The following is a 72089-nucleotide window of genomic DNA, read 5'->3' on the forward strand; positions in this document are numbered from 1 at the left end:
GAACAGTTACTACCCATCAACAGTCAGACTTTTGATCAAAAGGTGATAATGTACACTCACGTGCCCATCTATTGAATATACCGACAACCAATCATTTCACTTTAGAAACTATATTGATCAGCTGAGTATGCCAGGAGGAGCTCAGCAGTCCAGGCAGCATCTGTGGACAAGCGTAAACAGTTGGCTTTTCAGGACGAAATAATTCACCGTGAAATTGTTTCTGAATAAATCACTTACCCAGAATTTGGTGTACGGTGATCTGTTGTAATGCGATGAACAGTGTCAAAAACATAATCTTATCTTCCAACCGGTTTTTTAATCCACCTCAACAACCCAGGGTTTGTTTGCAAAAGGGGTAACATCACCTCTATTGAATGCTTAAAGGCAAATTATGTCAGGAGTGGGATTCGAACGCACGACCCCAGATGGAGACCAGAACCCTCCCGTTTGTCAGAAGAACTTTCATTGCTTGAGTCTGGTGCCTTGGACCACTCAGCCATCCTGACAATTTTTGAGTTGTGTTTGAGAAGGGAATGAATGCTTGATTTGGAAGCAAAGTTATAGACACACAAACACGCATATCGTCCTGCCAATCGGAAATGAAGCGAGAGTGTTACAATTTTCTCAGGTTAGGCAACTTCTGTGGAACGTGAAGCTATAACATCGAAGACTTGTGAGACGCGTCTCGGCAAGAATTTGGGAAGGACTTTTGTTCAGATGGATGAGAACGCTTGGAAGACTCATTGTTTTCACATTTAGGGAAGCAGAGAAATAAACGTTTATGAACAGGACTGAATCTGAAAGCTGGGTGGGAGTTGATCTTGACAAAGTCAACAGAAACTGAATGCAGGAGCTTTAATGATACCGGGCAGCGCTGCTTTACAGATGGATGTTGGTAAGTAGACTACAAGGCCCAATAATCTGATGATTGTGGAAGAAAGCGAAGATGTGACAAGGTTCACAAGAACATAAGACATCATGCAGAAAGGCCGTTCCGTCTCCTGTGTTTATTTCATCATTCCGTCATGGATGAGTTATTACAGTCAGAATGTTGTGCAGGCTTGTCGGCCAATGTTTAATCTGATAGAGAGGAAACAGAAGCAGGGTGTTTTGAACGGTAGAGCAGATGCCTTTCTGAGAGATGAGACGCTTAACAGAACGTAATTCGCTCAGGTTGTCTGATCCAGTGTTAAAGGCACAGAACACATTAAAGTAAGACATGGACAAGCGGGGCAGCCATCGTCTAAGTAAAAGGCTCCTCGCGGGATGTGGAAGGCGAGGAGACGTTCAGAGTTCCTGATAACGACACCTGCGGGAAGTGCACACAGCTGCAGCTTGTACCAATTCGCCTTAAGTTGTTGGAGTTGAATTTGGATGAACTCCGGTTCATTCAGGGTCACGGGCGTGATGGACCAGAACATATAGAGTGGTAGGACAGCCAGGGTGCAGTACATAGAAAACTGGGTGGCGATCAGGAAGAAAAAGGGTTTGAAGAGCAAGTGCAGACTATCTCCATGGCCATCACCCTCAGCAAGACCTGGATGCCGTTTGTGGTTGGATGACCCAGCAGGGGAAAGACATAGAGGTCGGATCTCTGGCACTGAGTATGGTCTGTGACTCAGAAGGGTAAGGGAAGAACAGATTCCTGGATGGGTATATTGCCAACTTGGTGCCAGGGTCCGGGACTACTTGGAATAATTCTCGAACATTCTTCAGTAGGTGCTTGAACAGGCAGCGGTTAGCTCCATCTCGCTGCCAATGACATCGGTAGGAAGAGTGACGGATTTCAGCAATGGAAATTCAGAGATTTAGGTGCTGAGGTGGAGGGCAGGTTCTTAGGCGATGTGACAGCGACACGTGTCGCGTCATAATCACGGGAGAGATGGAAATATGATACAGATCAACACGTAGCTAAGTATCTGGTGTAGGAGAGAGGCCATAGGATTTTTTTTATCATTGATCTCTCTTCCAGGGAACCTGAGACCTATTGATAAAGAAGATTTGTACGTGAACCAGAAGTGTACTAATATCCTGCTGGAAGGTTAGCTAGCGCTGCATGATTAGGTTTAAACTGCATTTGCAGAGGGATGGTAACTAAAGTGTCAGAACAGTTAGTGCAGAGCTTGTGCAGACATGTTGGTAAGATCTCACACAACGTCAGGAAGGTACGACTAGTGTCCTGCGCTGCGTGTACTTCAGTAGTAGAAGTATCGGAGAATAAGCCGATGAACACTGGGCTTGGATCAAAAACTGGAATCGTGGTAACTTAGCCGTTAATGAGACTTGGTTACAGAAGCGTCTGGTCTGGCATTTCAGTATCCCTGAGTTCCTTTGTTTCAGAGTGATAGAGCGGGATGGACTAAAGAAGGAGGAGCTGTCACGGCTGACTTCAGTCAGGACAGATGCAGGATTAATCTATTGAGGCTTTATGGGTGAAACTGAAAAAGAGGAAAGGTATGAGCACGTTAATGAGGATTGTTTACTGACCACCCAATAGTCTGTATTATTTAGATGGCCAATGTTGAGGAGATATCGCTGTCTATTGCCTATCATTACGGTTGTTAGAATAGGTGTTTTTAACATTCCGCACGTTGACTGTTAATTCCACACTTTGAAAGGACTATATGGGTAGGTGATCGTCAAATGTGTTCAGGATTTTTTTATTTTTATTTGTGCGTTTACGAACTGCCGAGAGCGTGTGCGATACTTGATGTACTATTATGAAATTAATGAGTCAGGGCAAGAGATAAAAGCTTATTTTTCCGAACTCTCTGTAACTTGTGATCACAATGCCATTGGTTTCAATGTAAATATGGAAAAATTCGTTCTCGTCCATGCGTTGAGATTTTTCGTTGGAGAAGTCAAGTAGAGCAGCTATTTAGCAATCTGACTGCCTGTGGGAGGAAGCTGTTTAGTAGCCTTGTGGTTTTAGTTTTGATGCTCCTGTAACGTTTACCTGATGGCAGAAGAACAAACAGTTCATGGAGAGGGTGTGAGGGGTCTTTAATGATGTACCGTGTCTTCTGGAAGCATCGACTCTAAAAGAGGTCTTGGACAGAAGGTAGGGAGACCCCAATAACCTTTGTCGGCAGCACTGCAGCTAGAGTACCAGGTTGTGATGCAAAAGGTCAGCACACTCTCAAGCACACCTCTCTAGAATGTAGTTAAGATGTTAGTGGGGAGTGATGCTTGTTTAAGTTTCCTCAGAAAGTGCAATCTCTGCTGTGCCCGTTTTACAATCCCAGTGGTGTTCCTGGACCAGGTGAGATCATGCCATTTAGACTTATGAACGCGCCAGCAGTTATCCAAGCATTTATAAACGGCATGTTCTTCATCATGGGCTTTAGTTCAGCCTGATGACTTCTGAATTTCCGGTAAACACGATGTCCTTTTTTGGGGCTGCATCATCTCTAATGGTAGTCGCAAGAGAAACTCTAGTAAGATACATCCACTGTGAGTTTGCCAACTTTTATACAAAGTTTAAGAACAACTTCAGTTCAGTGGTGGCTCCGCTGACGGCTCTAAACAAGAAATCTTTTGTCTTTTTGTTTGGACTACTGAGACAGAGGCTACTTCACTCAAGGAGTTTTCAGGCTGTTGCAGATTTCAGTGATATGTTTACATGTACTCTGTGAATGAACACTCTCCTTCGGCTTGCACTGTTTTAAATCGGCAATCCTTTACAAACACTAATACACAACATGAATGCAGAGAACATACAATAGTTTTATTTGAGAAACAGCCCAATTGGTGTACATTATGGATCTCGGTCCACATACCATAATTTTGAAAAATGGGGTTCTGTACATTTGATAAATGAATACAAATATTGAATAAAACATGAAAGTTGCAAATGATAACCAGGCTGAAGTAGTGACTAATACCTTGCGACTGTTAGCTCATTACTTTAACAATTATTCCTTTTGACCTTCCTAAACACGGGTCTTAGTGTTGACTTATAATTGGTAATCACATTCTTTGCCAAGACGCTCGCTGATGGGCTGAAGATCAGAGTGAGGATTCACAGTCGGTATCACCAGAAGTAGAGGGCAGTGCAAAACTTCCGGAACTCCCAAGCAGAAAATTTCTGGCACAGTGACTGATGTGACCAGTGGAATTTGTTCTCAGTTTGAGTCCCTATTGACATCAATTGATCTGGTGTTGAGAGGGTGAACAACTTTAAATTCCTCGGCATAAACATCACCGGGGATCTCAACAAGTCTGTACACGCCAGCTATGTGGTGAAAAATGCACAACAGCGCCTCCTTTAACTAAGACGTTTGAAAAAGTTTGGTATGGGTTCCCAAACTCTAAGATCTTTCCATAGTGGCACAATTGAGAGCATCCTGACTGGTTGCATCCTGCAACCAGTCAGGATGCTCCCAATTGTGGATGCACACTGTACTTCGCTCCATCGCAGGACTCCAACATCCAGGCGCATCTGTAGATACGAAATTCCCACCATTCAGGACGGATATAAAGTCAAGTGTGTAAAAAGGGTCCGAAGGATCATAGGAGACCCGAGTCACGCTAACCACAAACTGTTCCAGCTGTTACCATACGGGAAACTGTTCCACATCACAAATGCCTCGACCAACAGGCTCTGGGATATCTTCCACCAGGCCATCAGGTGGTTTAATTCATGCTGACGCAACTGTATTTTTATGTTATAAAGACTGTCCTAGTGTACATAATACTGTTTAGAAATTACAACAATTGCAAATTGCTCATTTAGACCGAGACGTATCGTAAAGATTTTTACTCCTCGTGTCACGAGTGAACGATGTCATTAATAAGGCCAATTTAATTCAAATAAACAATGCAAAATTACAAGGGAATTAAAATAAAAGTGGACGTAATATTAATCATGTACTCTGGCATCTGATGGGATTTGCCTGAAGCTAGAGAGGCAGAGATGAGGTTTCTGGATCATAACCAATGTATCAATACCCCGGATTGCCAAGGACTCTGTGGGACAGGGGAATAGCTATGTTGCTCCATCTTGCCGAACGGAAATCAGGATAAAGCGAGTAACTACAGAGTGTGCGTTAATCGGCAGAGCTACGGAAGTCATAGGATTTTTCTATTGTTCCAACAAAACCACCATTTCCATCGCTAAATGACTGACATATAACGCAAAAATAATAGATCCCAACACAGACCCCTGTGAAACACTACTGGACACGGCCTACCAGTCAGAAAACGCTCTATGTATTACTCCATTTTACTCCCAGCCAATCAGCCACTGCTCCGTCCATGCTAGAACCTATAGTGTATTATCATGAGCGCGTAGCTCGTCAAGCAGCCTCGTGTGGCACCTTCTCAAATGCTTTCGGAAGATCTAAGTGAACAACTCCAAATGATTCTCATTTGTCCGGCTTGTTCTCCCTTGAAAGAATTCCATTAGATTTCTCAGGCAAGATTTTCCCTGGATGAAGCCATGCTGACTCCGGCCTAGTTTATCATGTGTCTCCAAGTACACTGAGACATCATCAGTAATAATTAACTCGGACATCTTCCAAACCCCTGTGGTCAGACAAACTGGCTTAGATTTTCCTTTCTTCTGTCTCTCCCTGTTTGAAGAGTGAAGTGACGTTTACAATTTTCCAGTCTTCCGGAAACATTGCAGACCGAGTGGTTGTTGCAAGATCATTTATAATACCTCAACCATGTCTTCAGCCAACTCTTTCACAACTATGGCGTGTACACCGTATGGTCCATCTGATCTACTTTCAGATATTTGAGTTACTCACTAACCTTCTGTCCCGTCATGGTAACTTCACACACTTCATAACCATGACACCTGAAATTTCCAACACACTGCTAGTGTCTTCCACAGCGAAGGCTGATGCAAAATATTTATTTAGTTCGTCCGGTATTTGATGGTCCCACATTGCTACATCTCCAGCATCGTTCTTCAGCGATCTGATGTCCAGTCTTGCTATTTTTCTTACTTTATATATATGAAGAATATTTTGATATCCTTGCTAATATTATTTGCTAACTTACTTTCGTACTCGATCTTTCCATTCATAATCACTTTCCGGTGCTCCAACTTCCCAGTAATCTGGCTCAATTGTTCACTCTTTCATTTGTTTTTTTTTCGTCTTGAAATCCCGTATTAAGACCATAAAACCATAACATATAGGCGAAAGTAGGCCGTTCGGCCTGTTGAATCTGCTACACCAGTCAATCATGGGTTGATCCAAATATTCCAGTCATCCTCACTCCGCTGTCTCTTCACCCAAGACTCTTTGATGCTCTAACTAAGCAAGAACCTATCTATCCCTGTCTTAAATACATCCACTGACCTGGCCTCCACAGCCGCTCGTGGAAACAAATTCCACTGATTTACCACCCTCTGACTAAACTAATTTGTCCTCATCTCAATTCTAAATGGACATTCTTCAATCCTGAAGTCGTGCCCTCTTGTCCAACCTATGCTTCCCTGGCTTCAGCAACTTCCCTGTAATTCCATGGGCTCGTAACTTGTCAAGCAGCCTCACGTGTAGCACCTTGTCAAAGGCTTTCTGAAAATCCAAGTACACCACTTCTACTGCATCTCCTTTGTCCCCTCCCCTCCTGATGAAGGGTTTCGGACCGAAACGTCGCCACTACCTCCTCCCATAGATGCTGTTTGGCCTGCTGAGTTCTGTCTGCATTTTGTGTTTTTATTTATTTCCAGCATCTGCAGATTCACTCGCGTTGACAATGCGAGAATTCATCGATTCTTGAAAGATCATCGTTAATGCTTCCGCAATCTCTCCAGCTGCTCCCTTCAGATCCCGATGGTGCTTTCCATCAGTTCAGATGATTTATCCACCAACAGACGAGGAAGCTTCCTGAGCACCTTCGCAGTCGTAGTTTTCCCTGCACAAATTTCACTTCCAGGACACTCTTGAATGTCCAGTTTACTGCAGACGTCTTCCACTGTGAAGACTGATACAAAATGCGCATTCAGATCCTCTGCCGTGGTTGTGTCATCTTTTCTTTAAAATATTTTTTCCTGTATGTATATATCTTGTGCCTTCCGGATTGTTTCCCCGTACTCCAGACATTGCAGTTCAGCTGTCATCCCCGCCAGTGTTTTATTTTCTCAATCAGTTCTGGCCAACTCATCACTCATGCCTCTGTAATTCTGTTTACTTCTGATATACTGATACATTTGGCTCTAGCTTCTTCTCAAATTTCAGGGGGAATTCGATCATGTTATGATCACTTTCTCCTAAGGATTCTGATAGCTGGAGCTCTCTTATCAATTTTGGTTCATTGCTCATCCCCCATCCAGAAGAGCCGATCCATTGAGCTCAAACACGAGGGGCTCTGATAAGCCATCTAGTAGATATTCTAGAAATTATGGATCCCGCAAATAAAGCACCCACCTGATATCCACCAATCTACATGCATATTGAAGTCCTCCAGGACAGTTTGTAACATTGGCCCTTCCGGAATGCATCTTCTCCCTCCCTTGTAATTTGTAGGCCACATCATTTCTATTGTTTGGGTGTCTGTATACAACTCCCAACAGTGTTTTATAACCGTTGCAGTTTCCTTCGCCCTATCAAAAATAATTCAACACCATCGAACCCTATGCCACCTCTTTCTAATGATACCATGTTGAACCAATCTTAACGTCCGCTTATTGATCAGTAACACAATATATTGTCATTCATGGTTTCCTCGGGTACCGACAGGCTTGCAGTAATCTTCCAGTAACATCTACTGGAAGGGGGAATTTGAACAAGTCCGGAAACACAAACTATCCGGAAAGCTGCCTCAAATATGCAGCTGTTCTTGTCCAATCCTGAAATGCAATCTGTCGATGTGATTTTGGGGTACTCACTGTGCGGATAGGTTTCTACTCGCCTCCCGATATCTCGCGGACTGGTCACTAATTTTTTTAATGGATTTATCCTTCAGTTAAAGACACTGTGGGTTGTAGAGCTCAGGGAGTTCGTGGGAATGTGCGAAGAATAAATGGTTTCCGTGCAAATAGATGCTGGACTGTCGATGTCCACTCGGTGAACCGACTGTCCTTTTTCCACGTTGAATGGCTATGAATGGCCGACCAACATTGACTTCGCTGGTTGTACATATCAACCTGCTAGCTGACAAATCTATTTCGGGTGAGCATTCTAGAGTTGTTCGAATACTCTCCTTGAGTTAATCAATAACTCCTACAGTCGATTAGGTGCAGAATATCCTTTCCTGTTTTATGAATCAGATTGACTGACACCGATCTTTGCCCCACGTTATCTCCCGAATTTATTGCAAAGAATCAACTGATACACCACTCACAGTAAAAACTGACAGCTGAGATCCAAAGCTCACGTAGCCACAAGCAGGAATTCCTAGTTGGAAGTGAAGTTGCACCGATTGATGAACCGTGGGTAATATAACCGCAATATAACCAGTGTGACAAGTAACTAATCTTTAATATTCGGTTGGAATGATAATGTGCGTGGTTCAGTGCATAAAGGACGGGGCGCGGTTGCAGCAGAGAGTCTATAGGTCGGGTTTATGATAGTGATGTGCAATTTATCTTCACCCTGGCAGCGTTCACTCAAAGTGCTGACTCTAATCGCTAGTCTCCTCAAACTCTGTGCCTCAAGCTAGAAGACGCAACAGAAGGTAAGGAACGTTAAATAAACTCGACAAAATAAAATATACTGGAAACATTGGGTAGTTTTAGAAAATTAAGCAATCATTCCACCGGCGTTGTTTTGTATGCTCTACAAAAAATTATAGCAAATATAAGAAAATATATTGTTTTAAAGAAATTGAATGATCGAATCAGACACCAATCATGTCAGACTCACTCCTGAATTCACTTTGTAGAAATGTTTGCATACTTTAGCCGCAAAGTAGATCAATAGGCTCTAGAAGTAAACTTTCATTTTCTTGCATTCTAGTGACAATACAGGCGGAGCAGGAGAAAATATAATTGTAGAAAATGTGCAACAGGGTACATCAGCCATAGTGAGTCTGTGCCAGTAGGGAAAAAGTATTCACCCTATTGATCCCAACGTTCGCCCTATTAAACCCACCGTTGCCATTCCCTTCAAACAACTTTCCTTCTATCTGTTTTCTCGACAGGCTTTGCTGACCAACTATTGATCCGAGCAGGAATGTTTCACACGGCCAGAAAGCCAGCGCGGCACATTATATAAATGTAAAATTCCAGCTGCGAGACAGCAAAGGCTATGTGCACGGAAGGGACTCACTTTCTCGTAAACTCCAAAATACTCTTTAACTCTGAAGGAAGTCCGATCTCTCTCATTGAGTTAACATGCAAGTATTTCTAAACTTCTGTCAACCCCTGACTGAAACCCCTTTCTCACCTTCTCCCTCCGCTTCTTCTACTAATTATGCTGAATATCCCTGCTGTGGAAGCGAAATTCTCCTAAACCCGTCACAGTTACTTTGGATAAATCATAAGCGTTGTTAATTTAAGTGAACATGATTTGAACGTTCAAACAATGTCAACAGCCAAATCAGATTCCTTTGGTCCCCCCCCTCCCCCACAAAGAACAAGGTTTCATGCAACAGATACAGAGGAATCAACTAATAGAAATGCGGCTACAGACAGGGAATTCCATGAAATTCCACGGCATCTCTTAACCTCGTAACATCCTAGTCCAGTTATGGATCTTAATACATTATATGGAATTGGTTGATTTGTAAACACAGGTGCATCATCTATTCTGTCTTTTTGGGATAGCAACTACTGTAGAGAAGACCATGTCCTCCCAATGACAATATCCACCCGCCCACCTAATTCGAAACCCGGTCAATTTGCAAAAGTACATATCTCTTCACTGCAACTCGATCTACTAAGGGAGTCCTTACAGGAGAAAGTCAATGGAGACTCATCAGTAACGCACACAAAATCGACAGTTAAATTGGGATCTATGGAGAGGCAGAAGATGTCTGATGCAGGGGTTCAACCCCAGGACTCGACTGCTTACCGTCTCCATAATCTTTCAAACTGCTTATTTCGAGCATTTTGTGCATGTTACTCTGGGATTTCCAAAATCCACTTTTGTTTTCGAGACTGAAGTCCCTCAACTCACACTCGCGTCAAGTTGTCTGACCAGAGTGGAGAACATATCATTCACTCATACTGTATGCAACAATTTGACTTTTAGGATTAAGAAGAGAGAGAGAGGAGAGAGGAGAGAGAGAGAGAGGAGAGAGAGAGGAGAGAGAGAGAGAGGAGAGAGAGAGAGAGAGAGAGAGAGAGAGAGAGAGGAGAGAGAGAGAGACAGACAGAGAGAGAGAGAGAGGAGTTGTGATATCTTATGCAAGCAGAAACAGAGGAAATTGGTGTGATTATGTACAATTAATCATTATCTGAGAGTCGAGGCTATGAAGGACAAACAGGACTGAAAATAAATATATAAATGTAGTCAGCAAGATCTCATAATATCACTGCATGTAAAGAGCAAAAGGATTCATATCAATTATATAGTTATTCGTGCTGTTTATGCATTTAAATCGTATTAAGTAGAGAATGCATAATCTTCGAAAAGGCTAAAATGCACGAACCTGTCAAGGCAAGCAAGTTAACCTGTAATGGTCACGTGAGCACTGCGTGAGAAACTGTAAGTCCAGTTTAGGATTAGTTAATCATTAGGGACAGTTACCTGTTCTGCTGTCCAATATTCTCTATTTGCGAACGTTCCGGAGCATACTGGTGTGGACGATGTGGGTGATTCCTCTTGGTAAGGAGTCTCAGCAGGAATAAAAGTGACAGAGGAGGGTCGCAAGCTCGATGCCTTAAAGGCAAAATGATGCTTATCACCGAACTTTGAAACAAAAAAAAAACAGAAAATGATGACAACGTTCTGCAGATACCAAGGAATAGAGTTGATGTTTTGTATCAGTGGTACAGCTCTGTCCTTGTGACGATAAAACGGCCAACAATCCCAATTCTATGAGTGGTCCGGTAACGAGAGGGACTTAAATTTACAAAGACACGTTCATATTGAATATTAAATGTTTATTGCAGAGAATCTAACTCTGAGAGTACCCGCAGTCATCATGTCTGACGTTCCAATCGTGGGCATATATCCCCGGAAAAAGGCGAAAGGTAGGATTTCAGGAAATTTTAAAAAAAAAGTATCCCTGTCGTTGAAACGAAAAGCAAAGGATGTCAATCCGAAATTTGGAATTGCCAGCGACTGAGGAAGCAATGCATGCTGCTTTGGGATTGTGATGGGTTGCTTGAGACGAAATATAATGCGGAAAGGGGATGGAAGAATTAAATTATCCGACGAATGAGAACGGAATTGAAACTAAATACAGTGAACGAGAGATTGCGACGGAAAGGGAAGGAGGGATTTGTGCGAGGCGTGAGGGAGGGAGGGAAGGAGAAAGAGAGAGGGAGGCAGAGAAAGTGAGAGAGAGGGGAGAGAGAGAGAGAGAGAGAGAGAGAGAGAGAGAGAGAGAGAGAGAGAGAGAGAGAGGAGAGAGAGAGAGAGAGAGAGAGAGAGAGAGAGAGAGAGAGAGAGAGACAGACAGACAGACAGACAGACAGACAGACAGACAGACAGAGATTGTGGCTCACCATTGCTGGGGAGAATTGAAATGTCCACCAGGTGCTAAAGTCAGTGAAAGTTGGGGAAGACCAGTTAGACATGGGAGAGGACGTAGAGCTCCTCCAGTTTCGCTGGACTGTCACCCTGATGTGAAAGGAACCAGAAATAAGATACCTTCTAATTGAAGTGAGTTCTGGTGCGTAACAATTAAACAAAGTGTCTGTGACGTGTTGTCGCCATTACCGATAAATTATAACAGGGATAAGCTGGAGCACAAAATAACTACGATGAGCGTTTTGATAACGGTGACGATAAGGTGGCGACAAACGGGAAGGGAACTATCAGTTGCAATCTCCACAGTCAGGGACTAGACAGGCCCCTCTGCAGCCACAACCTCAGTGCATCTAACAGGTAATTGAAGTTCCAGGCGAGCAGCATAGCTTAGGAATTGGTTGGGATTCTGGGTACAAAATGTTTCGGAAATCATCATCATATTATCCAATTACATACATCTACCCTTCTGGAGGAGGATGGTTTATTGTGGTTTCAGGGCCAACTCCAGATTGGCCTTCATTCGCAGGTTTAGGAAGGATATAGGGACTCCTTACGCCGGCAGTGCACGAAAAGAAGAGATGAGCACGAGGTTGTGACACAAGACGGATTGCAAGGAGGAGGAAATGCCTGTATTTATTATATCAACCAGCAAATGTTCTTCAGAGAAAACGGAAATGTGTTGCTTCGACAGGAAGCTGGAAAGTGCTGAGTGCTGTGACCTAAGAATGATATTTAATAAAATAACACTTTGGAAGAGTGTTAGGATTAGGGTTAGTCCACCACGGCCCCCTGGACATGGGCACCAGCCCCCGGCGGAAAATGAACTCTCCAGCTCGGGACTCGAACCACAGATTTGACGACCTGCGGGCTATAAGCTCCAGAGGCCCCAGCTCCGGGTCTGGCTCAGACCGGGATCCTATGGCCGGGACTCTCGGTGCTGCCGTGGTTCTAACACCCGTCCTATTCCCCTGCTACCTCCTATTCTCGTTGTGACTCCCAGCCTTTCCTTCATCCCCTATCCCCTCTCCATCCTTCCGATCCCTCATCCTCCCCTCTGCCCGCTCTCCCTGAACATTCCAATACCCCTCCTCCTCCTGAGGCTTCCCACTCCTTATCCTCCCTTAACCCCAGTCCCAACCCTTGCCGTGTCTTCACCACCCACCCCCCGACCTTCCCCTATCTGAGGTAGAACGCTCTGTCCTCAGTAAGGGCCTCAGTTTTGTCCCCCTCCGCCCCCACCTCAGTGGGTTCCGTGCCCGCCATGATGCTGAACACTTCTTCCGCCGCCTATGTCTCCAAGCCTATTACTTCAACAAGTATTCCCCCTCCCCCCCAGCGATGATCCATTATCTCGGCTTCTATGCTCCTCCTCCTCCTGGACAACCCCATCGCGCCTTCTACCTGCTCTCGACCTTTTCATCTCTAACTGTCGCCGAGACATCAACTGTCTCAACTTCACCACCCCTCTCTCCTATTCTAACAACACTCCCTCTGAACGCACAGCCCTCCACTCTCTCCGCACTAACCATCAAACCTGCAGACGAAGGTGGTGCTGAGTAGTCTGGCGGACGGACCTCTACCTCACTGAGGTCAAACGGAAGCTCTCCGACACCTCCTCGTACTTACTCCTGCCACGGGACCCCACCAAAAAACATCAATCCACTGTCTCACGCACCATCTCCACCCTGATCAACTCCGGACACCTTCCTCCCTCAGCCAAAAAACTCATAATTCCCACAACCCGCACAACTCGGTTTTACCTCCTCCCCAAGATCCACAAGCCTGACTTTCCCGGCAGACTCATAGTTTCAGCCTGCTCCTGCCCCACCGAACTTGTGTCTGCCTACCTGGACTCCATTTTATCCCCCATAATTCAGACTCTCCCCACCTACATCCAGGATACATCCCATGTCCTTCACCTCTTCAATAACTTCCAATTGCCCGGCCCCGACTGCTTCATTTTTACTATGGATGCTCAATCCTTATACACCTCCATCCCACATCAAGAAGGCCTCAAAGCCCGCCACTACTTTTTGGATAACAGACCCCACCAGTTCCCCAGCCCCACCACACTTCTCCGGTTGGCGGAGCTTGTTCTAACTCTCAATAACTTCTCCTTTGGTTTTTACCACTTTCTCCAGATCGAGGGTGTTGCCATGGGCACTCGCATGGGCCCCAGTTATGCCTGCCTCTTTGTGGGTCTATGCTCCAAATCTATACTGGCAGCAATCCCCAACTTTTCCTCAGCTACATCGACGACTACATTGGTGCTGTTTCCTGCACCCATGCTGATCTCGTCAACTTCATCAACTTTGCTTCTAACTTTCACCCAGCCCTTAAATTCACTTGGTCCATCTCGGACACTTCTCTCCCCTTTCTTGATCTCTCGGTCTCCATCTCCGGAGACAGACTATCCACTGACATCTTCTAAAAACCCACAGACTCCCATAACTATCTTGACTATACCTCTTCCCACCCTGCCCAATACAAAAATGCCATTTACTATTCCCAGTTCCTCCGTCTCAGCCGCAACTGCTCCCAGGATGACGTTTTCCGTTCCAGGACTTCTCAAATGTCCTCTTTCTTTCAGGATCGCGGTTTCCCTTCTGGCGTCATCAAAGATGCCCTCACCCGCATCTCCTCAACTTCCCGCACTTCGGCCTTCAACCCATCCTCCCGTCACCACAACAGGGACAAGGTCCCCCTTGTCCTCACCTACCACCCCACCAGCCTCCGGATCCAACACATTATCCTCCGCAACTTCCGTCACCTTCAACAGGACCCCACCACCCAACACATCTTTCCCTCCCTCTCCCTCTTAGCTTTTCGCAGGGATCGTTCCCTCCGCGACTACCTGGTCCACACGTCCCTCCCCACAGAACTCCCACCCGGCACTTATCCCTGCAAGCGCAAATGCTACACAAGTCCCCACACCTCCCCCCTTACCACCATTCCGGGCCCCAGACAGTCCTTCCAGGTGAGGCAACACTTCACCTGCGAGTCTGCTGGAGTTGTCTATTGCATCCGGTGTTCCCGGTGCGGCCTCCTCTACATCGGCGAGACCCGACGCAGATTGGGGGACCGCTTCGTCCGTCACAATAGGCAGGTCCTCCAGGTTGCCACCCCCGTTCAACTCTGCCTCTCATTCCCATCTAGATATGTCCATACATGGCCTCCTCTACTGCCATGATGAGGCCAAACTCAGGTTGGAGGAGCAACATCTCATCTACCGTCTGTGTAGCCTCCAGCCTGAGGGCATGAACAAGGAATTCTCCAATTTCCGGTAATTCCCTCCCCCTCCCCCTATCCCAGTTCTCTCTCTGCCTCGCTCCCCTTTCAGTTTTCTGCTCCTTTATCTCTACAGTTCTTTCATGCTTATCCCCTCTCCCCTTTATCTTTCCTCTGATTGGTTCTCCACCTGGCGCCTCTAGCCCTACCACCTCCCTTATCTCTATTACTGGGCTTCGGCCCTCTCCCCCCCCCCATTCCTGATGAAGGGTCTCGGCCCGAAACGTTGGCTGCTCTTTTCTCACGGATGCTGTGTTCTTCCAGCGTTGTGTACGTATCCTTTGATCCACAACATCTGCAGTTGTATTTTTGAGTATTTGAGACGTATGTCGATGAAAATCTGAATCTCTGAGGCATTTATCGCTGTGGGCGAAGTGATGGGGACAGGGTTTATAAGGAAAGGTACCCACAACTGGACAAAGCGTTGCTAAATTGTGAGAGATAAATGAGCGTTCTGGGGCAAGATTGCTTACTACCTCAACGATAACTTCCAGATGCCGCTGAAGAATTAGGCAGATGGCCTGCGCATGTTGTAGGATTCTCTAAGAACGTGTTTTAATGTGTGAGCAATAGGATATTTGCGTTTACATGAATAAAAGAATGGCAAGATTTAACTTCCGTAGTTTGATTTGAAGAACAAAACTATAATACTCAAGATCAGCTGGGCTAGAGTTGTGAGAACAACGTGTGAGCTGCAGTTCCTTTCCTATCGAATTGGACGACGAATTTTAGAGGAACGTGACTGCGCTTGATGCAGCCAGGGACAATATGTTCAGAAGAGAGAGTATTCCCATTCTGCACACGGGAAGCATTTGGATTTCAGATATTTTTCGGCGCAATGTAGGTTGGTGTATGTTCGCCGAGTTTTCCCTTTCGTCTGTCAAAAATCAGCTGCTTTGTTCTACTGACGTTGAGTGGAAGTTATCGTTGAGGTAGTAAGCAATCTTGCCCCAGAACGCTCATTTATCTCTCACAATTTAGCAACGCTTTGTCCAGTTGTGTGTAATTTATGTTCTTCTTGTCAGTGCCACATGTCTGGTTCTACGTGCACGAGATGAGTCCGCAGCTTTATATCTGGGGTTGACACTTCGAAATATATGGAGAGTGGTGAGGCATGTTTTCAGATTCTGGATGCTTTGTTTACAGATCCGAACTCCAAAATCACGTGTTTCTTGTCAAATTGTGACGATCACCAGTTGCTGCAGTTGACGAGATTCTACCGAGACCGACTGGAGCAGGCGATTGAAGAGGGGGTGGAGGGCATCAGTCTCATGTTAACAGGCGCAGACCAATTCACCGGCCAAGAGAATCACGTAAGTAGGAGAAATGTAGACAGAGTTTATGCCAATGGAGGCAGAATTTCAAAGACAGGAAGTTACCTTTCCGGCACCAGCGCTCATGACAGATTTTCATACTGCATTTGGACAATAGCCATTTATTCATGGTAACTCCTAAGGTAATCTTTATGGCAGGTCCCCGCCACCTTTGTCTTCATTTAATTCATTATAACGGTTGTCCACGTGGATACATTGCGTCTGGGTATTCAAGCAACTAAAGCCCACTCTTTCGTAAGAGCATGTAAACCAAACTCATACATTTAGTAACATATTACCAGCTAATATCCATAAGCTGCCCAAGATTCCTGAAAATGTAATTTTGGTTGCACACTTGAGAGACATTTCATAGATCTGGCGAGATAATGTGAGTCCGGTGTCAGGATCTAAGTATTTCCAACATGCATTCTTTTTAATTCTATTTTCTCTATACTATGAATTGTAATTCTAAAGGCGTCAAAAGTTCTAGAACACATACTTCTGCACCGCTTTAATAGTTAAGGAGGTCATGTAGGAGGAGAGAAATAAGTTTAACCAAGGTACTTTCATCATATTTGTACATGTCCATGGCTCGCTTTCTGTTCGGAAAAAAAAATGAATCAGAAGATGACACATTCATGAACGGAGGATCATATGTTATATGTATTTATATATTTTTTTATCACTTATTGCAGAAGGTTACTCAACTCGCTGAAAAAGGTAGCAGGAAGAACGGTTCCAAACTACTTCTGAACCTAGTAATGGAGAAAGGGTCTCGGGCTCGGAGGGTGATGTGGAAGTCTTTCATAGAAATGCGCCAGACCTTACCGAAGCTGAAGAAAATAGTGCAAGAAATCGAGGAGCACGGTACGGCAACTTTAGACAGTGTAGTCAAGTTCAGATTTAAACGCAACCTGTTTTCCTACATTTATTCAAGCTCGTTTACTGGAAAATGCCTTTCCTTCATTAGGTTCAGGTCTGTTCGCCTATATGGACACTGAGCGGGGTTTATCCAGAGTGCTCTGTCATATGCAAGGTAGGACAAGAACTACTCTAGATTTCATAGTTTACAAACAACTGAGATTTTAGAATCAGCACGTGGCAAATTAGGAATTATAGTCCGCTGAAATTTACATCAGTGGCAAAACTTACGCGGAAAGATTTAATGGCACCAGGTTTTCTCACATTTGCGGCAGCACAAACTTATTTGGGATAGACGATTAAGATTTCTTCGGGATTGTGTAAACTCCTAAAAACCTGACTGAGATTTTATGAGGAGATGGTAAAGATGACTGATGGAGAAAAGGCTTCAGATGTGATATACATCAATCTAGGTAAAGTTTGTGAAATCGTTCCTCGTGGAAAGCTTAAAAATCCCCTTGAGACTCATGATGATTTAGGGGTTTGGATTTGAAAATGACTTAGCAATGAAAGACACTGCGTGTGTTGGGAAATTTTCTCCTAACTGGAAGTCAGACACTAGCTTTGTTCAGTGAAGATTAGTGACAAAAATGTGCGTGGAATAGCTGCAGGTTTGCGGAAGACGCAATAAAGTGGGGGAATTATGGACAGCGAGCAATATTGTCAATGGATTCCTCAGCAGGAAACAGAACAGTTGAACTGTGGGAGGAGAAGAAACACGTTACTCTGAATCCAGATATGTGTTGTGTCCTGCACTTAGACCACTGGACGATACAATATAGGAGCAGAATTAGACCCACCTACCACATTTCGTCATGGCTAACTGATCATCCCTCTCAGCCACAAACTCCTGCCTTCTTCCTGTATCCCTTCATGCTGTGACCAATCAAGAATCAAACAACCTCTGCCTTACATATGCATAAATCTTGGCTTCAGCAGATGCCCAAGGCAACGAATTCCTCAGATACACCACTGAATATAAAAGGTCGTCATCTCAGTTCTGAAGGGACCCCCGTTAGGGCCACAGATAAGCTTCTTTTTCTTTTTAATAGTCACCATTCTATTTCTTTACTAAAATGCGTGCCTATACATTTCGGGACACTGAGTTCCATCTGCCACTTCTCTCATTCTCCTAAACTACCTTCTGACATCTCTCGACTTCCTCAAAACTATCAACCCTTACTTCTAGCTTTGTATAGTCCGCAAATTTTGTAACAAAACCATCAATTCTGTCATCCAAGTCATTTACATGTCACTTAAAAAGAAGCGGACCAAACATAGACCCTTGTGGAACACCACTAGTCACCGCAGGTCAACGGAAAATTTTCCTTTGTTCCAAGGTTCTGGCTCCCGCCAATTAACCATAGTTTTATCGATGCTAATATCGTTCCTGCATTACCATGGATTCAGAACTTGTTCAGAAGCCTCATGTGCAGCACCTTGACAAAGTTATTCTGGTAATCCAAGTGCAAATCATCAGCCGATTCTTCTTTGTCTATCCTGATTGTTATGTCTTCAAAGAATTCTAACAGAATTGTCAGGCAATATTTTGCCTTGTAAACCCCATGCTGACTGCAGCCTACTTTATCATGTGTTTCCAAGTATCGTGGAACCACATCCTTATCGATCGATTCCAACATCTTCCCAACTGCTGAGGTCAGGCTAACTGTCCTATAATTTTCTTTCATTTGCCTCTCTCAATTCCTTAAGATTGGAGAGACATTTGCAAATATCCTGTCTTCCGGAAACGTTCCAGACTACACAGAATATTGAAAGATCATTACTAATGCCTCTACAATTTCTTCGGCCACCTCTTTTAGATCCCTGGGGCGTACACCATTTGATCCATCTGATTTATCTACGGTGAGATCATTCAGCTATCTACGGTGAGACATTCTACCTAACAATGGCAACATCACACATTTCTAACCGCTTACACACTTGAACTTAAATCGTACTCTGTGTGTTCTGCAGCAAAGACTGATAAAAAGTTCGTCCGCCAATTTTTTGCCCCCAGTACTACCTCTGCAGCTTCGTTTCCAGCGGCTAGACATCCATTCCTGCTCCTATTTGACACTTTACCTATCCGAAAAAACTTCTGGCATCCTGTTTAATGTTATTTGCTCTCCTACTCTCATATTCCACCATTTCCTTCTAAATGACCATTCCATTGCCTTCTGTTGGATTTTAAAGGCTTTAGAATCCTCTAACTTCCGAAAACATTTCTCTATCATATGCCATATCTTTGTCTTTTATATTGGTTTTGACTTCTCTTGTAAGCCACAGTTGTGTCATCTGCCCTTAGAAAGCTTATTTCTCTTTCGGATCTACATGTAGTGGGCCTTCCAAATAGCTTCCATAAACTCAAGCTACTGCTACTATGCCGTCATCCCTGCCGGTGTTCTTTCCCAATCAATATCGGCCAATTCTCTTCTCATGTCCCTGTAAATCCCTTTACTATCCCGTAATACTGAACCGTCTGCCTTTAGCTTCTCCTTGACAAATTTTATTGTAATATCCATCATATTATGATCACTTGCCCTCAGGGTTCTGATAACTCATGTTCTCTAATAAATTCTGGTTCATTACACAACAAACAATCCAGGGCACAACCACGAACTGCTCTGAAAAGCCCTCTCGGAGATAATCTGGAAATTTCGCCTCCTGGGATCCAACACCAACCTGATTTTCCCAATACATCTGTATATTTAAATCCCGCATATCTATTGTAACATTGTCACTTCGGCATGCATTTTCTGTCGCCCTTGGTGATTTATACATCACATCCTCACTACTGTTTAGGTGTCTGGATATAACTCCCACCAGGGCCTTTTTATCCTTTTTAGTGATTTAGCACCTTCGTACAAAAAAGAGAGAAACTTGACAATACTTTACCTGTCCCAAGTCCGATCTCAGCTAAGCAACGCAAACCAACACCGGCGCATTTAATAGAGCGGCCGTTCCGTTTACACTTGCATTATTATCATTCGCCCTTTCAATTGCATCCCACTCGATGATTAGTCGCAGGCCGTTTCAGAGAAACTGCCCTGAAGCTCTGCCTTTTGAATCTTAACTGCGAACTGGTTGAAAATTAGCTCCATTTGCGCAACTCACTCTTGTGATTCGTCACAGCCGAACTCATCTTGTGAGATCTAATTGAAGAGCCGACTGCACAGGTAATGGCAAGGTCCATGCATTCTTGGAGTGGCAGCACAACATATATGGCCATAAATGATGTTTGAATTTGTGGGCCTGGATGTTAAGTATAAAAGTCGGGAGGTTAAACTGCAACTCCTCAGTACTGTGGTGAAATTGTATTTCACGTATTCTGGTGACCGCATTACAGGAAGGCTGACGGTTTTGGAGCATGTGCAGAAAAGTCTCGTTAGGATGTCGTCACTTTAGAGAGTATTAGATCTAAGTAGAGAAAGGACATACCTGGATTGTTTATTTGGAGTTTGGAGAATGAGAAACCACTCGATTGAGAGAGGAACAGAAGGAACAGACAATGAAAGAATATTCTTCGAGGGTGGAAAAGACTAATGGTAGGGGAAGGGTATACAGGTGACCATAGCGGGAGGGGTGTTTTAATAAACGTTTCTAAACAGGTTTTAGCCCACAGGGTGCTCGGTACCCGAGCAGTCCCATTAGAAATGGTAGAAACAAAAACAATGATAACATTTAAGGCGTGTTTAAAATAATAATGCACAGACAACGAGTTTACACAGGTAGCAATATCAAATCAAATACGAGAGGATACGATACTTTAACTTACTCAAACATCAATCTAACCCTGCTGTCCCATATAGGCCTTCACTTTCCTTTACTCCATGTGCCTCTCTGAGAGCCCTCGGAATGTCCTGAATGTATCTAACTCTACTACTTATCTCGGTACTGTGTTCATTGCCCCTGCTGCTCTCAGTTCAAAACGAAACCTTGGACGCCTCCCATACCTTCCTACAATCACTTTTGAAATATACCAAATATACTCAAATATACCTTTGTGTGTGTGTGTGTGTGTGTGTGTGTGTGTGTGTGTGTGTGTGTGTGTGTGTGTGTGTGTGTGTGTGTGTGTGTGTGTGTGTGTGTGTGTGGTCGTGGCTTCGTTCGGGTGTATTCATGTATGGTTGAATGATAATGAAACTTGAATTTTATTTGATTATATTTGAAATCCTTCGCAAGGTCCCGATGCTGAGCAATCTCATATTCTTCAGGTAGCTTTTGCAAGCTGCTGAGGAATACCGTGATAGACATAGGAAAACCCCAAAGCATTCCACAGGTATGAGAAGAGCAGGAGAAAGAGACGTGAGAGAATAGGACCTATCAAGTGTGACAGTGGGGAAGTGTGTATGGAACCGGCGGAAATAGCAGAGGTACTTAATGCATACTTTACCTCAGTATTCACTATGGAAAAAGGATCTCAGTGATTGTAGTGATGACCCGCAGCGGACTGAAAAGTTTAAACATGTAGATATTAAGAAAGAGGATGTGCTGGAACTTTTAGAAAGCATCAAGATAGATAAGTCGCCGGGACCGGATGTAATGTACCCCAGGGTACTGTGGAAGTCGATGGAGGAGATTGCTCCGCTTCTGGCGATGATCATCAATGAGGATGGGTGAGGTTCCGGAGGATTGGAGGTTTGCGGATGTTGTTCCTTTATTCAGGAAAGGAAGAAGAGATAGCCCAGGAAACTGCAGACCAGAGATTGGTACGTTGATGGAGAAGATCCTGAGAGGCGGGATTTATTAACATTTAGAGCAGCATTATATGATTAGGAATAGTCAGCATGGCTTTGTCAAGGCCAAGTCCTGCCTTACGAGCCTGATTGCATTTCTTGAGGTTGTGACTAAGCACATTGATGAAGGTAGAGCAGTAGATGTCATGTATATGGATCTCAGCAAGGCATTTGATAAGCTACCCCATGCAAGGCTTATTGAGAAAGTAAGGAGGCCTAGGGTCCAAGGGGATATTGCTTTGTACATCCAGAATTGGATGCCACAGAAGGGCAAGTGGTAGTAGACGGGTCATAATCTGTAGGGGTCGGTGACCAGTGGTGTGCCTCAGGGATCCGTTTTGGGTCCCCCTTCTCTTCGTGATTTTCATAAATGACCTGGATGAGGAAGTGGAGGGATGGGATAGTAAGTATTCTGATGACACAAAGTTTGGAGGTGTTGTGGATAGTGTGGAGGGCTGTCAGAGGTTACAGCGGGACATTAATAGGATGCAAAACTGGGCTGAGAAGTGGAAGTTGGAGTTCGACCCAGATAACTGTGAAGTGGTTCATTTTGGTAGATCAAATATGATGGCAGAATATAGTGTTAATGGTATGACTCTTGGCACTGTGGCGGATCAGAGGGATCTAGGGGTCTGAGTCCATAGGACGCTCAAAGCAGCTGCGCAGGTTGACTCTGTGGTTATGAAGGTGTACGGTGTATTGGCCTTCAGCAATCGTGGAATTTAATTTAGAAGTCGAGAGGTAATGTTGCAGCTATATAAGACCCGGTCAGACCCCACTTGGAGTACTGTACTCAGTTCTGGTCGCTTCACTACAGGAAGAATGTGGAAGCCATAGAAAGGGTGCAGAGGAGATTTACAAAGACGTTGCCTGGATTGGGGAGCATGCCTTATGAGAATAGTTTGAGTGAACTCGGCCTTTACTCCTTGGAGCGACGGAGGATGACAAGTGATCTGATAGAGGTTTATAAGATGATGAGAGGCATTGGTCGTGTGGATAGTCAGAGGCTTTTTCCAGGGCTGAAATGTTTGCCAAAGAGGACATAGGTTTAAGGTGCTGGGGAGTAGGTACAGAGGAGATGTCGGGGTAAGTTTTTTTTACTGAGAGAGTGGTGAGTGCGTGGAATGGGCTGCCGGCAGCAGTGGTGGAGGCGGATACGATAGGGTCTTTTAAGAGACTTTTGGATAGGTACATGGAGCTTAGAAAATTGGAAGGCTATGTGTAAGCCTACTAATTTCTAAGGCAGGTACATGATCGGCACAGCTTTCTGGGCAGAAGGGCATTATTGTGTTTTCTATGTTTGTATTTAATCTCAGGTCAGAATTCAAAGTATCCCAAAGCATTATGATACCAACTGCAATTTGAAATGATCCGGGAAAAGTAGAAATCCTTTAAACCCTTGACTGATGAATTTTGAAACTCCATACACTCCTCTCTAGGTCGGAAAACATGACAAATACAATAAAATCTCATAATTATGTTTACAATTCTTGAGACGTTGTCGCTGACTGGGGACTTCAAATACATTTGAAAATTTGTTCACTACTTGTTTACGATTTGGCTCCAATTCATTTAATTCCTTGTAGAGCAGATGAAAACCTGTAAGGATGTTGCTATAAAGAGAAAGAACATGAACTCTGTAACTGAATGGGTCCTGGTAGACCATCAGTGAAAAAAAACAAACAATTCTCATTCATTTCGAAACCCATATATACCTAAAACGACTACTGTGGTAAAGGGAAGCGATTGTTGGGCCGTTGAGTGTGATGATAAATAGTTACTGGACACGACTGTGATACCAGATGGAGCAGAACAGTGACTGTCGTCACGTTTCTTTACCAAGAAATAACACATATTCTAGAAAGATAAAAACATTAAAAAATACAGTACAATGCAGGCTCTTCGGCCCACAAAGTGGTGCCGAACATCTCCCTACCTTAGAAATTGCTAGGCTTACCTATAGACTTTATTTTTCTAACCTCCATGTACCTATCCAAAAGTCTCTTAAAAGAGCCTATAGAATCCGCCTCTACTTATTCTGCAGAGGTAGAGACGAGCATTGTCACCAGCCAAATAATAGGCAATAATAGTTTAAGCAATAATGAAATGGGGAAGGTCTCATTTAATGTCTGGCGACAAGTCTCTAACTGCTCACATTCAGAATATCTGAAAACTTGCCACAGTTTACGAGCTATAGACAGATCCTCAGAACGAATCAATAAACTTCAAAACCTCGATCTTCGTAGTTCACTTTCCATCTGTATCTCTGAGCTCTCACAGGTATAAGGGAATCTGTACAAAACAGCTCTTTCTCGATGGCAATCATCAAAGACATCGTATACGTTTTCTAATTAATGACGTTGTGACCAGGCGTAGTGCAAACACGATATCTGAATTCGCTGGAAATGCTGTCTGCACAATCTCAGACAGTGACGAGGAGGCGCATAGATCACTAAGATGAATGGTATCTTTGAAGCAGCCTTGCACACCAGGTCTAAGGAATTCATTGTGGCCAAGAAGCAATGTCAAGGGAACACAGACTAGGTCGGACTGAGAGGCAGCAGTGGATAGGGTGAGCAGTTTCAGTTCCTGGGCGTCAATAACTCTGAAGCTCTGCCGTCGGCCCAGCATACTGATGTAATTCCGACGAAGGAAGCCAGCGGCTGCATTTCAGTCGGAATTTGAGATAGTCTGGTATGTCACCAAATCCTCCAGCAAATTTCAGCAGATGTACTATGGATGGAGTTCTAAATGGTGTTCAGTGGTTAATGCAAAAGATTAAAAGGAAATAAACATGCGGAGAGCTTCATTATGGGTCTTCCACGCATCGAGGTTATTGTAAATAAGTGATCTCCCAGAAAGGCGTCATCCAGCAATCAGGTGTATCAGATGATGTGAGGCAATGGTCGTGTCGATAGTCAGAGGCTTTTTCCCCAGGGCTGAAACGGTTAACACGAGAGGGCACAGTGTTAAGGTGCTTGGAAGTGGACATGTCAGCGGTAGGTATTTTTTTTATGCAGAGAGTCGTGAGTGCGTGGAATGGGCTGCTGGCGAGTGTAGTGGGGCGGATACAATATGGTCCTTTAAGAGACTCCTGGATAGCCACAAGGAGCTTAGAAAAGTAGGGAGCTAGAGGTAACCCGAGGTAATTTCTAAAATGAGTACATATTAGGCACGGCATTGTGGGCCGAAGGGCTTGTATTGTGCTGTAGGTTTTCTATCTTTCTATTTTCTTACCATCCAGAACATGTCCTCTTTCTCGCTACTACTGTCAGGCGGAAAGGTACAGGAGAATGAAGACATATACAATATTTTCTTCTCTTTTGATAGAACATTACTGAAAGGTCCATGCACACATGAACAGCAGCTTATGAGTTATGAGTCAGTAAATTTTGTATTGACAATTTATTATATATTCTTATTATATCTTACAGTATCCTTATGTATTACACACCACTGCTGCCGCAAAATAACTTTTCGCATGTGACAGTGCGAGCAAACGTGGTTCTGATTCTGATTCTGATTATTCTTACATTAAAGAACATATTTGAATAAACGCCTTAATTTCTTATATTTGAAGCGGCTCAAGATAAACACAAGGAGACTTTGCGGGTGCAAACTGAAACTCTGAGAGTGAGCACCATATTGATGAAGGAGAAGGTGAAGGTTTTCCAGCTGGTTGATCGATACGCTGAGCTCACGGTCATTTCAACTGTTCGAGATCGGAGGCTGGTGGAACATGAGCTGCTGGCAAGAGGCAGAGACCATGAAGAGTGGAGAGAGAAACATCTCCGGAGGGAGCTGGATAAAATCCCGACCGAACACTTGTTCCACAAAAGTTACTCACGTCGATTTCTACGTGAAATAAAGAAATACTTCAAGAAATGTCCTACTGGGAGTTCTGCTGTTGTCGCCGGCGTCCCGGGCATCGGGAAAACAACAATGATACAAAAGATTGTTTATGATTGGGCCACAGGGCAAATATACCATGAATTCCAGTTTGTATTCAGTTTCAACTTCCGGGATTTAAACTCAATTAACTGTAGAATAAACCTGAGAGACTTGATTCTGGATCAGTATCCTTACTTGGGGAATATTGTGGCAGAGCTCTGGAAGAACCCAGAGGGACTACTTTTTATTTTCGATGGTTTGGATGAATTCAAGTACAGAATCGACTTTGGCAACAATTCAGGAGACACGGAACCTTTGTACATGTGCACAGATCCAGAACGTGTGTGTGAAGTATCTGACATCGTGTACAGTTTAATCCAGAACAAGCTGCTCCCAGGGTGTTCAGTGCTGGTGACCACCCGCCCCACGGCGTTACATTTATTAGAAAAGGCAGATATCAGGGTCTGGTCGGAAATCCTGGGATTTGTTGGTGAGCAAAGGAAGGAATATTTCAACAAGTTTTTCAAAGACCAGGCAGTGGCAGCAGATGTTTTTAAATACGTTGAGGAGAACGGGATTCTGTACACCATGAGCTACAACCCCTCCTACTGCTGGATCCTCGCCCTGGCCCTGGGCCCCTTCTTCACAAAAAGAGACAGGGAGCTCCAGCGTGTTCCCAAGACCATCACCCAACTGTATTCCTACTATATATACAACATTCTGGAAAACCACGGCCGTGAGATTGACAACCCCCGTGATGTGTTACTGCGGGTTGGTCAGATGGCCTTCAGAGGAGTGTCTGAGAGGAAGATTGTGTTTACAGATGGAGATTTGATCAAGTACAATCTACAGTCTTCCCAGTTCCTGTCCGGGTTCCTGATGGAGCTTTTGGAGAGAGAGGATTCTGCCCGGAGCGTGGTGTACACATTCCCACACCTGACCATCCAGGAGTTTGTAGCCGCCCTTGCACAATTCCTGACTCCAGAACGTAGAGACATTGTGAGGCTCCTGAGTGAAGTCCAAAGTACGACGGATGGGCGATTTGAGGTATTCCTCCGTTTTGTTGCGGGTCTCTCTTCCCCAGGGTCAGCATGGCGCTTGGAAGAGTTTCTTGGCCCATTTCCACATCAAACAATCTGCCGGGTGATTGATTGGGTGAAGGAGGAAGTTGCACGTCAAGCTCGAAACACATGGAGCGAAGCCGGAAAACGGAATCTCATTAATACGTTGCACTACCTGTTTGAGTCGCAGAATAGTGGACTGGCTCAGGCCATACTGGGATCTATGGAAACACTCTCATTTAGTGGACTGCGATTCACTCCGATTGACTGCGCCGTCCTGTCTTACGCCATTGAGTTCTGCGATTCAGTCAAACATCTCGATCTATGGGGTTGCCGCATCGAGAGTGAAGGCCTCCAGCGTCTGGTTCTCGTGCTGCACAAATGCCAGCAATTAGGGTAAATATATTCATTTCTAAACTGTAAATAGTTTGCGCTTTCTTTTGTTTCTGTGCCTGTGCCTCCTGCCCTGTGTTTGAAGGATGGCTCCCTGTTCCACCGATGAATGAATGATAAATTCACCAACTCTGACAACGTTATCTCTTTCGCCCCCTACCGTTCCCATGCGGAAAATTTTGCAATCGACGGAATGAGGCTAAATTAGGCGAAAAACTGAGAGAATTGTATTAAATAAATTACTGACGTTCCGTAAATGACTGAGCGGCGGGCAGTGCGGGAAATAATTACGTTTATTTATTAATCTCCTGAAGTGTTTCCTGCAACATGAAAGTTATATCCTGTAATACCGGACATGGAGTTTCAATCCTATCGTTTTCCTTTCTGTCCTGTTGTGTTTAGACTAGGCAGTAATGACCTGGGAGATTCGGGAGCGAAACTGGTGTCTATGGCTCTAAGAAACCCGGAGTGTAAAATCCAGAATCTGGGGTAAGTTCCAAAATACTGGAGAATTTGTTTCAGGTTGAAGATTGTTATGACCATTAATTGTGTTACTGATAAACATTGGGGATTTTCACCCTGTCACGTTTCTCTGCGTGTCTTTCATCTCTCTCATCTTCAGTCTGTACAAGACAGGTCTCACTGATTCTTGCACCGAGGATCTCGCCTCCGCTCTCAGTGAAAACACTTCTCTGAATGTATTGGATCTGGGATCGAACTCATTCACAGATCGATCTGTCCCCGCTCTCCGTCGCTTCATACTGACCGCCGCAAGCCTTCAGTGGATCGAGTGAGTCTTTGTGCTTCTGTTCAGTAGATAAAATCACTGGTGTTACTGTTTCCTCTAATAATATTTTTCGATAACATCGTGTTGAAATATTAGCGCAGATCGCTGTTGTTCACACAGTGTAATCCGTTCATTTCTTCCTTATTATTCCATCTTCTTCAGGCTGAGGGACAATGCATTCAGTCGGACCGGGGAGAAGGAATTTAGATCTTTGCAGGAACCCAGACCAGGACTGGCAGTAATCCTGTGATCGGCTCTCTATGTGAACAGCATGACCAGCGGAATAGAAACACTTTGGGCTGATTATCCGTACTTCCTTTTAACGGGCAAGTTTGAGATTTCTATCAAAGATTCCAGTAGATCCCGGTTCGAGCTGAGCATATGGCGGCTGGATACGCGATCCTGCTACCAGGTGGCACAGTTGGCTGTTCATCCGACGCTGATTTTCCCAGGTGCAAGGTACTCGCCCCATAGTGGGGTCATGTGCATTTGGACTAGAGAAATCATGGGTGTGTCCCAGCCTGGGAACACATTCGCTGCCCAGGGTTAGATGATCGGGGAAGAAAATCACTCGTCGCTTTTCTGCAGATGGTGCAGCGGGAAATTTTACTGTAATTCACACAGTAGTCTGACGACATAATAATGTCAAACTGTCAATTAAGTCCCTTCTTGTCACCAGATTTGTCACGATAATGAATGCTATCGCGAATTGTGATTTCACAATCAGCTGTTCCCCATGCAACGAAACGGAGAAAAGCACGACTGATTGTTCAGTCTGTCATGCATTGTTTTCCCTCGTTCACTATCGATTTTTAAATCTCAAGGTATAGGAGAAGTCGCTGATCCCAAAAAGTGGAATATGTGTTTTCGGGTTCCTCTCCCTTCTTCTTGATGTCAGAAATTAGAAGAAGGCATGTCCTGTGTGATGAGAGTCCTTTATGATCGATGCCGTGTTTTTGAAACATCGCTTTTTGAAGATATCTTCGATGCTGGGGAGTTTATTGTCCATGATAGAAGCTTAGTCCTCAATGTCCCGTAGCTTTATTGAATACTGAGCAGACGGAGATTTAACCAGTTAGAATGCAATCAAACGCACATCTTCAGACATTTGTGAGAGTCTTTAACTTCACACCGTGTCCACAAACTCCTAATCAAACAGAGCTCCTCTTGTGCCTTCTTTGTAATTTCATTAACACCTTGGGCCCAGGACAGCTCTTCTGAGATGTTGATACCAAGCAAATTGAAACCGTTTACGCTTTCTCCTGCTGATCCATCGACCAGGGCTGGTACGTGTTCAATTGACTACACCTTCCTGAAATCCACAATGAATTTACTGATCTTACTGACGCTGGGTATAAGGTTGTTGTTGCGACAACACTCAACCAGCAGATCTACCTTGCCCCCGCACCCCTCCTCTTCACCATCTGAAATTCTACCAACAGTATTTGTATAATTGACAAATTTATACAGTTTTGTACAAACGTTTTACGCACATATATAGCTATACTATAGTACTTAGAGTATGAAGTAACTACAGCACTCTGATAACGGCATAGTACTGTGGTAGAGTTATGCATGCACTGTACTGCTACCACAATAATAATTTAAAGCATTTAATTTCATGACACAATTTCATGAGTGAAGATAAACTTGATTCTGACAAGGGTCCCTATGGAAGTCTGATTGCGGAAAGGGAAGAGGGAGAGGGGAATCATGGATGGAAAAATGGAGAAGAAGCGGGAATCACCAGAGAGGCATTCTGTAATAATCAATAAACCAATTATTTGGAATCAAAAAGCATCGTCTATTTTCAGGGCTGGATGTGTCTGCACCTACACTACAAATCCCCACCCCTGACCGTGGCTCTGCTTCTCGGCCACATGTCCCATGATCTTTCTACGGCGCTCCCCACGAGCCTTTCCAAACATTCTTTGCTCCCGATAGATATACAAACTCGTTCTCCACTCCACGTTGACAATTCTAGTACAATGCAAAAGTTTTAGGCATCCTCGCTAGTTGCAGAGCGAAGCACGGAGACCGAGGTTTTGGAGTTTGTTCATTCGTAATGAGCTTATAATGGGTTGCATCAACAACTAGCAGCCTGACGTGTTATTGATTTTGTCCATGTGATCCAAAGCCAAGAGGAGAGCCAATGAGATTGCATCGGCCGTAGACTTCTTATGACGTCCCGCAATTTACAATAGGTCCCGGTCCCTGTTTAGCTATAATCAATCACTAGTCTAAGTACTCCATCACAGTAAATGTAAATGTAACTGGGCGACAGCCGTTGAAGCTTCTTGCGCACTGGTATGATTGCAGCTCATTAGAAGCAGATGGGAACTTACTCCTCGCGCGAAAAATGATTGAAGGTGTCTCTGAAAACTGCAGCCAGCTGTTTGGCGAAGGGTTTCAGATCGTCATCAGGACCTGACGCCAGATTTCACCCTCTCAAACGATGTTCCAGCTTAGGCCTCCGAGAGAAAGATCACAGGGTCAAGAGATGCTCCAGCTACTCCAACAGACTTAATTCTTTCCTCCCTTAAACTTGCCTTAAAGGAGTTGATATTATCTGAGAGTGAATCATGGTAGACCATCATTGGTAGAGGATTCGTCGATACAGGATTTACATGTCTTTGGAGAAGCATAGCCTGATTAGGGATATTCAGTATAGCTAGTCAATATGTGGGGGTGTGGGTGGGGGATAAGCCATGCCTCTCTAGCCTAATTGAATTTTTTGATGCTGCGAGGACCCACATTTATGAAAGTAAACCAGAGGTTGTAGTGTATATGGATTACAAAAAGGTGCATAATAAGGCTTCCCATAGTAGTTCGGTGTATGAATGATTAGGGAAATTGAAATGCCATTATTGGAAGCTGATGATGACTGGTGTTGATCAGACTTACCAATTCCCGTAAACAATCACCAAGTGTACGCTAGATCTCGCTGATGTAGAGGTGGCACATCAAGAGAGTGCATGCAGTCGGCGAGTTTCGAGGAGCTAGTCCAGAATCTGTGCCTCATCTGAAGGGTATTTTATGTCTCCATCTGCTGACAAGAACGCCTGTAGTGACAAATGTTGCACCGCTTCCTATTGGAGGAGAAATTGCCCGTGAGTGATGAGGGCTGGTTGGGGAAGATTCATAGAATTATTCTCAGATATGAAAAGGAATATCCTTCGATTCGTTGAGTAAAAAAGTATGTATTTAAATGAAATACAGAACAAATTAGAATTCACCAATACCTCTTCAGTACCATAAAACTGCTTATGAGATCCTAATACTTATGGAGTATAGAAATCACCTGTTTTTTTTTCCGATTGACCTTTAAAAAGGACAATATCTGCGCAGAAATCTGGTGCAGATAATTGACTGCCTTAGGGCAATTCTTTAGAGAATTGCATTCTCCAAATATTCATTTGTATTTTCACATTCAAGTTAATAGTCGATTCTCTTTGTTCGTAACTTGTTGAGCTTATGAAATTGGTATATTTTCGCCCCCAGCTGTTTCTGGTATCATAATGCCTAAATGCTTGAAACTGCGGTGATCAAAACTGTTCCAAATTATCAATCTGCTTATTTCTTGCCAGCTATCGGTTACAAAAACCTTGCTATTGAATTCAAAAGCTCGTAACTGACTCTATGTATAAACCGTTGTCTCCAGACCCAGTGTAGTGTCTAACAGCCACACATGTGCCTACGACTAATGCCAGTTAGGAAGTTTCGGCATCAATCTCCTACCTCCAATTAAATGGTATAGTGTCGCAAATAAACGAAGGGAGTTTCGTCTATGTTCCTGGTTTATCCCTTGTTCTTTTAGAGTTCATCCTAATAGGGAAATGCCAAATGAACAGATGCCCAATTAAACGGAGTCCACCGTATTCTCTTTCCTGCAAAGCTGATTACAATCGTTTAATAAGAGTGCATTCAGTGCTGCTGGAGGGGGGTTGGACCTGCCTGTTTGCAGTGACCACGTAAAAAGTAACAATAAAACCTCCATTATCAATCGCAGACTGCTATCGTCAGAGAGACTATACCCTCATTATCACTGTGCTGGCAAAGTCTGTTCTCACAGTTCAAAGTAAACTTTATTATCGGAGTACGCAAATGTCACCACATACAACCTTGAAGTTATTTTCCCTGCCTGCATATTCAAGAATTAATGGAATTTTATCTGTAATGGGATTAATACAAAATCAAGTACAGAATAGAAAACAACAAACTGTCCAAATGCAAATATACAGAAATAGCAATAAGTAACGAGGGTACGAAATAACAAAGTGAGTTCACTGCATGTGAGAACATCTCAATGGATGGGCAAGTGAGTGTGGTTATTCCTGTTTGTTCAAGAGCCTGATTGCTGAGCGGCAATAACTCTGCTTGCACCTGTTTGCTGAGAGTCTTTCGGGTCGTGCACCTTCTATCTGATGGCAGCAGTGAGAAACAAGCCTGAATGAGGTGGTGAGGATCTTTGATGGTATATGCTGCCTTCCTAAGACAACGTTTCATGTAGATGGTCCCAATGATTGGGTGGGCTTTACCCATGGATGTAATAGACCGTAACCACTGCCTTTTGTAGGATGTTCCGTTCAAAGGGATTCGTATTCCCATACTAAACAGTGATGCATCCCGTCGGTCTTTTTGTTTGTGTGAAGGTATATATTTTGGAAAGTGTCGGCAATTAGATGTTAGGCTTGGACCACCAGCCTCGATGATGATGATGATGATGATAATAATAACAACAACAACAACAACAATAACAACAATAATAATAATAATAATAATAATAATAATAATAATAATAATAATAATAATAATAATAATAATAATAATAATAATAATAATAATATTTTATTGATCGCGAGTGGGGAAAACACCATTCGTTAGAGTAGCAACAGTTATAAACAGACTGAGCGGTGTGAAGATTAACCTGATAATAAAGTACAGAATAATAATGCACACGGTATAATTTGCCAATGTGCAATGATTTGCAGTAGTGAGCAATAATAATTTATCAAATATTAAGATAGAGGCTATTTTACTCCTATGTGTGTTCTCCTATCGCAAAGAGACGTGCTGTTATATATGCTTATTGCATTAATTCGGAATGATTTTCTGTCACGATCCTTGTGACACACGTTAGATCCCCACAGGAGATGGAAGAATGAAGTGTTCACTGAAGCACCGAGAATTGAAAAGGAAGTATGTTCTCTGCAGGACCACTGAACGACCGCTGACGTCACTTCCTCTGGGGGTATGATGCGTTGCGGAATGTGAATTATTCAGATTTTAGGTTGAGCTGCTCTATCGACCTGTTGCAGACCAGGCTGTGCAAGAGCGGAACTCCTTTTTTGTTGATTAAGTGGCTGTAACTAACATCAATTTTGCACAACGTTTTTGTTTTTACCTGACCGGGAAATCGGACTGTTGATAAATCGTTTAGGATTCCAGAACTTAGTTATACTCTGAGGCGAACTATAAGACAGAATCAAAATCAAATATGATTCCAACACGAGTTGAGCCACGATCCAATGTACGAAAGATGCTGATTATCCTATTCCAACGGTCTGTACTTGGCCCGATAAATTAAAGTAACGCATGGTCTAACATATTTTAACCATTTCGCGCATCATTGTGGTTTTGCTTAATTATGTTGTGATTATGATGGCAATGTAGTGCGTGTAAAGTTGTAAAATAATCTCAAATAGGTGGTCAGTTCAGCACCATCCGTCTGGGCACAGCATGGGTTTGTGAAACGATGAGTGTCGTCACCCCCGAATTCCGACAACAGAGCTTCCTTCTGAAAGAGAGCTTCTGTGCATGGCCGTCAAACCTTTAGCCGATTTCTTTTTGGACCTTGTTATTCACTCGGAATCTGGATGCAGAAATGTATCCAGTCTGATCAGTGACATTGGGGGATTGTGTGTGTACGAGCCCGATGATATGATTGTTTAACAAATAGCTTCGGATAAATTGGGCCGGGGGTATCCGAGGAAATCAGTTCCTTTCACGCCTGACCGATATTATAAAAGCTCCCTTCCTGATAGGTCAGGCTCGCGTTAACCTCCCCGTTACTGATATTACCTGTTTCTATTCTTAAAAGTAATAACAAAGAAATTCAGGGAAGACATAAACAACTCGCTGATTTGCGATGGTATAATCTGTCCCGTCACTTTTCTCCCCTGAGATCTCCCTGAGAATCGGTAACGCAATCTCAGACACCGAAAGAGAGAGAGAACGCGCAGTTTACCGAGGAGAGTACAGAGCCCCCGATAGCCGATCAGCTGTTCCCGATGTTCCCTTTTCTCCCGCGTCGTTTCAGTCGGCTCTTCCACAGGGCTGCAAGGCCTCGGAAACCCAAAGGCGCGCTTAGCTTCTAGGCCGCGTCCTTGCGATATCAAAAAGCGGCCTGTCCCCTGTAAAACAGCAGGCAATATCAGTTAATAGTTGATATACACTGAAATAATCGATGGAACGGGTCAAATCCCTTCGGATCCTGACGATGGAGCAGCCCTTTGACAAGTACAGGGGTAATGGAAAATGAGTATTATTGCTCCTGTAGTTCGTGGGAATATGTATGAATAATTTCATGTATCTTGAATAATTTTATGTAATTCTACATAACCTGTTTTATATTACGGTCGGTAACCTTCTGGAATCTGTCATGTGACCATCAGTTGGATTTGATAGGAAATTCAGGCCTGAACGTGCCTGTCTGTTTAGGACGCACGCGAGATCACCGGACAAACATCTGACGTTGAACAATCTCTGTCCTTCTGTCCACATGAGAACGAGTCAACTGGCAAAAGGAGATGCCAACCACTGATCTACATTCCCTACAAAGCGACTTAACCTGATTCTTTTCCTCGGAAGTCAGTTCAATCCCAGTACGCATTAAAGAGTTTGAAGAATAAAGAAGTGTACAGATTGTACAGCAGCATCAATAACAATGGATGCGTTATGTTCCAAAACTTGCACAAACGTGAATCACGATGCCCTATAAAGCTTCAGCATCACATCCTTGTTCTGGCATGCTAGACCACTTAAAATGAATGCTAACTAAGGGAATCCACTTCGACTTCATCCCCAAGGCATTAATGACTATAGTTCCCGATTGGAGGTCTATGTGACAAAGTTCCCAGTATAGTCCAAATCTGTTACTTCAACGCTGGTAATGGCCATTGTTAAGCTTGATACGATGCAACAAATCGATTACTTAGTCTTAATCCTTTCTTTGGTCAGTGATTGGAGATAAGAGCACATTTATGTCGTTGGAGATTTCGTCGTGTGGTGACGTCATGATTTTAATATGTTGAATATTAACCCACATCTGGATTCTCACAACCTCATCAACTGGAGGGAACAATTTAACTTACTGACTGGCAACAAACTTATCACCAGTATCTAACGCTAGACCCCTTTGCTGCAATCTCTCTATCTTCTCGAGCTGGAAGTCCCGCTGTTTTTCTGCTTCTTCAGCCTCGAATTGTTTTTGTTGCAGCTCCATGTCGAGCTCTTTTCGTTTTAACCCAGCCTCGAGCTACTGCTGTCTTGGCCTTTCCCAGCCTCCGCCTTTAGTCTTCCTAACTTGTACTGGACGAAGTAAACAAAAATTAACCGTGTGTCTGTGTAAGTATCAAGCTTAGGAATACTAATTAAAGTCTGAAGGTGGCAAATTTGCACATTAATCCACAGAATAAATAATGGGAGAAAGATTTTGTAATTCAGAGTGGAATGTAGAGAGAGCGCGTTTCAGGTCGAATTCCCCAGGTTCCACGCTGGTAAAACTAAATAACAGTCGTCGAATATCTTGTCCGTCGAGTCGTACCGAATCCAGTTAAAATATCACCAGGGGACAACCACAGCAAATCGTCATCAATTGATTACCAAATAGCACCCCGTTTGTAAGCAAGGGCCGACAAAAGTGGTACCACAGGATACCCCAACGAATCCGCACACATAGATTATACAAAGTGATAGACACATTTATATTGTGCACTGCGTGCCGATGATGAACCCAACCTTCTGGGCGGAGAATAGTTCCAAACCCCCCACCTCTCTCTCTCTCTCTCTCTCTCTTTCTCTCATTCTCTCTCTGTATATACTCTCTGTGTGTGTGTGTGTGTGTGTGTGTGTGTGTGTGTGTGTGTGTGTGTGTGTGTGTGTGTGTGTGTGTGTGTGTGTGTGTGTGTGTACACACACATTAATTTAAGCCTGAGACCCAAGTATAGTTCCAACTCACACAGACGCTCTTAAAGTAATACTCACAGTACAAGACCGCGGACTCGTAACACATGAAAGTTTGAATTTATGACGTATTTGCCAAATCTACTCATTTTAAAACCGTTTTATTCGAAACCACCGCTGAATTGCAATTGGACACAGGCGTCATCTACAGAGGCGATCATTTAATGTAAACACATATTTCATTCTATTCTTCAATTCTTTTCTGAATTTCCTCTGTGTCAGTGTATAGATACAAGTATTGGTGCACATACTTAGAATTTGTAACATAAACCCAATTTGTTGCAGTATATACACAGGGGAACTCAAATATTTGTCCTGATAAAAATAGTTTTCCGCTTGCCATTTCAGGGAATGGGCTACATAGGGCATCCAAAATAAAATGAAATTTGCTGATATTGCAAACAACAAAATCATTGACTTTCTGCGGTTCTCCGCCTCGGTATCTTTCTGATTATCGCTGCTCTTCCGAAGCCCTCTGCGGACTCTACTTGCCGCAATGATATGTCTTACTGTTAACCCATTGAACACTAGAATTAAGCCGATTGGTAGCAACGGCGTTAAAATGCTATCCAGTAATTCAACTACTTTCCACACAGGTAAAGTAGCGTATTCAACCGTGCTGGCGCAACGCCACGGTATGTTGTCAATAATGACGTAAGGTTCAATGGCAAAGTAAAACGGGGCACTTTTCCCACAGCTCACTATAACCACAGTCACCATAACCACCGTTGCTGTTCTCTCAGTGCTGTATCGCTCCCCGAGCTTTCGACAACATATTGCGATGAAACGATCGAAGGTAAAGCTGACCGTAAACCAAACAGAACAGTCCATCGTTACAACCCTAAATACAAGTGTCAGAGCGCATACAGGAGTGATGAGCAGGGATCTGGAATAAATGTAGATATTGTTGGTCTGTTGCACTAAAGCAACAAGTATAACCACCATCAGATCCGCTGTTGCCATTCCAACCAGGTAACGGGTGATGCATTTGGAGAGTCTGCACTTTCGTCGACATAGAATCACAATTGCCGCTAAATTAACTACAAGAGATTAGAAGCAAAACAGGATTATCATTTGCTGCAGCAACCTGAATGTCCACCATTCTTCCAATACTATGCATGGTATGACGTTTGGAAGTGAAAAGCAGAAATTCAATGTGTGCCGTCTCCATTGTTAGACTCCTGCTGGAGGACCACAATAGACTGACGACATTCCGATAGTTCAGAGCAAGGCATCTGATTTCCGCTTCTCACCTATCGGTGAGCGTCCAATGGCTCCTGCAAACATCACCATGAGCAACACCATTTCCATTTACTGGAGGTGAAACAGCTGAAGGGATTATTGGAAGAGAAATTCAGGAAATTTAAAACATAATTTATTATTTCGTTACTTCTGGAAGAACAGACCTGCGTGTCGATATTTGACTGGCCAGTCATTCGAAACAGCCGATCTGTAGAAGCGATCTCTGCCGTTTCAGAAAGCCGAGAATGACCAGCTATGAAACTAACGGCAACATAGTATTTGACAAAAGAGAAGGAAAACAACCACATCGACAAAATGTGGAAACTGAATTTCTAAGAAAATCAAATGAGTGAGTCTTCAGTTCTGGAAACACATTTCAGTCACATTTGTGCTGAGTAAAAGTCCGAACAGTGCGGTGGAACGAAAGCAAGACGACGGAACCATACATAGAGTGGCCAGATCCAGTATCTTACCAGGGATACCGATCGCTACAATTGCAGGATAGAAAACGCCCACGATATAATAAATCGCTGGATATCCCATATTCCGACAGAAGCCCCGTTCTGGTGTACAGAACGTTCCAAAGGTTCGTATGGACGGGTGATCGGTTTTACAGAGTTATATGCAATTAAGAGTAATTCCACTGAGGCAATTAGGGTGGTTATCAGGTCAGTCGAATTAGCGACAACCAGCCACACAAACACTTACGTTAAATTGTTTTTCTCACTCCTTCATCTTGCCATGACTTCGTATCCCAATGGGATGTTACAAGTTACTAACTTTTAAACGAAAGATAATATGAACGTTGCCAATTTAATTTCTGGCTTCAGCTGCTGAAATGGGATATTTTATGATGTGTTGTTTCTAACATAGACAATCATCTTGAACAATTAACACGGAGAATCACCTTCCATCAGGTTTATTTTGTCACATCGGCGGAGCACATTCGCTTCTCACATTGAGATCAGTACATTAGCTCAGCAGGTGAAATGGAGTGCACTTTATTGAAGGGGAAGATAAGATGTATTTTTCTATCGCTCCTTCTCGTCATTTCGAGTTATTTGACTGATGCAAGTCACAGCAATAGCTGATGACATGTTTCGCAATAAAAGACGCTCCTCTAAGGATATAAACGAGATCGAGAGCAATATTACAGGGACATTTCATAATAAAAAGTTAAAGGCTCATATGACTTGATGTGCGGATTGTGAACGGATTGATAAACGTTCTTTTCTGGATTAAAAGAGAGTGAATGGTTGAATCTTTGACTCTGACAAGCCTACCGCAGGTATTTGTGTCAGGCAATTCGGTATTTATCATGTATTTTAATGATTTAGATGTAGTAAACAGAATCAGAAAAAATTCGGACGAATCGTAGGTTGTGGGTGTTGTTACAGCCAGGAACTCTATCCAAGCTTGTAGCTTGATGTTGACTGGCTGGGAATTGGGTTTAAAAATGGCAGAATGAATTTAATAGAGACAAGTATCTGTTTGTCTGCATTGTGAGGGTAGATACAATAGGTTAGGATGCACATTGGATAGGTGGAATTTAGTGTGCAGAAGGAGACCTGGGAATAAAGATTGATAATTCCAGGAAAGCAGCGTCACGGGAAGATCGGCTCGTATTGAGTTCCAACCACATTGACCTTCACATTCAGTTCACTGAGTATAGGAGTGGGGACGTTACGTTGAAGCTGTATAACACGTTGTTACTGCCGTAGGTAGGATATGGTGGGCCGCTCTAACCAGCTGCCTACCATTTTACAATGTCAATCAGCTTCAAAGTGTGTAGCGAATATTTGAAAGCAGGAGCTCGGAAACTGAGGACAAGTGTTAGAAGGAACTGTTAAATTGGAAATCATTCCCTTGACAGCAGGACAATGAATGGAGATCTTACAGAAGTAACTCATTTGTGAGAGTTACGGACAGGGTGATTGTTCGCAGATTTTCCCTATCCGCTGAGTGAATATAAAACTACTTCATAGGTGTGGAGTGGAAGTTGAAATTTGCAGGAGGGGTATGTGCTAAAGCTGACCGTCCAGGATGGTCGAGGAGTGTGGAAGGATCTGTCAGCGTATTATCTGCTGCATTATTGTGGAAGATCACAGAGGAATGATCCAGATGGACGGAAGAGCCTATTTCTCTGTAGTAATAATCTGTGACATCATGACTATCTCTGTCCTATTTCCCCATTCAGCATCTTCTGATTTTTCACTTCGTCACCAATCTAAGTATGTGCGGAACTGGGGATGTGTTCAAATTCACATTTCAACCACACTTACTTCTGCTCCCGCAGTACATCTCTCTGTACCTATTGAGGAACTCGTACCGATGAGCGGCTCTCGGCTTATTGGAAATAAAGTCTCACCACTCTGTATCCATTGTGGAACTGGCATCGCTGTGCGGCCTATGATCACTCTGGGATTTCCCACCTCTCCCTATCCACTGTGGTGCTGTTATCGAGGAGCGGCCGTCGGCCACCATGCATCGATTGTGACCCTCGTACTGCTGCGTGGCCCTCGGCTCATTTGAGAATATCTCAGCGCTGATACACGCTTTCCGCTCTCACACTTTGAATACCATTTGTGAGGCTGACTGCACCAGACTCACCATTTTACTCACTTTTTCTTGTGAATTATTTTCACCACTAACTCGTGAACAGCCGCCCTGTATTGCGACAGCTGTTCGCACAAATCCTACTCCGCTATTTTATAGCCAACGGAGCCATTAATCAATACATCGGATTAACTGATTAATACATTCACGCCGGCATTGGTTTTGTTTACTTCTCCGATATATGCGTTGTTACCAAAACATCATTTATTTTTTTTTGTTTCCGATTGTTCCTCAGATGGATCTGAATAACTTCTGTTCTGTCCGATTGCAGACTTTCAAGCAGTGAATGGAAAGAGTTAGACTGAAGAACAGTGACGGATGGAGATTTATTTCTGGCAAAGCGGGAGTCTGACTCGCACGGGATCTCTGAGGTGGCGAGGTTTCCCTGTAACTGTGGTCGTTGCTCCAGACGCTGGAGATGCTGCCTGGACGATCACTGCACCCAGTACTAATGAAATATGATCAAGTGGAGTTCCTTTTCTGGATGGTTTTCATCACCTTGCGACTTGTTGAAGACCCATTTCCCTGTTCAGCGGGCAATATTCCATCATTACTCTTGTTACGTGCAGTGTGTGGACAGAAAGTAGAATAACTTAAGAAGGGACTCACAAATCAGGTCTCCACCATAAGTCTGTGCCTTCTGTTGCAACGCAGTCTGAAACTCAATTTACCAACCAACCTGGGAATCACTGGATTCCATGCTTATAGACCAACCGCATATCCATTTGGATAGGGATACTGAGAATTGTTCACAAGTCCATTCGCTAATGCAAAGACCGTGGATTGCAGAGAGTGACTGCAAACGATCGTGTTCCACAATGCCTCACCCCATCTACAATGGGTCTCACCAATGTAGGGCTGCCATACTGGCAGAACCCGATATAAAGGTCTGACTTGGAAGGACAGATTTCCGTGAATGGTGGGTGGTGATGGAGGAAGTGTAGATGCTGATGTGGCCAGGAGCTCCATGTCGATGACTACCCCTTGTCAACTTTAGGGTGATCCTTAGCCCGAGAGCTTCAAACGGACGTTACTAAACGTGGTAGGAACTTTGGAGATCAGTTGGAAGAACAGGTGGATTCAACATATTGGGCATCTGGACACCTGCTATAAATGGGCTGCGAGTGAAGCTACCAGGTACTCGCAATTGTACCAGATGTTTGGACGCGAGGCGAGGCTGCACGTCTGTTTTGGGACTGGAGGGTAGGGTTTTCACACAAAGTTTGTGTCTGATATCTGGAAGGAACTGAAAAGGACCCATGAACTAGCGGAGGTCGCGGCTACCAAGCAATATTGAGGGAATAAGAAGAGGTACGATCAGAAGTTTAGGTTTTCCCAGCTCACGCCTGGAGACCGAGTCCTCCTGGGTAACCTGGGATGCATAAGTTGGTTGATCGCTGCACGGATGCGTCCTGTGCAGTGGAGAGTCGGATTCCAAACTTACTAGTTTTCCAGGTGAAACCACAGAATAGGAATGGGCCTGTTAAGATTCTCTATCGGAAACGCCTTCAACCTCTGGGACAAGAGGTACGTGTTGCGCCAGAGACTGACATGGTCCCAACACTCAATAATAGGACTCTTCGGCGACGTGGGAGAACTGAAGGACAAGCAGCAAAAAGATCTGGGCAGGACTTAACAACTGAATGTGTTACCGACTCAGAAGATGGACAAATGGGGTGTGTTGCCTTTTGCAAACTCCCTAAGTACAGAGGACGAGATTCCCAAATCCACCAACTTTAATACAGGTGAAATGGGGGGATCTAGCAGTGGCAGATAGGTTTTCGGTTCGAAAATTATGGGAGACTGGACTTATTAATAACTGGAGCTGAAATAGAGATTAGCCAAACGACAGGGGGGCCTGAGTTGTCGGGAGGCGATAGTAATAGACAAATAGACCCATTCCCGTGTAGACAAAACAAAACTAGGATGTGACCGAAAGAGTAGATGATGAGTCTGGAGTTCCCCAAAGAGTTTGGACAATTTCGCACCGGAAAGCTGTGTGTTGTGCTAATCTTCATATTGAGATATGTCACTGCCATTTTCACCTGGATCAGAACGACTGACACAGCGAAACTCCTTTCAAAATCGGGCTTATTCATGAAGGGGGATCAATTATCTCAAAGTCAAGGGAAAACGACTATGTTTAGTTTGGGGAGAGTGTAACTCCCTCGTAAGGGTTTCACTGCTAACGTTGTAGGATAACCCATGTAATGGTCTTTCTGTAGAAACAGTGTTTGGGTTGTCAGGGATGAATGGTGCTGAGGAATGTGAGCTATCCAATCGGGAGAGAAGGCGGGGGAAGCTTTTTTAAATTTTTACTTTTATTTTATTTTGTGTCTGACACCGGTGTAAGCCTTTGGCTTTGATCGTCGTGAGATCAAGAGGGAACAGCGGGTCGTAGATTCGATTCAGTGAAGACCATGGTCGATGGAGCAAGGTGCAAGAGACTACTCACAATCGACGAATGTGACTTATGGAAGAGTTGATCTCCAACGTGTGCATATTTGTCTGTTTAATTATAATTAGTCTTTTGTTTCGCTTTTATCTGATTTAGAAATTCTTTATTTAAGTTGATATTCGTTTTTATACATCCTTTAATTAGTTACAGTATGCGGTCTGTAACATCCTGGCAACGAGCTCTAAGTGACACAGGATTTACAAAATCCAGAACTTGGGTGGGAGAGACATCTTAATCTCAACCGATTTGGCGGGAACAAAGTGTGTAATCCTCAGACGTACGCGGCTGGAGAACAGCAATTATTTCGGTGCTGTGTTGGGTTCCTGCCATCGAGGACTAGTGACCATGTTTTAGAGACGCCCGGGAAGAAAAGGGAGTCCGTACGGGTTCTCTAGTTAAGGCTGAATCATGTCAAATACCCTCTGCACCATCTAAAAAGTTACCACATGCTTCCGATAATCAGGCGACAGGAAGGGAACACAATATTCTTGGTTGGTGCAACTGTACGAAACCCAATTTCCCTCGGGGTCAATAAAGTATGTCTGTCTGTCTGTATTCAGTGTGGTGAATCAGAGTTTTGCAGATTTGTAATAATGTCACGCGGCTCTTCAACTTAATGCTCGGAATAATGAAGGCCAACACATCAAAAGCTTTCATAACCAGCCAATTAACATACGAGGAAAGCTTAAGGGATCTGTGGGCTTCCAAAGCACGAAGATCAAATGCCGCCATTTTTTTTTCATATTGTGACTGAATTCTGCCACCTGTACTCTGTAATCCAGTTTCACTTTTCATTCCGTAGTGCCTCACATTTTTCCGGATGGAACTCCATTTTCCATTTCTCAGCTCAGCTCTGCAACGTGTCGGTGTCCCGTTATAACCTATGAACACGTTCTACACTATTTACAACACCACCAACCTTCCTATTATTTATTGATTTATTATTTGTTTATTTAAAACATACAGCGGTAACAGCTCTTTAAGGCACAATGAGTCACGGCACCCAGCAACCCTACCGGGACAGTAGCTGAGACAGTACCAGTCACGGACCTACCTGGACATTACCTGAGGAGGAAGGTAAAACTGCGCAGGCGCTGGTGACGTCAGCGGCGAGCGCGGGCTGAGGAGCGGTCAGCGGAGTGCGTGGGAGCAGATTGCTGGGCTTTGGCTCAGCGGGCTTCAGCGCAAGGGGACTTCGGTGAGAGGAAATCAGTGAGCCTGAGTACGTGCTTGCTGAGGTAAAAAGGTAAGGTCGGTAGGTACTTTTTTCATTTATTCTGACTAATCTGGGATCAGGTAATGGGGGAGACAGTTAGAGCAGTGGTGTGCTCCGTATGCAGTATGCGGGAGGTCAGAGTCAACACAGTTGTCCCTGATGACCACACCTGCAAAAGGTGAATCCAGCTGCAGCTCCTATCGGACCGAGTTAGGGAATTGGAGCAGGAGCTGGATGAACTACGGATCATTCGGGAGGCAGACGGAGAGATAGATAAGAGTTATCGGGTGGTAGTCACACCGAAAAGACAGGAGGTAGGCAAATGGGTGACAGTCAAGAGAGGCAGGGGAGTCCCCCGGAGAAGAAAGGATTCAAGGGGGGGGGGGGGAGGGGCCACAGTGGTTGACAAAGGAAGTCAGAGATTGCATAGCATTAAAAAAAGGATGACAGAGCTAAGGTGAGTGGGAGGACAGATGATTGAGAAATTTTTAAGGGACAACAGAACTTAAGTGAAAAGGCAATACGAGCAGAAAAAATGAGGTACGAACGGAAGCTAGCCAGGAATATAAAGGAGGATAGCAAAAGCCTTTTAAGGTATATGAAGAGAAAGAAGATAGTTACGAACAATGTAGGGCCCTTGAAGAATGAACTGGGTGAAATTGTTATGGGAAACAGAGAAATGGCAGAAGAAGTTAATAAGTACTTTAGATCTGATTTCAATTTGGAAGACACAAGCAATATCCCAGTTGTATGGATGGGCCAAGGACATAGGGTAACATAGGAAATGAAACGGATTGACATTAGGAAGGAAACGGTGATGAGTAGACTGATGGGACTGAAGGCTGACAAATCCCCAGGTCCAGATGGTCTGCATCCTAGGATACTAAAGGAGGTGGCGCTGGAAATTGCGGATGCATTGGTAATCATTTTTCAATGTTCCTTAGATTCAGGATCAGTTCCTGAGGATTGGAGTATGGCTACTGTTATCCCACTTTTTAAGAAAGGAGGGAGGGAGAAAACACAGAACTATCGTCCTGTCAGCCTAACATCAGTAGTGGGGAAGATGCTAGAGTCCATTATTAAAGCTGAAATAGTGGCATATCTAGATAGCAGTGATAGGATTGGGCCGAGCCAGCATGGATTTACCATGGGTAAATCATGCTTACTAATCTATTGGAGTTTTTCGAGGATGTAACCAGGAAATTGGACAAGGGAGATCCAGTGGATGTAGTGTACCTCGATTTTCAGAATGCATTTGATAAGGTCCCACATAGGATATTGGTGGGTAAAATCAGAGCTCATTGCATCGGGGGGAAGATATTGACATGGATAGAAAACTGGTTGGCAGATAAAAAGCAAAGGGTAGCGGTGAATGGGTGCAGAATTTCCACGATCATTCCGAGTTCATGCTAGGATTTTACCCGCTCCAGATGAACTGGATTGACTCTACAGAACAACAAATCAGGAGCAAACCCTTGAATGAAGGACCTCAGTTGAGCTTCATCTCCAGCAGGTAACGTCTGAATACAAATCATTGCATGTCTCAGGCTTCATTTCAAGATCAATATAATCGTGCGAATGGTGCAAAACCGATGTCTCTCGGCTTCAGATGCCAGTGAAGCCGTCGGCATCAGCTATGAACTGCTTTTTAGTAACACCATGCAGTATGCTGGAGGAGCTCAGCAGAACCTTTGAAAACAATAATCAGTCGTTTTGGGTCGAACCCGTAATCGGGACTCTGATTTTGTGTGTGTTGTTTTGTATTACGAGCATCAGCAGATATTTTCGTGTTTGATTTGTAACCCTGTTGATCACATTGTTTCCATTCACCCAAGTATAAACAGAAAATAGAGGCAACTGAATGGTAATAACTTACAGGAATTATTTTTAACGTTTCATGAGTTTCAAAATCCGATTGAATGGGTACTTCACCGCATTCTTTAGTTCGTCTCGGAATTTGCTCTGAGTCAGGGTGTAAATGCACGAATTGGTGCAGGAACTGAGAACCTGAAGCATTGCTGCTGTATATACTGTGATGTAACGGGGATCAGTGACAGAATAAACAAAAATCATTGAAATCCGTTGATAGATATAAAATACCACCTGTGTCACCCACAACGATATGAAACTACCGGTTATGCTGAAGAGCAAAACGACGGATTTTCGTCGGTTCTCCATCTCTCGGTCCTTTTCTTTCTCTCCACACTTTTGTCCCAGGAGCCCCCTGCGAGCTCGACTGGCCGCAAGAATCCGCCTGACAGTCAGAATATTGAACAGCAAAATCAGAAAGAACGGGACACAGGGCGTTAAAATGCGGTGAAACATCGCAAACGCCGCCCATGAGGGAGATGTATAGTAGCTCGGTTTAGGAACACAACCCCAGGGAACCCCATGGATTATATCTGCAGGCTCAAATTTAAAACCCCAGGGTGCACTCTCCAAACAGGCCAGCGCACTCACTGTCCCGATAACCACAGCCGCTGTTTTCTCGGTGCAATATTTTGCTTTCAGCTTCTGACAGCAAATTGCCACAAACCGATCGATTGTGAAGGCGACAGTCAGCCAGACGGAAATCGCAGTGCTCGCAAAAACAAGCCATTCACGGAGGCTGCACACGGGAGTGATGGCAAGAAATGATCCGGGAAAATAACTCCAAGCTGTCACCCTCAGCAGCGGATCGAAGATAACGACCAGGAGATCGGCCGCGGCCATTCCCACCAGGTAACGAGTGACACATTTGGAAAGACCGCACTTTCCCCGGGACAGGATCACAATCGCCACCAAGTTCGCTGGAAGTGAGACAGTGAACAGCAAGTTAAGAAAATACTGAGCAGAGGCGAATATTAATGACTGAAATGTGAAGTGACAGCTCAAAGCTAAAACTGAGTACCGAACTCCTCAGAGTCATTAATGGATGGAACGTTCACGAACGGCGCCTTCGGCGTCTCGTGCGTATGACGTGAATAAATCCACGTGCTGCTGGTGGGATTCTTCCATAAGACAATTATCAATTACCATGGCGCTCCCCGACCGCGACAGAACAGCCGAAGGACGGAACAAAAGACAGGAAATGCTGAAAACATTCATCTGGACAAAACGAAAACTGTGGAGAAAAAACAGTTGAAGTGTCTCGCCTCAGAACTGTTCTCAGGGAGGCCTACGTCACGCGTGGTAACGTTTCCCTTTCCATCTAAGCAGCCTGGGGCTCAGTATTTCCAGCATTTCTTGTGTTTATTTTCAATCCCAGCATTAGCCAACTGACTGACTTTACAACAGAACATTGACTGATTCCAACCAATACCGCGCAGTCTGACACAATCTCACAGACAGACATGACGCCTTCCACTCAATCCATTTGAAAGACGCTGAAACTCAACATCCAGCAGTAAATCCGGAGCCGCAGTCAGATTTCTGTAACAGTGCCTGTTGTCAATATAATAGAATACATTTCAGGCTGGTGATAACATTAACACGTTGGTTGTGTTAATCAACTCTGCAACGACTACAGTGTGTTGTCCGCCAACTGCTTCACATTCAGTCACTGCGCACACATTTATCAAAAATACACAAGTTTCATGCTGCAACATGGAACTGCTCACATTTGCAAAATTGTCACTACCAGTATTGGTTTGATTGTTACACCTAATTCAGACAACCGCTGACATACAAATGCAGACAATCAATTGGTTTAATCTCCATGTGCTGAACCAACGCAATATTTGCAAAGGAAGTGCAGCTGCTACAAAACCGAAAAGCACAGAGACCCGAGCATCACATTATTGATCACAAACCGCTGGAGAACGCTGCCTGATCGTTGAATTCCACAGATGTTAGTGGATTCGCTGAATTCCTGTTTTCAGATCCTAATCCGGAAATCCACAGTCCCGGTTTTTCCACTTCATTCCTGAAACGCGAAATACTGGGACTGGGCAGATAGCAATGGAAACCAGAGACAAAAACAATCACAATATGGAATTAAACCATTTACCAGCTACAGCAGCTGGCACCACAGCTTACCGAGAATTCCAAAGGCTGAAATGAAGGGATAGTAAACATCTCGTATCCGCCAGATGACAGGATATCCCATCTAACTGAGAATCGGTGAATGCTGTTGCTCCTGAAATCACAGCTCTGGCGGAAACTCTGAGCTGATTCATTCCAATCAGTCGTGCTTTATAGAGTGAATCAGTCTCCAGAGATACGGTTATACCCCTGACTTACTTGCTTAGTTACACTTACTTGAACAAACACTTTAACTCGGCACCACTGTCTCTGATGTAAATATTGGGCTGATTGAAGGCAAATACATCAAAAATTCCTGGGCATTACCTCAGTATTCTTTCATACGGTGGAAATGATGCAGGAGCTCTAATAACAAAGACAGAGCTTTATCACTGAACAACCACATTTACAGCTAACAATTTTTTATGTCTAATTATACATCTGCAAACGGAGTTCTCCGAGACGGACCATTTGGATGTGCCTTTCAGTCCCTCAAATCCCACAGAGTTACAGGTACGCACGGAAATATAACAAACAGAACGTCTGCAGATTTTGGAAATCGAAGGCAACACAAATTACGTGCTGGCGGCTTTCTGCTGAGTTCCTCTAGTATTTTGTGTACGATGTTGCTGATGTAACAGACTTTTATAGGGATCTGAAATCCATCAAAGGAAAACTTAGCAGAAATGTTTCCATCTTCAAAGGAATGGACAGACTGGTTAAATAATTGTTTAAAAGTTCTCTAAATTTCGAGCAGAAAAGATGCAGGATGGCTGCAAGTGAACGTGAGATACAGTGTTACTTTCGAGAGAGAGGGAGGGAGGCTAATGGGAAAAGTGATAGAAGGATAGATAACCAGGTAGGCGGACAGCCACGGGTAGATTCATACAGGTTAGGATTGTAACGTTCCTGCTGTATCTCCTACTCTCTGTTACAGTGCGTGAATGTCCGGTTCATACTGTACCTGTTTGTCTCTGCTAGCGTGAACCAAGTAGCTGGTCAGGAACTAGGCATAATTGCAGTTCTACTGAGATCCAACCTTCCCCACCCCCCTGCCGATTTCACTCAACTTATTTCACTGAACTCCAGGAAATACAGATCCGGACCTGCCAGACGTTCCTCATACAGTGCACTTTCATTCCTGGAATCATCCTCTTAAATCTTCTCTGAACCCCCTCCAATGTCTGTATATGCTTTCTAAAATAAGGACTCCAAAACTGCACACAATACTCCAAGTCTGGTCTCATAGAGTCTCTACATCACATCCCTGCTCTTATATTCTATATAAGAATGCCAGCATTGCTTTCGCCTTCTTCACAACTGACGCAGTCCTGAGATTACCCTATTAGTTCCTATTACCTCTGCATTTTGAATTCTCTCCCTATCTAAATAATAGCGTTCCCGTTTATTTCCACCACCAACGTGCATGATCATAAACTTTCCAACAGTGTATTTAATTTGACACTTCATTGCCCAGCGTGAACAGGAAGAAAGATTTGCTTGTTTACTGCAGGAAGAGGTAGCAGGCAGGGCAAACAATGTTAAGCCGTCTTGAGTTGTAATTTGTGGAATGGTAAGTAGCTTATTTTCCTTTACGTGAATATATCAGAGGATTTTTAACCCACAAACACTACCTCAGTTCCTATTTGGGAGTATTCGTTGCCACTCTACCCCACATCGCTGCATCCTTTCAAGCCCTTACCAATAAACTATATATCAATCTCTACCTTGAATATGTATAAACACCTGGCCTCTACAGCGGCCTTTGGCAAAGACAAAAAAAAAAGAATTTGCAGATTCACCGCTTTTCCGCTAACGAAATTCCTCCTTCTGACCATTGTAAAAGGACGTACCTCTATTCTGACACACTGTCCTCGGTCTTTGACTCTCCCATCATAAGAGACATCCTCTCCGCATTCAATCTGTCAAGGTCTTTCACCATTAGAAAGACCATAATGTCTACCCCTCATTTTGAATTATTGAGCATAAAGGCTCAGAGCATTAAACGCTCTTCAAGTGACAATCCATTCAGTCCTGGAGTCAGTTTCGTGAACCTGTTCCGAACCCTCTTCAGTGGCAGCGAATCCTTTCTATGTTAAGGGGCCCAGAACAGCTTACAATGCTCTAGTGATGCCTCCCCAGTGATTTTACGTTCTAGTCCTTTTGGTTGAAAGCAAACATTGTATTTCCCTTCCTCACCAGAGACTCAAACTGCAAATTAACCTTTCGGAACGCCTTTGCAAGGATCGAAGCCCCATTGCACCTCAGTTTCTTGTATTTTCTCCCGATTTAGAAAATAATCAGCCCTTTTATTTCTTCTGCCGAAGTGCATGACCTTACACTTCCGGACAATGTATTCGCCCATTCTCCTAACTGAAGTCCATCTGTAGACTCTCAATGTCGCAAAACTGCCTGTCTTTCATCTGCCTTCATATTGTCTGCAAACTTTGCAACCAAGCCATAAAATCTATCACTGACAGACCACGGAAAAAATAATCGGTCCCATCACAGACGCCTGCGGAACACAGACAGACAGACAGACAGACTTCATTGATCCCGAGGGAAACAGGGTTTTGCTACAGCCGCACCAACCAAGAATAGTGTAGAACGATAGCAATATATAACCATAAATTACTAAATAATAATGTTAATTATAACAACTGGAAATAAGTTCAGGATCAGCCTATTGGCTCAGGGTGTCTGGCACTCCGAGGAATGAATTGTAAAGTTTGATGGCCACAGGCAGGAATGACTTCAAATGACGCACAGTGTTACATCTCGGTGGAATGAGTCTCTGCCTGAATGTACTCCTGTGCCCAACCAGTACATTATGGAGTGCATGGGAATCATTGTCCAAGGTGGCATGCAACTTAGTCAGCATCCTCTTTTCAGACACCACCGTCAGAGAGTCCAATTCCACCCCCACAATATCACTGGCCTTACGAATGAGTTTGTTGATTCTGCAGGTGTCGGTTACCCTCAGCCTGTTGCCCCAGCTCACAACAGCAAACATGATAGCACTGGCCACCACAGACTCGTACAACATCCTCAGCATCGTCCGGCAGATGTTAACGGACCTCAGTCTTACACCACTTGTCACTGCTAAAGAGGCTCCCTTTATTCTCACTCGTTGGGTCTTGCCACATGGTCACTGCTTTATCCATGCTAGACTATTTCCTGTGTTACCATGGGTTAAGCATTCTCATGTGGCATCATGTCAAAGGTCTTCTGAAAATCTATATACACAAAATGAACGGATTCATCATTGTCTATCTTCTTTGTTATTCCTTTAAAAAGTTCCAACAAGTTTGTTGGGCAAGATTTTCCCTTGTGGAAACTATGTTGATGGCGCCTATTTTGTCATGTGGATCAAAGTACCCTGAAATCTTATCCATAATAATCGACTCCAACAGCTTGGCAATCTCTGAGGTCACAGGAACAAGCCTATTGTTTCTTTTCTCTGCTTCTCTCCCGTCTTGATCTTGTTATGAGTGATGGACAGACCTGATGGATAATGGGGTGCAGAGTTAACCATTCCCCCCTCCCTCCTGAGAACTACGAACTATTGCGGTTGTTATAGTGCTAGAGAGAGAGAGAGAGAGAGAGAGAGAGAGAGAGAGAGAGAGAGAGAGAGAGAGAGAGAGAGAGAGAGGAGAGAGAGAGAGAGAGAGAGAGAGAGAGAGAGAGAGAGAGAGAGAGAGAGAAAGCCCAGGCAATAACATTTACTACAGATAAGAGGGGAGAGAGAGACTGTTGATTTACTTTATTATGACTCTTCCTGGATTATATAACATCTACTACAAGGACTGTACTTTGCTCGTTAACATTCCTCAGGAGATAGCAGGAGTGGCCTGATTTGATGGACACAGTCATTCAGAGTTCATGGATTGCTGATACCCCGTGAGCGGGGATAAAAATACAGGTCTGGAGAGACTCCCGCTTCGGAGACCGAACCAGGAATTCGGTCAATAAAGCTCACAGTGTGACAGCAGGGCCGGTGGGGACTTGTGTGTGTGTCCACTCATGCCAGAGTGACGAGTCCACCACAGAAAAACGATCTAGCTGAAGAACAGAGGGATCATGACTGAATGACCACAACGATACGACGGATCAAGAAAGCAACAAAAGGTTTGGCTGCTGTAGCTGTTACATCTCGCTCTCTCTCTCTATCTAGCGTTTTCAATACAACAGCCATAACTACTTCAGTATTTATGAACTGAATATACTTTCCTATGACAATTACTTTACCCCTAGACATCAATAGAGCTTGCTTATTATTGATTATTATTTCTACACTTTAAGGTTTATTACTGCTAACTTGTTTTATATGTATATTTGCATTTTTGATATTATATTGTGTAGTTTACTTATAAACAACTTTAGCTTGGTACCACCAGACTCCAACGGATTCTTCTTTCTCTGCTGGTCAGACACCCAGTTACGGGGTACGTAAAAATGTGTTAACTGAAATTTACAATTTTCCCGTCTTCGGGAACCAATCCAGTCTCTAGAGATTATTGAAAGATCATTACTAAAGTCTGCATGACCTACGCATCCACATCTTTGAAAAATTGGAGTGTAGACCTTCTCGTCCAGGTGAACTACCTACATTCAAACCATTCCGTCCCAAAAGAACCCTCTCTTTAGTTATGACAACGTTACACCCTCCATGATCTTTGACACCTGCAACTTCCACCAGACTGTACTTCTCTTCCACAGTGTAGATTCGAAATATTTATTCACTTCATCTACCATTGGGGTTTCCCCATTACCATCTCTGCAACTTCGTTTGTCAGTGATCCAATATCCTCTTCCGCCTCTCGTTTACACTTTATCTATAATTTCTATCATCTGCAAATCGTCTCTATTACTTAACTAATTATCACTCGTTGAAACTGGATACCACAGGGAGAATCCACGCAGCCAGTGTGGGACATCGGGCAAGCCCCACATGAGCAACTTCAACACCAATCGGACACTTTTCATGAAGGCGAGGTGACACCACGGCACTGCGTCATTAGTGCTGTTTTCGTTGGTTCGGATCAATAGCCCAGCACATGTGAAGCAGGAGAGCACCCGTCAAAGACAGACATTAAAACAGATTTCTCGCTCTCTCTCCCTCTTCCTCCTCCACCTCCTCCTCCTCCTCCTCCTCCTTCTTCTTCTTCTTCTTCTTCTTCTTCTTCTTCTTCTTCTTCTTCTTCTTCTTCTTCTTCTTCTTCTTCTTCTTCTTCTTCTTCTTCTTCTTCTTCTTCTTCTTCTTCTTCTTCTTCTTCTTCTTCTTCTTCTTCTTCTTCTTCTTTCCATCGAAATTCGATGACGAATTCTACTCCTTTAATAGTGAGATCTTGGAAGACTATGCAATCCTATCCTGGACCTTTAAGCCCTATTGCAGGTGGGACATGTATATGTAGTAGTCGTGGTAGTGGTGGCAACCATGGCTGCATTTCTCCTGACTCTCTTCTACTTTCTTCTGGTTGTTCTTTCCATCTCCAGAATACGAACCCAATCCCTACACAGCTGTCGCCAAATGATGCGGTCAGCAGCAGCATCCTCCAGGTCTGCAGGTCTGAACTTGCACTTCCTTAAAGCATTCTTCATCTGATCTTTATAGAGCTTCATCCGTCCTCCAGCTGAGCGTCGACTATGATGTAGCTGGCTGTATAACACTCTGCTGTCTAGCCGACACGTGGGCATCCTGATCACGTGCCCCAGCAACTGCAGCTGACGCTGAGTAATCATGGGCTCAAATACTTCTGCATTTTGTCTTTACAGGTATTTCAGTGTGAGGTACCCGCTCACGCCAGCTAATGCCCAAGATGTGCAGAAGGCAGCTTATATGGAAGCCCTCCAAGAATCTGATTTGACGGCTGTAGGTTACCCAAGCTTCACAGCTATACAGGAGGGTGGTGACACAGTCCGCTTGGTATACGGCGACCTTTGTGGAGGGAAGAAGGCTCCTGTTCTGAATGACTCTACGCCGAGGTCTCCCAAAGGCAGCTGATGCCTGTTTAATGTGGATCTGGATGTTGTTGTCAATGTCGCTGCCCTCAGAGAGAATGCTCCCCAGATATTTGAAAGATGGCACTACTGACAGCTTTTCATCACCAACAGTGAAGGCAGGTAGGGTGGGTGGGACACTGGTACTCCATTGGCAAACCACTTCAGTCTTGGTGGTATTGACAGTCAGACACCCACCCCCTCCCCCCCCCCACACACACGTGATCTGTTGTGACTGTAACAATATTCTGTTAGTAGTAACAATATGTGATACTAGTTTTATTTTCCAGTACCAACTCGTTGATATTTGTCATGCGGTTCTATATTACAGCTGCAAGTATGGAATATCTCCTGCTTTATACCATATAGGTGCTACACGAGCAGCTGATGCGAGAACAGCTCAATCCTGTGATGCTCAATTTATTTATCTCAGGACACTATCTGTCTGTGCAGGTGTAATTATTCATACCATCATGAAACACATCTTCTTCATTGCAAGACTTCTATCCAACGGTCCCGATAAATTTCACGCAATTGCCTTGTCCCACAGAGTTGGAGAAACAATTTTTAACCTAATTTCTCACTTTGTTGCTCTGGAATTTCGATAAACCATATTTTAATATGGCATTGTGTTCAACATATTTTTCTCTGTAATACGAGTGAATCTGCAGATGCTGGAAATAAATGAAAACACAAAATGCTGGCAGAACTCAGCAGGCCAGACAGCATCTATGGGAGGAGGTAGGACTCCTGATGAAGGGTTTCGGCCTGAAACGTCGTCACTATCTCCTCCCATAGATGCTGTCTGGCCTGCTGAGTTCTGCCAGCATTTTGTGTTTTCATTTTCTCTGTAATTTTCTGTTTTGAAACCATTAAAATTATTTGTTCCTTTACCGTACTAATTGCAGTCCCATTGTGATCCAGTTACGTCATCGGTTCAGTGTTCTCTCCTGTATAAGAGGGACTTTTGTCAGATTGCTTCAACTATCCAGTGACAGCGATTCCATCGGTATTTACCGGGACTGCTGTTCCACTCGGGGAAGAACATGACGTTCCATATGATCATTTATAGCAACGTCTTGAGAGCACAACGGATATATTATCCATTACTCGCTGCTATTGCAGTTCCTGGTAAGTAAATTTATCAGGCGGTTGATTCCATACAAATGGAACACTGATATAGAAATGATTATATTATATATACTGCGTGGAGTGACTCTTGAAGACGGGTAACGGATGTTCTGATATGAATGAAAATCGCAATCTCAGCGTCCATCACAACTGCCAACTGTAGGAGTTATCTTAGAAATTAATGTTGTGATTTCAGAGACAATTGATATTTTACATTCATTACTTGTTCGTGGAGATAATGGAGATTTAAAAACAATATCATTATCTCATTTTGCCGAGTTTTTGGGAGTGACATGTTCTGAGATATTATCTGAACACTGTGCGCTTCCTGTTCATTCTGCTGACTCTGCCGACGTCATTATTAGAATCATCAAATCGATCTTCATTTGGTGTTGCAGCTGGGCACCGATGTAATAGAGAACATCTTGTATACTTGATGGCGTTGGTCACACCTCTGACATCCTGATCAGAGTTCCGGCTACACCTGCGTGTTTTTTGTTTACTCATTACGATTTTGATCTGGCTGAAACAACCAGCATTTACATTTCGTATACTGCAGCGGGTTCAGACTTGTTTTCAGTGACACGCAACTTAAAACCGGGTAACTGCATCTGTCAGGAGGCGGGACATTCGACCTTATCTTTGTTCGACATTTTTGACAGAACAAGTTCAAGGTTCATGTTATAAGAACGAAATTAATAAATAAATGAATCTTTTTTTTATTGAGAAAATACTTTAGAAATGCTCCGGAAAGGGTATTTGCTTTCTGAGATATCTAACTATACCAACCTCAACAATAAAACGAAAAGATTTCATTAAGAAATAACGTTATGAAAGTTATATAAAATTATCAGATCATATCCGATCTGATATATCTGATCGTTATATACGTTTAATCAGTTTCCGAATTAGGACTGGAATCCGAATCAGAATCGAAAACCGGTTCACTATCTCCGGCATATGACACGGACATTGTTTTCTTTTGAGGCAGCACTACTCGAATATGTTCAAATAAGGATCGATCAGAAACGATTACTCGTTTCTTTTTCCACACATGCAGTCTTACCAGCAGATTTTGTGAATTAAAAAAAAAACAGACATTGAAACAAACCTATGCATGTTTTGTAGCATAGGATAATATTTTTCTATTTCCTTCCTCTCAGTTAACCTGCTGTCGATCGCAGTCCTGTCCCGTGGAAAATGTGGTCTCTCCAAATGCGTTACTCGCTACCTGGTGGCCATGGCGGTGGCAGATCTGCTGGTCGTTATCCTGGACCTGATATGGAGAGAGATTCCCATTGTTTATTGGCGAGAATTTCAATTCGTGGCCAGAATCCGCATATGTCATATACACGCCGTCCTTCTGTTCGCAGCCACAGATTGCTCCGTCTGGTTCACCGTCTCTTTCACCCTTGATCGCTTCATCGCTATTTGTTGCCAGAAACTGAGAGCAACGTATTGCACCGCGCGAAAGGCGATTGTGGTTCTGGGGACGGTCACTGTTGTGAGCTGTCTGAAGAATATCTTCTGGTATTTTATGTTCACTGGTAATTATATACTCTGGAATTTCCCGTGGTTTTGTAACGCAAGGTACGGTATTTCAATTCGTCTGCCTGGGGATCGGTAGAACTCCTTCATTATATTTTTACCCCTGGAGTAGCATTTGCTCTGATCCTGCTTTTCAACACCTTGACCGTCAGGCAGATTATAGTGGCGAGCAGGGCACGGAAGCGGCTCCGTGGTCAGAGTACTGCAGATACTCCAAAAGATTCCGAGATGGCGAGCAGAAGGAAATCCATCGTTTTATTGTTTGCCATTTCTGGTAATTTTATCTTGCTATGGGCACTGTTCATGTTCTCCTCTATCAACACACGGCTCCGCTTTATGGGGCTGAGGCCAGCGTACTTTCCGGAGTTTCTCCAAGAACTGGGATTCATGTTCCAGCTTTTCAGCTGCTGCACGAACACGTGTATTTAAGCTGTAACCCAGACGAAGTTCAGGGAGCAGGTAAAGACTATGGTGAAATATCCCTTTGTCCTAATTTGAAACATCTTTAAATGAGCAGAGGAATGATGAGAGCCCAACAATAAAAGCCGATTACAATGTCGTCTCTCTTTCGACAACTGCTTCTGATGTCTCGTGTTAACGCTGTTCTCTTTCAGGTTTTACATGAAATACCTCGTTCAACGTCTTTTGCCACAAATTATTGCTATTTAAATTCAGCTGCCGCTTGACAAGAATTTGTCATCATACCTTACTCTAACATTCTTTCTCATTGTTTCGCAATATTTCTCCTTTTAATTCCCTCTGCACTCCATCCCTTCGTGCTCATGCTCAGTCTCACGCCATTTTTGTTCTTCTCTTTCTATTTGACATTCTGAATTCCATATGTTCAAGTGCAGTGCATTGTGTAGCAGAGAAGTTCAATATCAGCGAAAAAGTAAATAAATGTGATTTGAGATAGTACTTCGAAGAAATAGGTCGAAGGTGATAACGTACGTGTCTAATTCAGTCCTGGCCATGCTGACCATCTTGCCGATCCACTCCAATGCAGATTACCAGCATTAGGAACTTCTCTCTCAACGCCTGCATATTTATGTGTCACGTTGAAGTTTAAGTTTATTGTCAATTAACCTTACATAGATACAATCACACCTAACACCTTTCCTCTGGACCAAGGTACGTCCACCCATCAGAAAACCACACAGAGGGCATTAACCAAATATTACCACAAATATGATATTAAAATGTAATTCAAAATATGTGTAATGTTCACCATGGGTACATAGTAATCAGTAAACTGCACAATATACAGCTAGCACCTCGCTGGCCGGGTGACAACAGCTCGGTGTTAGGAGAATATTCATTAAACTCAGAGCGTGAGTAAAGAAAATGTTACCCAGTCTGGCAGACCCAGTACCAATGCTTCAGTTCCTTCGTACTGACGGCAGAGAGGTAAAGAGACTGTTGAACGGGTGGTAGGGATCCTCAACAATGGTTTGCGCCCTAAGTTCGCAACGCTCCTGTTAAGTGTCATTGTTAGGGGAAGGGAGACCTGCGACTCTCTTGGCGGCTTTCACTTTCAATATAATCTGTTTATCTTTCAAAGTCTCTACTAAGGAATGGAATTGTTTCTGATTTAGCAACTTTCTCTGGAGGTGCCTATCAAAAAAAAAAAACAACTTACCCCTGACATCTCCGCTGTACCTACTTCCAAGCACGATGCTCTCTCGTGCCAGCCATTTCAGCTCTGGGAAAAAAGCCTCTGCATATCCACACGATCAATGCCTCTCATTATCTTGGACAACTCTATCAGATCACCTCTCATCCTTCTTCGCTCCAAGGAGAAAAGGCCGAGTTCTCAACTCCTATTCTCATAATGCCTCCCCAATGCAGGCAACATCCTTGTAAATCTCCTCTGCACCCTTTTCTATTGATTCCACCTCCCTCCTGTAGTGAGGCGACCAGAAATGAACACAGTACTCCAAGTGGGGTCTGACTAGGTCCTATATAACTGAAACACTAACTCTCGGCTCTTAAACTCAATCCCACGGTTTATGAAGGTCAATGCACCGTCTGCCTTCTTAACCACAGAGTCCACCTGCATAGCAGCTATGAGTGTCCCATGAACTCTGACCCCACAATCCCTCGGAAACCACACTGCTAAGAGTCTGAGTATGAACGCTATATTCTGCCAAAATATTTGATCTACCAAAATGAATCACCTCACAATGATCTGGGTTGAAGTCCATCTAACACTTGTCAGCCCAGTTTTGCATCCACTTACTAACCCGCTGTAACTTTTGACCAGCCTTCACACTATCTACAACACCCCAACCTTTGTGTCATCAGCAAATTTAGTAACCCTTCCAGGTCCACTTCCTCATCCAGGTCATTTATAAAAATCACGAACAGTAGGGGTCCCAAAACAGATCCCTGAGGCACACCAGTGATCACCGACATCCATGCAGAATATGATCCATCTACAACCATTCTTTGCCTTCTGTGGGCAAGCCAGTTCCTTATCCACAAAGCATTGTCCCATGCATTCCATGTGTCCTTACCTTCTTCATAAGCCTTGACTGCTACCTTATCAAATGCCTTGCTGAAATCCATATGCACTAGATCTATGGCTCTACCTTCATAAATGTGTTTAGTCATCCTCTAAAATATCAATCAGGCTCGTAAGGCGCAACCTGCCTTTGACATGCTGACTATTCCTAATCATATTATGCCTCTACAAATTTTCATAATTGCTACCTCTCCCGATCTTCTCCATAAACTTAGCAACCTTTGAAGTAAGAATCACAGATCTATGATTTCCTGGGCTATCTCTAATCTCTTTCTTGAAAAAAGGAACAACATCCACAATCCTACAATCCTCGCCCGTCCTCATTGATGATGCAACGATGATTGCCAGCGGCTCAGCAATCTCCTCGCTCGCTTCACACAGTAGCCTGCAGTACATCCCGTCCTGTCCCGGTGACTTATCCAACTTGATGTTTTCCAAGAGCTCCTGCACATCCTCTTCCTCATTATCTACATTCTCAAGGTATTCTGTCTGCTGCAATTCATCCTTACAATCACCGATCCTAGTCCGCTGTAAACCATCCCTGCAATCGTCAAGATCTTTAGATCCACACCTTCCTGTCCTTTCGATACAAAATGCATATTTGGATATTAATTCCTGGCTATGAACTTCATTCAGCCACGCTTCTGACAAACCATCAGCATCGAACCTGCCAAACTTTAATTGCATTACAATAACATATACCTTCTTCTGTCTCCTTCGAGGACACAGAGGTAAATCTTCCACTCCTGTATTCATCAGCCTTTATGATTTTGACACCTTGTTATAACCTGCAGACCCAGTTCAGTTAAGATTGGCCAAATCTCCTCCACAATTTCTATCAGTCCAGGTACATCCCTGTATCTGTGCTGAAATCCCTCCTCCACGAGATTTCATTTGTAACTCTGTGACTAAGTACAGCTCCAATGACATTTTCAAGATTGAGGCTACACGACTATCCCAGGCTATATCAGTATATCCCAATACTGGTAAGAAATCAGCATATCCGAGGAAGTTTCAAAATCTCGCTGAGTGGTGCCATAACAACAACCTCCGACCCTCTGACTGAAAGGCAACAAGACCGAGGAACTGATTGTTGAGCTCAATATGTGGAATCTAATGGTAAATGCCCTGTAGAGTCGTTCCCGCGGATTCTACCATTTAAATCTGATCAATGTCAGAGTTATGAGGATTCTTTGCAATGCGTCGGCAGATATGAAATGCCCCATATTAACCAGAGCAATATAAAACTCCCGGGTATGATGAAGAATAAAATGACTGATTACCGACGGTTCTCAAGAACAAACGGATACTCTCTTAGCAGGACAGCACACTCACTGTACATATAACTAATGTCACCGTTCTAACTGGTCAGTAGTTTACTGTCAGATTCTCAGTATGAGTTCAAATCAGATATATGGTGTGTTACAGGAACAGTGTACCACATAAAAGTGCGCAGGACGTGCAGGAAGTTGTCGGCAGGTTTGGGATATCGAACATTTATATAACGAAGCTATACTTAAGCAGTGCCTCATTTGTGGGAGACGCAGTTCGGTGAGTTGGTCAGTATTCAAGTGGGGATTTGAAAATTTGCTCAAGAGGCTTCACTAAGAAGAAATGAAGGCTCAGGCATTAGGTTTCTGGTATTTTAGAAACACAGAAAACTTAGAGCACAATACAGGCCATTCGGCCCACAATGCGATGCTGAACATGTCCTTAAATTATGTTTAACCTAGGGTTATCCTTGGCCCTCTATTCTTCTAAGCTCCTGTACCTATACAGGAAACTCATAAAAGACCCTATCGTTTCCGCCTCTACCACCGCCGTACAAACAAGCTGGAGGAACACAGCAGGTCGGGCCGAATCCGTGAAAACGAACAGTCAACGTTTCGGGCTGAGACACTTCGTCAGGACTGAAGAAGGAGGGGCAGTGGCCTATAAAGAAGGTGCCACGTGAAAAAACAATCAGAGGAAAGATCAAGGGGTGGGGGAGGGGAGGCAGGGAGGAGATAGGCAGGAAAGGTGAAGCACTAATGTAAGGGGAAAGCACTATGGGTAGTAGAAGAAGGCAGAATCATGAGAGCGGTGATAGGCAGCTGGATGAGGAGGCATTGTGAAAGTGGGATGGGGGGAAGGCAGAGGGAAGGAATTACCGGAAGTAGGAGAATTCGATGTTCATACCAAAGGACTGGAGACTACCCAGACGGTATGTGACGTGTTGCTCCTCCAACCTGAGTTTGGCCTCATCATGGCAGTAGAGGAGGCCATGCATGGACATATCCGAATGGGAATGTGAAGCAGAGTTGAAGTGGGTGGCAAACGGGAGATCCTGTCTGTTGTGGCGGACGGAGTGGACGGGCTCGACGAAGTGGTCCCACAATCTCGGGCGGGTCTCACCGATGTAGAGGACACCGCACCGGGAGCACCGGATGCATTAGATGACCCCAACGGATTCACAAGTGCAGTGTTGACTCACCTGGAAGGACTGTTTGGGGCCCTGAACGGTGGTGGGAGAAGAGGTGTAGGGACAGGTGTAGGACTTACGCTTGCAGGAATAAGTGCCGGGTGGATGATCCGTGGGGACGGACGTGTGGACCAGGCAGTCGCGGAGGGTACGATCCTTGCGAAAAGCGAAGAGGGGTAGAGAGGGAAAAATATGTTTAGTGGTGGGGTCCTGTTGAAATTGGCGGAAGCTGCGGAGGATAATGTTCTAAATGCGGAAGATTGTCTTTATTGTGCTGTATTTCATTATACCCTTCAAATAATAAATGAAATCAAAGTATGTGATGTTTCAGTTTTCTTTCTGGACACTCATAGTATGAACATTACAATAAATAAATAAACCCGGAGCTTTCAGACTATGTACACATTTCCTACTCAGAGCAATGGTTGGTCGGCGCTGCGGTAAAAATAATAGAAGGAACAATTACCTTCACTTTTTACCTTATATTTCATTAGCCTTATTTAATGGATTATATTCTGCCAAAAGACGTTCATCAAGATTTGAATATTGATTAGACAACAAACTGCATTCCTCAAATGAGATGAACAGATGTTTAACTGTATGGAAGGTCGGATGTAGGAGTGAAGATAATGTAATGTGATGACAGAAACTTTGCTCATTCCAATATTTGTTTCTAAGGAGCCAAGGTTTCAATTCCCATGTGTTCCGTACACAGCTACCCAACCTTTGAAATATCGTTCTCGGCGTTTCTTTGAGCATACTGGGCCATGAAATACACTGAATGCTGAACCATCCGACAAAAGGCAAGGAGGGAGTATTTAACCAAATGTTAACCAGTGAAGACGTACAATTATTCAAAATATCTTGTAATAAAATATAAATCCAGATGCCGCTCTAATAGGGGAGAAATGTCTCAGAGTTCGAATACAGAGAGTTCAGCAGTTGGTGAGAGATGTGAACCACAGTCTTCTGGATCTGCCCAAACACTCCCCTCAGCACACGGACCAGGCCGGCGGAGTTCCTGCCGCTCCCCGTCTATCACTGACCACATAGATAAGTTTGTTCCTTCTGCAGAATCATCACTGACCAGATCCTCACGGGTCATGCACTAATGGACAGGGTGAGTGTAGACATTTACTCGGGAAGGATGGGTAACTGCTTTACTTAAGTGTATGGATCGATCACGTGGGTGCAACAGGTTTATGAATAACTTTTAAAATATGTTTGAGCAGGGTAGAAATGGTACAGCCACAAACACGAGCAGTCCAAATGAAGGGTGTTCATCCGCATAATCGCTTAAATATTTTGTTAAATCGGCTGAATTATTTATAAACAAATTATGGATATATACAACTTTCATGATCGAAATTATTTTTAAAAAATCCCCACACCAGCCGCTCGGCTGCTATGCAAAAATGGGTTAACTGCATCTGTCATTTGACAGAATATAAATAATGTAAATTCCACGGAGGATTTCGACGTCACATGAGAGTTTCTCTCTCATATTAATAGCCGTCCGACTCACCGAGTTCTCTCAGTGTCAACGTGAGCAGCCGCCCCGGCACTGACAGCGATTGCAGGATCCACCAAGTGGGACAGAGAGGGCATACTTTGGGGAAAGAAGCTTTGCTGGCTCCGGAATAGATCAGAGTCGACGAACAGCCGTGCGGAATGCAACAGGAATTCGGCAGAATCCTCTCTGGGCTGCTGAATTTATCTTTGCAAATGATGAGTGGATTACCTTGCATTTTCGAATCGTGTATGCAATAAAAGTAATTCGGGTGTTTTACTACCCCGTCCTCGCTATAGTTGCTCTTCCCGGTGAGTCTCTCTCCAAAGCTTAATTATGCACCTATATTTAACTGCATTCCTTTCATTCTAATGTGTACAACGAATGTCAAATTATGGCTACTGTTACACATCAGAAAAGAAATCTTCAGCACTCTAAAATCTGCAACCGATGCTGTCCACTGCGGCTTTTAGAAATGTTCCGATGTAATAGTCAATGATCTGATCGGTAAACTGTGTTCAATCTTTGCTCAAATTGGTTTAGGGCAGAGGTTTTGATATTTTGCATCTGTAGACGTTGCTTCATTTTATTTCCACCATCCTCGCCTCGGAAATATCTGGTGCAGAATCAAGGTGTTTCCTCGCGTTGTGTTTCCATTGAATTTAATCTCATCTTAATATCGGCAATATTCCCGGAGACAACTGCTCTGTTATCTACTTGCGATGGTCACTGTAATCTGAGATCCAAATCCGCACTATTCCTGCAGGCAACTGTTCGGATTGTGTCATCTGCACCTCAGGGTCACTCCCCAAGAGAGACAGTCCACAGGCGTGCTGAAGCTTCGTACGGGCCTACCGTGTCATAAACAGACCATTCCCTCTTTGCACTTCTCCCAGGCCAGCTGTGTATGCTTAAACTCTCGGGAGATCCAGAGAACCGCTGGTCGTTTCCTCACGGTTCTCTGCTGGCATTTGACCCACTGCAACTCCATCTCCACAATACCTAAAGTTATCAATTGTTCCGCCCCTTCGAAATTCTCCATTGTCCTTTCCTGTCTCCACAAAAGTAAATATTTTATTTTCCTTGATTCCCTTTTAGATTGTCACTCTGACTCTATGGTGGAATTGTGTAATAATGAAAGCAAAGAGAAACGGCCCATTATTTGTCTTCTCCTCAAAGAGTTAAGCTATTGTGAATCCTCTCGCCTCTCACATTCTCTGGTCATTAAAAAAATATTGATCCTCATATCAACAGCAAAAGCTTCGGCGTAATTGGTACTTTGGAATTATTCCTTGAATTTCGTTTAAATTTTCTTCATCAAAAGGAAAGCGATCACAATCTCCACTATCTCTCCGTTAAAATGGTGATGCCATGACTCATGCTCCTCTGACCAGCCTCCTCACCATGTTGTCTCTATCATAGTTACACCTACGATTGGAATTCAACTTTTGTAAAATACCAATGTTCGTACAGATATTTGGCGGGCGCATTTGACTCAGTGATTTACGGTAGTCGTCGCCTAAAACTGATTGCGTTCTCCTATTGCAATACAAAAATGTCCTGAACTGATAGTTTTGTTATCATCGGTGTTTGTATTGGACTGTGAACTCAATCCTTATAACATATCTGCAAATTCAAAGATTGCGAAAAGCCCACGATATTCTTACTGTGCTACTTTGGTTTGGCATAGAAGGGGATCACAGCTGCGGCTAAATAACATTGCGTCAGGAATGGAATAAAATGCATAAGAATGAGGGAAATGCCGCTAATACGGGCAGGTGTTTCTGAAGGGGGTAACGTATTCCGAGTGAGTACGATCTGAGCAGGTAACCTTCGGTGTGTGATCGCATCATTTGATGCAGGAAAGTCAGCTCTTCCACTCAGCGTTCCTGAAAGTCTACCAGTTTCTCCAAGCTTTATTTCGACTGCTTTGGATCAGCTGATGGGTCGTGTGAAACTTGGTTCGGTACCACAGCTCTGACACACTCGCTCAGTGAGCGAATTCGACGGAGCCACTGCTGACAGGATAATCAGTGACAATACCCTATTGGTTAATGTATAGGATAGAGGAGAAGTCGGATAGTTAGAATGCCAAAGACCTTTGCCCAGTACTGCAGTAATTTTATGCATTCAACTGTGATGCTGCTGTAAACAACATAATTAAATCAGTAACATAAGAGAGTGATGATGAACCTGATCTGATATGTCTCTGTTGTTGACTGACAGTGGGAAGAGAGCAGGGAGAGGGGAATCACGGTTGGGAAAAGGAGAAGATAGTGGGAGGGAGCGGGAAGCACTGTCGAGACATTCTGTAATGATCAATAAACAATTGTTTGGAATGAAATTACCTTGCCTGGTGACTCAGGACTGGGTGTGTCTGCACCCGCGCCAAACCGCCCCGGCAGTCCTCCTCTGTCACCAGTTCCACATCTCCACCCTCCCCTTTACCAACATTGTTTGTTCCCGCCAGATTCGCAAACACGCTCTACGTTGATAAAGACAGTCCTGTTCAAATCCCTTAAGCACGGCAGCTATATTACATATGCGTAAGACTTTTGCACATTACTTTATCATGATCAAGGGCAGAAGCCTGCCCTTGATCTGAACAGAGTCAGTGTTGTGAACATTTATTCAATGACAATTACGTTTCAGCGAAGTTAGTATTTAATGCCTCAGCTACCTCTTTTCCCTCAACATGTACGAAATTGTCCAATCATCAGTGATCGTTATGTTTGGTATTTAATGCTGTTTCTTGTGTGATATTTGTCCGCAAATATTCCGCTCGACACTTCACTGATTTTAGCTATCTTTGGATTCTAATTATCGCTTTTCGCTACGAATAAATATCTCCCGAGGTGCAATGACGTTCTAACATGACTAAGGACAGAAACACATGAGATCAATTATGTGTCCATTTAATGGAGAACGGTTCCTGATGCGTACTGACTGATTTTTTTAAATGCTTATCACAGTGAATCTGGTGACGATTTTAATCCTGTCCAGAGGAAAGTGCGGTCTCTCTAGAGTTGTCACTTGCTACCTGGTGGCCATGGCAACAGCGGATCTTCTGGTCGTTGTCCTGGACCTCATATTGAGCAAGATTCCGAATAGTTACGCGCCATTCGACGTTTATTTCTGGTCTCTGTCTACACCGGTGTGTAATATACATGCCGTTCTGCTTTACATCGCCACCGATTGTTCCGTCTGGTTCACCGTCACTTTCACCTTTGATCGATTCGTGGCCATATGTTGCCAAAAGCTGAATTCAAAATATTGTATCAGGAAAACAGCGGCTCTGATTTTGGGGACAGTGACGGTGATCAGCTGTTTAAAGAACATTTACTGGTATTTTCTGCTCGCAGGTTATTATGCACTGATGTTTGCTCCATTTATTTGCTTGCCTTCCGGGTCTTTGTCCCCATATATCTCCAGGCTAATAGATTTATTTAATTTCTTCCTCACCCCTGTAATCCCATTCCTGCTGATTCTCCTGACGAATGGATTAACCGTCAGATATGTTTTAGTCACCAGCAGAGGGCGCAGGAGACTCCGGGGTGCTGACAAGGGACAGGGTGCCAGAGACCCGGAAATGGAGAGCCGCAGGAAATCCCTCGTTTTACTGCTGATCATCTCTGGCAATTTCGTCCTGCTTTGGGCACCGTACACTGTGTATTCCGCATGGGTCCCGCTTTTATATTATTATACATCGATTCCTGCCCCTGAAATTCTGCGAGATCTGGGCTCAATGCTGCAGATTCTGAGCTGCTGCACAAACACGGCTCTTTATGCCGTCACCCAGAAAATGTTCAGGGAGCAATTGAGGGCAGTAATAAAACATCCACTGGTTCTCTTTGTTGCCAGAATAAGGCGTTAGTGAGGCCTAATTTGGAGTAAAGTGTACAGATTTGGTCATTTACCGACAGGCTAGATGTAAACAAGATCGATGGAGTACAGAAAAAAAAAACAAAGATGTTGACAGGTCTGGAGGATCTGTGTTATAAGGAGACACCGAATAGGTCAGAAATTTATTGCTTACTTCGCCGAAGATTAAGGGGCAATTGATTAGGGTTTACACAATTAAGAAGAGTATAGATCGGGTAAATGCAAACAGTTTTTTTTCCGTTTGTGGAATACAACTAAAAGTCACGGGTTAAGGTTGAAAGGTAAAGCGGGTAGTGAGACGGTAGAAGAAGAAGCTGCCAGCGCAAGTGCTGGATGCGATTTCAATTTCAATCTATCAGAGAAGTTTGGATAGGTACATGGATGCCAAGTTTGGATAGGATACTTGGCAGTGTGGAGGAGCAGCGGGGTCTTGGGGTACATGTCCACAGATCCCTGAAAGTTACCTCACAGGTAGATAGGGTAGTAAAGAAAGCTTATGGGGTGTTAGCTTTCATAAGTCGAGGGACAGAGTTTAAGAGACGCGATGTAATGTTGCAGCTCTATAAAACTCTAGGTAGGCCACACTTGGAGTACTGTGCCCAGTTCGGGTCGTCTCACTATAGGATGGATGTGGAAGCATTGGAAAGCGTACAGAGGAGATTTACCAGGATGCTGCCTGGTTTACAGAGTGTGGATTATGATCAGAGATTAAGGCAGCTAGGGTTTTACTCTTTGGTGAGAAGGAGGATGAGAGGAGACATGATAGAGGTGTACAAGATATTAAGAGGAATGGACAGAGTGGACAGCCATCTCCTCTTCCCCAGGCCACCACTGCTCAGTACAAGAGGACATGGATTTAAGTTAATGGAAGGGAAGTTCAAGGGGGATATTAGAGGAAGGTTTTTTCACTCAGAGAGTGGTTGGTGCGTGGATCCTTTTAATCCCGACTTGTCAGCGATACTAACATCTGTTTCAGAAATGTGCATAAGTACTTGGGTGGGACGAGTACGGAGACCAGGTAACGGGTCTCGGTAGACTAACAGTTCGGCAGAGACCAGCAAACGTGCAGAGTATACCTCCCAGTGTGGCACATTCGGAATTATGCACGGTAAAATTCCGGTGTAGCATACGGAGACTAGAAATTGTGTGCGGTGGGATATAGAGACTGGTAAGCGTGTGAGGTAAAACTATACATGTAGGACATGGAGAAAGGGAACATTGCGTGGCAAATCTCCTGGTGTACGATACCGAGATGAGACAAGAAAATATAATCTCACCGCGGACTTGTTCGGTGACTTGTGAACAGCCAGGAATGAAATCCATGTTGCTGTGGAATTAATAAATAGTTAGTTTAACAATACTGATCAAAGCTCCCTCCACCTGCCCTTTACCATCACGTCCCATTCCTCGCCACATTCATCCATCCCTCCCTGTTTGCTGCCTCTCTCTCCCACCTGTCTCTCACTGCCCTTCTCCTTCACGCCTCCCTCTTCTACATCCCTCTCAACTCAACACTCCCTTTCTCCATCTGCTCTTCTCACTCACCGATCGCTCATGCTCACTCCTTCGTCCTCACCCCACTCCTTCACTCGTTCTGCCTCACGCTCGTCTCCCTCACCCCGACTGCCACATTGCCCTAACAAAATCCGTCAACGTTCCTCCTCTCCTTACATCCCTCTCATCCATCCCTCCTGTCTAACCCATCTTAGACATCCCATTGTCCTCGCTCCCTCAGACATTCACACTCACCACGCACTCCCACCCTCACCCTCCGTATTTGCCCCACTCTCCCTCTCACCATAACCGTCTACCTCATCATCAACTTTCCACACACCAATCCCGTCAACTTTCTCCCCATCCCTCCGTTGCCCCGGCGACTCTTCTCAGCTTCACTTTTCCACACCCTCCCCCTCACCCTCCGCTTTCACTCCCCATCACCCTCTTTCTCTCACTGCTAAATCTAAACATCACCTTAAAACTCATCCCCAAACTCACGCTCACCCTCCCCCATCCACATTCACTCTTACTCACACTACGACCGCCCCACTCTCAACCTAAAATCGCTCTCGCCTCAGTATAAACCGTATTCCAATCCTTACCCTCACTCTCTCTCTTCTCCTCATACTCACCCTCACGCTTCCGCATAGAGGATTGAAAATGTAAGTAGAAATTGTAACATTTCCATTCTGTAGATAATGTTGTTGTATTTTTTATGTAAAAAAAAATGTTGCTGTTGAGATGCAACCAAAAGGAATCGTGAAGAATATTTTGTTGAGGAAATTGTAGATGACTCGAGTCTACTATCAATTAAAGACTTGTTTTTTTTTTATTACGTTAGAGTATGGAATGGTCGTGCCTGCAGCAGAAACGGTTATTTACAATATTACAGCGACTTTGTTCACTTCTGAATATGACTGTTTTTTAAGGAACGGATTAGTATTGATTTCAGTTTGAGAGCCGCTCCCTGATCTCAGAAATGTGCTCGGACACGCAGCTGCTTACGAGGGAACCTGAGTTCTGAATTTTACAGGACAACAACCTGCACCTGTCAAATCAATAAATCATCTGCCTACTTCCCACTTCATTTCCAGTCCCCATGAAAGCTATCGGACTCAAACATGGACTGTTCACTTTCATGCATGGACGCTGCCTGACCTGCTGAATTCTCGCAGTATTTTGTGTATTGCTAAGATCACAAAATGACCCCGAGAGGGCATGTGCGGGGCAGTGAGGGGGGCGAGTTGAAAGGCACCACTTGAAAACGTCAACAATGTCAGAATATTCTTGGGGGTTGGCCAACGCCTGCTAGGTTTTCAAAATATCTCATTTCAGATGTATGCATGAATGTATATTCTGGGTAGATTGTGAGTGTTTGTAATTTCTCACAATGGCCAGTGGAAGCATTTTCAATAACATTCGAAAGCCAGATGATTGTTCAACGTGGGAGTGAAGAGCTCTGTGGAGCGGGCGTTCCGAATGCAGGATGAAATTGCAAGTGTGACAAGCAAAGTTTAAATGAGGTTTCTGCCAGGAGTAGCGTGTTTGAGGGGCCGAGTGGCCTACGCGCATTAGTATGTACACAAGGAAATCAATGACAAGTGACTTTGAGGAAGCCAATCAACTGGCTGAGCGCGAAGACACATGCCAATTGTTCGTAGGTTGAAGAGACAATTAATGTTTCACGAATTATGCGTATTATATCCAAAGTGGTAACGAATCGGCATATGGGAAGGAGACTGACCAAGTAGCAAGACCAAAGAGCTGCTTCTAAAGTCATGAGTTCCCTTACAGTTATTACTTGGAAGGCTTGTCCTGGGCCCAGAATGTAAATACAGTTACCTAGGAAGCGTGCCGGTGCTCTACTTCCTTTGGACTTTGCGACGATTTGGCATGACATCTAAAACTTTGACGAACTTCTACAGATGGGCAGTAAAGACCACATTGGCTGGCTGCACCACAACCTGGTATGGAAGCATGATTGCCATTGAACGGAAAGTCACATGAAAAGAACTGGAAAAGGCCCCATCCATCACGAATAAGTCTTCCTCACTACTGGGCAGCTCTACATGAAACGTTGTCGCAGAAAAGCATCATCCATCATCAGAGAACTCAGCCATACAGTCCATTCCTTCCTCTTGATATAGCATCAGGAGGAAGGTATAGAAGCCTCAGGACTCAAACTACCAGATAATAATAGTGATGATGATGATGATGATGATGATGATGATGATGATGATGATGCCTGGGATCAGTGGTGAATTGGGCGTTTGGATCCAGAACTGGCCTGCCCATTGGAGACAGAGGGTGTTGGTTGAAGGGAACTATTGTTGCTGGTGTTCTCTGATAAGTGGTGTTCTGCAGGGATCAGTACTGCCACCTCTGCAGTTTCTGAGGTATATAAACGATGTTGCTGAAAATGTACATGGGTATAGATAGCAATGATAACTGGCAAAGAAGACAGCAGGGTGTACCGTGATTCAATTGCAGTTATGGTCAGGGAAATGGCAGATGGAGTTTAACCCAGGCAAATGTGACGTTTTGCACCTCTGTGGGTCAAATGGAAAGGAACAGTACACTGCTAAGTGCAAGACACTTAACAGGTGTTAATATGTAGAAAGATGTTGGGATTCTAGTTCAACGTTCCATGATATTGGTTATGCAGGTTGATTAGGTAGTTAAGAAGGCATATGGCATGCTTGGCTTTATTACGCGAGGCAGTTGATTCAAAATTCAGGTAGTTATTTTGCACCTGATAGAACTATAGTTCGGCCACATCATAATATTGCGCACCGTTCTGGTAGCCTCACTCCAGGAAAAATGTTGTGGTTTTGGAGAGAGTGCACAATAGTTGTACGAGGTTCTTAAACAAACTTGGGCTGTTTCCGCTTGAGAGGTCGATTGTGAAGTGAAATATGATAGAGGTTTATGTTTGTAAGAGATATATGTAGAGCAGGTAGACTGTATGAGAGGAAAGTGGTAGGATATTGAAATTTTGAATGCACAAAGGATTAGTGTAGGGAGCAGTTTGGGCCTCTTCCAGGGAGATATGAACATTGTGGGCCGAATGACCTGTCGCTGTGCTAGACTGTTCTATGCTCTCTGCCTATGTTAAGTCAACAACTTGTCAGTGTAATTTTCATTGCAGTGTATCGTTTTAACGTACAAAGCTACTGCGTTTCTTTCAGCAATTTATTCAACTGTGCCAGCCCATTCCTCTTTCCCACAGAGGATTCCCACATCACTCCCTGGGACTGGGAGCCTTTCCCCATCACTAGGTTAAGCTTTATCGAGGAATCCTCTGTTGGGTTACCCTTCTCCGTGAGTTCTGTGGCTTCCTGTAAACAATCAACTTGCTGAGTGACAAACTGAGTGAAAGAGAATGGAGAAGACAATATCAGCTCAGTGATGGGAAGTACCAGAGACTTTCAGCACAGCAACAGTCGATGGGCAGCCTCTTCACCCACACTGCAGCTTTCTAGGTTCAGTCGTTATCAGCAAACCACTAACAGAGGAAATTGCAAATCAGAGCATTATTAGAGTCATCGAGCACAGTAGCACAGAAACAGGCCCTTAGGTCCTTCTAGCCCATGCTGTCTGTTTTTTTCCTGAGTGGTCCGATCAAACTTTACTATTCCTCCCCACCCGCAAACATCCCATCCTGTCCTGATAAGATTTCCGTTAAATATCGATATCGAGCCATTATCAACCACTTCCGCTGTAATCTCGTTCCACACAGTCACCATACACTAAGTGAAGCTCCTCTGATTCCCT

General features: G+C 43.9%; 1 protein-coding gene and 1 non-coding gene across 2 annotated transcripts; one reads left to right on the top strand and one right to left on the bottom strand.

The window, feature by feature from the left end:
- Positions 1 to 392: 392 nt before the first annotated feature.
- trnal-caa (transfer RNA leucine (anticodon CAA)) lies at positions 393 to 506 on the bottom strand. The gene is made up of 2 exons: positions 469 to 506; positions 393 to 427 (listed from the first exon to the last, which is right to left on the bottom strand). It is a non-coding gene; the product is annotated as a tRNA-Leu (tRNA).
- A 16496-nt stretch (positions 507 to 17002) lies between these two features.
- On the top strand, positions 17003 to 29733 carry LOC140722937 (NACHT, LRR and PYD domains-containing protein 3-like). Its single transcript, XM_073037562.1, has 6 exons — positions 17003 to 17062; positions 17166 to 17231; positions 25433 to 27200; positions 27600 to 27686; positions 27820 to 27987; positions 28147 to 29733. Exons 1-6 carry the CDS (start codon positions 17008 to 17010, stop codon positions 28232 to 28234), a joined length of 2232 nt encoding a protein of 743 aa, XP_072893663.1. The 5' UTR covers positions 17003 to 17007; the 3' UTR covers positions 28235 to 29733.
- The last annotated feature ends 42356 nt before the right edge of the window (positions 29734 to 72089 follow it).

The sequence above is a fragment of the Hemitrygon akajei genome, unplaced genomic scaffold, assembly GCF_048418815.1.
Source record: "Hemitrygon akajei unplaced genomic scaffold, sHemAka1.3 Scf000094, whole genome shotgun sequence".
Classification (NCBI taxonomy): domain Eukaryota; kingdom Metazoa; phylum Chordata; class Chondrichthyes; order Myliobatiformes; family Dasyatidae; genus Hemitrygon; species Hemitrygon akajei.

Excerpts from the sequence above, each read along its gene's own strand:
- LOC140722937 (XM_073037562.1), top strand. The coding sequence starts at position 17,008 with ATGCGCCAGACCTTACCGAAGCTGAAGAAAATAGTGCAAGAAATCGAG. Across the intron at positions 27,687-27,819 it reads TGTAAAATCCAGAATCTGGG|TCTGTACAAGACAGGTCTCA; the intron begins GTAAGTTCCAAA and ends TCTCATCTTCAG. Across the intron at positions 27,988-28,146 it reads GCAAGCCTTCAGTGGATCGA|GCTGAGGGACAATGCATTCA; the intron begins GTGAGTCTTTGT and ends CATCTTCTTCAG.